This window comes from Scyliorhinus torazame, chromosome 25, assembly GCF_047496885.1.
Source record: "Scyliorhinus torazame isolate Kashiwa2021f chromosome 25, sScyTor2.1, whole genome shotgun sequence".
Taxonomy (NCBI): Eukaryota; Metazoa; Chordata; class Chondrichthyes; order Carcharhiniformes; family Scyliorhinidae; genus Scyliorhinus; species Scyliorhinus torazame.
Window position 1 is genome coordinate 42603832 of NC_092731.1, and position 65586 is coordinate 42669417.

Here is a 65586-nt window from a genome sequence, read left to right on the forward strand (position 1 = left end):
GAGGGGGGATTAAGTCAATGTAGAGTCTAAACCAGCATGTAGAATTTGTCGGGTTAGCTGCTGTTCCCCGGGGGGAGGGGGGAATTAGTCAAGTTAGGGGCTGTTCTCGTGGAGGGCAATTAGTCAGGATACTGGCTGCTCACAGGGAGGGGGAGTGAGTCAGGGGGGGTCTGTTTAAAAGGAGGGGGAATGAGTCAGGGGGGGGTCTGTTTAAAAGGAGGGGGGGTGAGTCAGGGGGGGGGTCTGTTTAAAAGGAGGGGGAGTGAGTCAGGGGGGTCTGTTTAAAAGGAGGGGGAGTGAGTCAGGGGGGGGTCTGTTTAAAAGGAGGGGGAGTGAGTCACTCTGGGTGCTGCTCACATTCAACAGGGATTAGTCAGTGTAAGGGCTGTTCAGACGGAAGTATAATTAATTTAGTTTAGCTGCTATTGACAGGGAGGGGGCACCAGTCATGGAGGAGGCTTTTCAATGGAAGGGATCATTAGTCAGTGTCGGGGCTTTTCACAGAAAGTGGTAAATAGTCAGATGGGAGATGTTCACAGCTAGGGGGGATTTCTTAGTGGGAATTAGTCATGGTCGGGGCTATTCACAAAGGAGGGCATTAAGTCAAGGTGGGACTTGTCACAATTAGTCAGGATAGTGTCTGTTCAGAGGAAGAGGGAGTGAGCCAGGATAGGGGCTGTTCACTGGGAGTGGGAATTATTCAAGGTCTGGGATATTCACATGGAGGGGGAATTAGACACGGTACGGACTGTTCAGAGGGAGGGGAATTAGTCAGGGTAGGGCTTTCACAGGGAGGGAAATTAGTCAGGGTAGGGACTGTTCACAGAGAGGGTATTAGTCAGGATAGGGGCTGTTCACAGAGAGGGTACTTAGCAGGATAGGGGCTGTTCACCGGGAGGGGTATTAGTCAGGATAGGGGCTGTTCACAGAGAGGGTATTAGTGAGGATAGGGGCTGTTCACACGGAGGGGAATTAGTCAGGGTAGGGGCTGTTCACAGAGAGGGAATTAGCCAGGGTAGGGGCTGTTCACAGGGAGGGAATTAGCCAGGATAGGGGCTGTTCACAGGGAGGGGTATTAGTCAGTGTAGGGACTGTTCACAGAGAGGGTATTAGTGAGGATAGGGGCTGTTCACAGAGAGGGGAAATAGTGAGGATAGGGGCTGTAAGCAGGGAGGGGAATTAGTCAGGGTAGGGGCTGTTCACAGAGAGGGTATTAGTCAGGATAGGGACTGTTCACAGGGAGGGGAAATAGTGAGGATAGGGGCTGTAAACAGGGAGGGGAAATAGTGAGGATAGGGGCTGTAAACAGGGAGGGGAAATAGTGAGGATAGGGGCTGTTCACAGAGAGGGAATTAGTCAGTGTACGGGATGTTCACAGATGGGGGAATTTCAAATGTTTCACTGAAGTCTATCAAACAATATCCAATGCTCTCCTCTCATTAATCATCTTTGTCATCTCCTCAGAAAACTCAATAAATGTCCATGTACATAGATCCCTGAAAGTTGCCACCCAGGTTGATAGGGTTGTGAAGAAGGCCTATGGAGTGTTGGCCTTTATTGGTAGAGGGATTGAGTTCCGGAGTCGGGAGGTCATGTTGCAGCTGTACAAAACTCTGGTACGGCCGCATTTGGAGTATTGCGTACAGTTCTGGTCACCGCATTATAGGAAGGACGTGGAAGCTTTGGAACGGGTGCAGAGGAGATTTACCAGGATGTTGCCTGGTATGGAGGGAAAATCTTATGAGGAAAGGCTGATGGACTTGAGGTTGTTTTCGTTGGCGAGAAGAAGGTTAAGAGGAGACTCAATAGAGGCATACAAAATGATCAGGGGGTTAGATAGGGTGGACAGTGAGAGCCTTCTCCCGCGGATGGAAATGGCTGGCACGAGGGGACATAGCTTTAAACTGAGGGGTAATAGATATAGGACAGAGGTCAGAGGTGGATTCTTTACGCAAAGAGTAGTGAGGCCGTGGAATGCCCTACCTGCAACAGTAGTGAACTCGCCAACATTGAGGGCATTTAAAAGTTTATTGGATAAGCATATGGATGATAATGGCATAGTGTAGGTTAGATGGCTTTTGTTTCGGTGCAACATTGTGGGCCGAAGGGCCTGTACTGCGCTGTATTGTTCTATGTTCTATGTTCTAAGTTAGTGTGGCACGCCCTCCCCTACACAAAACCACGCTGTCTATCGCTATTGAGTCCATTTGTTTCCAAGTGGGTATGAATCCTGTCCCAGAGAATTCTCTCCAATAATTTATCCACTACCGCCATAAGGCTCACCGGCCTATAGTTTGCAGGATTACCCCTGCTACCTTTCTTCAACAGCGGTACCACATTAGCTATTCGCCAGTCTTCTGGGATATTACCTCCAACCTCAGCCTCCAGTGCTCCTGGGAAAACAAACTCAACCTCCCCAGTCTCTCCTCATACCTGAAATTTCCATCCGAGATAAAATACTGGTGAATCTCGCGGCACCCTCTCCAGTGCTATGGTGGTCACAATTGCACACAATATTTCATCTGTGGCTAAGCAATGTTCAATAAATTTGAAGCAAGGCCTCTCTGCTCTTTTATTTTAGGCCGCGTCTGATGACGGCAGTCATTCCATATGTCGTCTTCACCACCCTATATATATATATGTAGTCATTAGCACTGTTGCTTCACAGCACCAGAGACCCAGGTTTGCTTCCCGGCTTGGGTCACTGGCTGTCCGGAGTCTGCACCTCATCCCCGTGGCTGCGTGGGTTCCCTCCGGGTGTTCCGGTTTCCTCCCATGAGACCCGAAAGACGTGCTTGTTACGTGATTTGTACATTTTGAATTCTCCCTCTGTGTTCCCAAACAGGCGCCGGAGTGTGGCGACTAGGGGCTTTTCACAGTTACTTCATTGCAGTGTTAATGTCAGCCTACTTGTGGCATTAAGATTATTATTCTCGATCCTTTTCTTTCTCAAGGTACCTAGGGACCTACTGTGTATTTTGTACATCTTGCGCTTAATTGACCTCCCAAAATGTATCACGTTAACTACTATCAATATTAAATTCCATAAGCCATTGCTCCGTCGAATATACCAGTTGATAAATATCAGTCTATGCTACACACCTCAACAACAACACCGGTTTTGTGTCATCGGCTCTCTTAGCAATAATACTTTCTCCATTCACATCCAAGTCCATAATATATATAAAATGGAAATAGTCCCAGCAACGATACCTGTGATGTACCACTGGTCACAGAATTACAATCACAAAACCAACCCTCCACCATCACCGTTTGCCTCCTTTAATAAGCCAACTCAGCATCCAATTTGACAACTTTGTTATGGACCAGGACTTAGAAACTCCAAAGTATTTAATGAAGTCCATCTGACTTACAACCTTTTATGTTGAATTTGGCTAAGATGCGCAAAAGAGCCTCCCCTTCAAGTGTGATTCAAGAGTCCTGGACACTTTAATCAAAATAAGTTTTATTCCAAGAACTTAGTTAACATAAATAGATAAACAAACAGCAATGATTTTTTAAAATCAATTACAAACATAAAGACACCCCACAGCTACAGTAATCTACGTATAATACTTAATGAATTCCCCCTTTGCTGTTCCAATTCAAAAACAAAATTACATCCACTGTTCCGCATATTGAATGATAACATAATTCAACACTGTATTTGTTTGTTCTGATTGGTCGAGTTGTCGTAAGATGAAGCAAATAACGGATAGCCTCCGGTTGTTGCAGGTGTTCCGAACTGTGTCTCAGAAGAATTGTGCCAGAGAAGAAATTACAAATTGGGAAGTACAGTGGCGCAGTGGTTAGCACTGCTGCCTCAAGGCACCGAGGACCGGGTTCGACCCTGGCCCTGGGTCACTCTCCATGTGGGGTTTGCACAATCTCACCATGTCTGCGTGGGTCTCACCCCCACAACCCAAAGATGTGCAGGGCAGGTGAATTGTCCACACTAAATTGCCCCTTAATTGGAATTGGGTGTTCTAAATTTATTTTGAAAACTAAGCAAATGCAACTGTGATGAAGACATCCTTACATTCACAATTTTCGTCACTAATTTCAACTAATTCTTACTTTATTAAATCAATCCGAAATATACATTTTACTTGGCTTCGAATTTGGGGAAACTCGGGTATACGCCCGACCCTGAAACTAGAATCATGTGGACTGAGTATAAATGTCCATCTCCTATTTGTTAAGGGGCCAGTGTTACGTCCCATTGCGAACTCTTGGCACATACTTCTAGGTATAGAATTGTAGAATCAATGTCACACCTTCTTGTCAAAAAAAATTAGACAAATAGAAGAGGTCAACTTGATGTTCTGTAAACCCCAAACATTAAGAGCAACTGTTAGCAAGATTTCCTTATACAACGTCAGAATTTCTTTTGCGAATTTCCCAACTTGGGGGGAATGTAGCGAGGCCAATTCACCCAGCACATCTTTGGATTGTGAGGGTGTGATCCACGCAGACAATGTGCAAGCACAGACAATGAAAGGGCGCTTGGATCAATCCCGGGTCTCAACACAATGATTTTGCTGCGCTAACCTCTGCACCACTGTGCTGTCCCAGAAATTGCTTTTGATTTAAGTGTTCTTTCCTGCAGGTATGCATCATAGATCAAGCTATTAGCAACCCATATCTCATTCAAAGATATGTACATATCTGCGATTACTGAGTCCGTAGTGCTGATTTCAAAGAGTTCAGTGAAGTTAATTATGCGGTGTCAAATTTACATATTGTGCTAAATCAAATGCGAATGTTTCAAAGCAGACCACCTCTGAAGTGAATAATTCCAAAAGGAACTGTTTCTTGCAAACAGCTCGCTCTGTGTTCGCAATCTCGTTTTACTGTTTAGTGTCTCAACAGCAGACATCAAAAATGCACTATTTATAGACCGAGCCATGGTAGAAATCTGAGCCATTATATTTAATCTATGTGGTACTGTACAAAATAGTATTATTATCAACATTTTCCATGTGTATGAGCATATATTTGTGAGCATGAGTGTGTGGATGCAAGAGTGAGTGATGTGTGAACACACGCCATGTAATTAGGGAGGTTATGCTGCAATTGTATAAGGTGTTAGTGAGGCCACACCTGGAGTATTGTGTTCAGTTTTGGTCTCCTTACTTGAGAAAAGACGTACTGGCACTGGAGGGTGTGCAGAGGAGATTCACTAGGTTAATCCCAGACCTGAAGGGGTTGGATTACGAGGAGAGGTTGAGTAGCCTGGGACTGTACTCGTTGTAATTTAGAAGGATGAGGGGGGATCTTATAGAAACAGATAAGATTATGAAGGGAATAGATAGGATAGATGTGGGCAGGTTGTTTCCACTGACTGGTGAAAGCAGAAGTAGGGGGCATAGCCTCAAAATAAGGGGAAGTAGATTTAGGACTGAGTTTAGGAGGAACTTCTTCACACAAAGGGTTGTGAATCTATGGAATTCCTTGCCCAGTGAAGCAGTAAAGGCTCCTTTTGAAGAATAAAGGGATTATGGTGTTCGAGATGGAAAGTGGAGCTGAGTCCACAAAAGATCAGCCATGATCTCATTGAATGGCGGAGCAGGCTCGAGGGGCCAGATGGCCGACTCCTGCTCCTAGTTCTTATGTTCTTATGTTCATGATTAATAATTCTTTTTTCATATAGAAAATCTCACACACACGTTACACATGGATACTTGTCAAAAATTCCACTCCACATCAGCAGAGGCGTCACATTGTATATGACAATTGTTCAAACAGGGCCCTCCACGTTAGGTTAGTCACATAAACAATAGAAGGGCAATTTCCACAGAGTCCGATATATACCGTGGAGTGCCATGGGATCGTCGTTTAAAGAAAGATTTTTTTTGTCTGATCACATGTCATTTTGTGGGTGGAGCTGAGCTGCGGTTGTGCAATTTTTTCAGTTTCAGTTTCACTGTTGTGGACTCAAAAGGGCGAAGAAAGTGTTTGTTTTCTGTTTTTCTATGGCCCTCCACCCAATAACCCAGTAACCATGCTTAACCTTTTTAGACACGAAGGGCAATTCATGACGGCCAAATCACCTAACCCGCACGTCTTTGGAGTATGGGAGGAAACCCGGAGGAAATCCACGCAGACACGAGGAGGACATGCAGACTCCGCACAGACAATGACTCAAGCTGGGAATCTAACCTGAGACTCTGGGGTTCAGAAACAACTGTGCTAACCACTATGCTACCGTGCTGCCTATTCAAGTGAGAATACAGTGTGATTAGGATTTTATGGTTTGTTGAATTTTCTTTTTGAACTGGAACAGCTGAGAAGAAAATCATTACGGGTTGTACCTCGATTAATGTAGCTGTGTGGTGTCTAGATGTTTGTAATTGATACAAATTCTTGTTGTGTTTTTATATATTTTTATATATATATATATATATATATATATATATGTATATATATATATATATAAGTTCTTAGAACAAAGCTTGTTTTGGTTAAGGTGTCTCGAAAGACTGATGAATCACATCTGATGGGAAAACTCATCCAAGCAAAATTCAACATAAAGATTGTCGGTCAGGTGGTCTTCATAATATACTTTGGTGTTTTTAAACCCTGGCCTTAATAGGAACTACATCCTGACCACTAGAGTGGGTGGAAGTCAGCGATGTTCACTGACATGTCCACAAGACACTTAAGGTGGTAGGAGAATAGTATGGTGGTAAAAACAGAATATGCATTTTTTTTCCTTTACTGGAGTAGAAAGTCAATAATATTATGATGGAAAAGTTTGTTCTGAGAGCCTGTATTTGTGGTCACGACATTACAGGAAGGACGGTTTTAATCTGGTGAGAGCTCAATGGCGATTGTTTTTTAATGCTGCCGAAGCTTCGAAACTACAGCGATGAGGAAGGTTTAGAGAGTTCAACGTTATTTACCTTGGGAACGGAGGAGTCGCAAATGTGATTTAATTGAAGTGTACTATATTCTGAGCAACTCAGGGGGAGTAGGCAGAAAAGACGTGCTTCCCTTCGTGAGCAGGCCTTCAAGACACATATATCAGGCGGTTGGTAAAAGGATCAGAGGAGAAATTGGGAAGGTAAACGTCACCCAGAGGACGGTGGTGTTCCAGAATATGCTGCCTGTCTTAGTGGAGGAGTCCAAGACCATGAACTCAGTACAAATGACCCGGGTCAGCACGTAAGACATGACAAATACATGAACAGGATGGGAATATCATAGAATTCACAGTGCAGAAGGAGGCCATTCGGCCCACCGAGTCTGCACCGGCTCTTGGAAAGAGCAGCTTACCCAAGGTCAACATCTCCACCCCATCCCCATAACCCAGTAACCCCACCCAACACTAAGGGCAATTTTGGACACTAAGGGCAATTTATCATGGCCAATCCACCTAACCTGCACATCTTTGGACTGTGGGAGGAAACCGGAGCACCCGGAGGAAACCCATGCACACACGGGGAGGACGTGCAGACTCCGCACAGACAGTGACCCAAGCCGGACTCGAACCTGGGACCCTGGAGCTGTGAAGCAATTGTGCTATCCACAATGCTACCGTGCTGCCCTGAGGGATACCGTGCTGCCCTGAGGGATACGGACCCCGGAAGTGTGGAAGATTTTAATTTAGACGGGCAGCATGGTCGGCTCTGGCTTGGAGGGCCGAAGGGCCTGGTCCTGTGCTGTACTTTTCTTTGTTCTGTTTCTTCGTTTTTTGTGACCCACTGAAACCCGCGTTTCAGGGTGATGGGACTAAAATGTGCTTCAGTTTATTTATTTCTTTTTCTGCCGGCACAAACATAAAAGGCTCAGCGACTCTTGCTGTACATAACCTTTCCAATGGTCCCTGCTTTTAGTTTATTAATTCAGCAAGTGCAGTAAGGGGATATGTCAACATATTTTTGAACTGGACTCTGAATCTAGCCTGGGTCACGGCATAAATGCCAGTGTTTGTGCAACAGCTGAGAAGCTGCAGCATGAATCCCAATTCCACCATGAAAACGGGGATATATATGGACCTATAGCCAAACCAGTACATTCGTAACCATACAATGTATACCATAATCACTGTCCATAAGAGGATGAAATTTCCAGAGATAAGAAACAGTAAAATGACGGATTTCCTTCGACTTTCCATCTCGGAATCTCTTGGACTCTCCCCACTGCTCTTAGCCCGGAGTCTCTGGCGGGCTCTGCTGCTCACTAAAATGTTTCTGATGGTAAATATATTGAGCAACAGAATCAGGATGAATGGGACCCCAGGTGTTAGGACGTAATGAAAGAACTCGATTGTTACCCAGACCCGGGACATCATAACGTCCATTGACACTTTACAAAACCAGGGGTCGTTTACGAGCCAATACTTTGCCGTGAACATGAAATACCAGAAGACGTTCTTCAAACAGCTCAGACCACTCACTGTTGCTAGAACCAGAACCGACATTTTCTTGGTGCAATACTTAGATTTCACCTTCTGGCAAGAAATGGCCACAAATCGATCGATCGTGAAAGTGACAGTAAACCAGACAGAACAGTCAGTAGCTGCATAAAGCAGAGCAGCGTGGACATTACAGAGAGGAAGGTGGAGCAAGAAACGAAAATGTATGCGATAGACAATCGGAATCTGACGGAAGATCAGGTCAAAGACAATTACCAGTAGATCAGCCGCCGCCATTGCCACCAGGTAACGTGTGACACATTTAGAAAGACCGCACTTCCCACGATTAAGGATGACAATCGTCAATATGTTAACTGTAACGAGTGGAAATAAATAAGAAGATTATAGATCAGTCCGTGCGTAAAGTTACAAGATTGATTGACCTGTACTTGCAATTTGGAAATGTGACCTGAGAATATGTCAATTTCTGAGTCCTCCTTTGGTCACTCTGCATTAATTACATCAAAAATCATCAAAATAAGTTCACACCGAGAGGGAAATAAGTACAATCATAAAAGCAATAGTCAGAACAACTTGTTCAACGTGATGCGAAGAATAATCCATTGAAATAGAATGTTCAGAAGTAATGGCTTGATAATACAGAAGACTTACCAGGAACAGCAACAACAGCAAGGAGAGGATAGAAAATCTTTTCCGCATCACGAAGCAAATTATGTATCCGCCACTCGACCGCTGGGTCCCACCGTCTCGAGCTGCTGATCATTGTTAATGCCGCTGACAATCTGTGCTAACACAATAACAGAAGTTGCTTATTAATAGAGGAGGATAATCCTCTAGTCACATCATTGGGGTCCATGGAGACTGAGATTAATTACAGTCACAGAACAAACAGGTTCAATTAAATCTTCAACTTTAATCATAAACTTTCAGTACCACAACATATATTTGACCACATATGGATGTCCAGCAACTAGTATTTCCTTAAATATCCATTCAGGAAACATTTAAAACTACTCCAAAAGATTCCATTGATCACTGACCATCGATTTGAAGTATGTTCACCCTCAAAATATCACTGGAAATGGCCTTCCGTCTCATTTCATGGGACACTGGCATCAGTTTTGGGACAGGGGGGACCTATACCGTTGGGATGGTCTCCACCTGAACCGAGCTGGGACCAGTGTTCTGGCGAAAAGAGTAAATAGGGTGGTCAATAGGACTTTAAACTAGAGATTGGGGGGGGGGGAAGGGAAAGTCAGGGAACCAAGAGGTGAAGTAATCAGTGGGAAGAGTAGCTGCTTAGGAATACAAAAAAGCACGAAAAGACAGAACTCAGGAGTGGTTACGATAGTCCCCATCCCACAAAATATGACAGTGTATGGAAAGGCTCAGTAAACCAAGGCCCACCACAGTAAGAAAACAAAAAGGGACGGTCAATAGAGAATTAAAGTTGCTATATTTAAATGCGCGCAGTGTACGGAACAAAGTAGATGAGCTTGTGGCCCAGATTGTGACTGGCAGGTATGATGTGGTAGGCATCACAGAGACGTGGTTGCAGGGGGTTCAGGACTGGCATTTAAACATCAAGAGATTCACAACCTATTGAAAAGACAGAGGGGTAGGAAGAGGGGGCGGGGTTGCCTTGTTAATTAGGAATGAAATTAAATCAATAGCACTAAACGACATAGGGTCAGATGATGTGGAGTCTGTGTGGGTAGAATTGAGGAATCACAAAGGCAAAAAAACCATAATGGGAGTTATGTACAGACCTCCTAACAGTGGTCAGGACCAGGGGCACAAAATGCACCATGAAATAGAAAGGGCATGTCAGAAAGGCAAGGTCACAGTGATCATGGGGGACTTCAATATGCAGGTGGACTGGGTAAATAATGCTGCCTTTGGACCCAAGGAAAGGGAATTCATTGAATGTTTACAGGAGGGCTTTTTGGAACAGCTTGTGATGGAGCCCACGAGGGGACAGGCCATTCTGGACTTAGTGTTATGTAATGAGCCAGACTTGATTAAAGATCTAAAAGTAAGGGAACACTTAGGAGGCAATGATCATAATATGGTGGAATTCAATCTCCAATTTGAAAGAAAGAAGGTAGAATCAGATGTAAAGGTGTTACAGTTAAATAAAGGTAACTACAGGGGCATGAGGGAGGAACTGACGAAAATCGACTGGGAGCTGAGCCTCGTGGGAAAGACAGTAGAACAGCAATGGCAGGAGTTTCTGGGAGTAATTGAGGACACAGTACAGAGGTTCATCCCAAAGAAAAGAAAGGTTATCAGAGGGGGGAATTGGCCGCCATGGCTGACAAAGGAAGTTAGGGAATGCATCAAAGTAAAAGAGAAAGCCTATATTGTGGCAAAGACTAGTGGAAAGTCAGAAGATTGGGACGGCTACAAAAACAAACCGAGGATAACAAAGAGAGAAAGAAGGAAAGAGAGGATCAAATATGAAGGTAGACTAGCCAGTAACATTAGGAATGATAGTAAAAGTTTCTTTAAATACATTAAAAACAAACGGGAGGCAAAAGTTGACATCGGGCCGCTCCAAAATGACGCTGGTAATCTAGTGATGGGAGACAAGGAAATAGCTGAGGAACTAAATAAGTACTTTGCGTCAGTCTTCACAGTAGAAGACATGAGTAATATCCCAACAATTCAGGAGAGTCAGGGGGCAGAGTTGAATATGGTAGCCATCACAAAGGAGAAAGTGCAAGAGAAACTAAGAGGTCTAAAAATTGATAAATCTCCGGGCCCAGAAGGGCTACATCCTAGAGTTCTAAAGGAGATAGCTGAAGAAATAGTGGCAGCGTTAGTTATGATCTTTCAAAAGTCACTGGAGTCAGGGAAAGTCCCAGAGGATTGGAAAATCGCTCTTGTAACCCCCCTGTTCAAGAAGGGAACAAGGAAAAAGATGGAAAATTATAGGCCAATGAGCTTAACCTCGGTTGTTGGCAAGATTCTAGAATCCATTGTTAAGGATGAGATTTCTAAATTCTTGGAAGTGCAGGGTCAGATTAGGACAAGTCAGCATGGATTTAGTAAGGGGAGGTCGTGCCTGACAAACCTGTTTGAGTTCTTTGAAGGGATAACAAATAGGTTAGACCAAGGAGAGCCAATGGATGTTATCTATCTTGACTTCCAAAAGGCCTTTGATAAGGTGCCTCACGGGAGACTGCTGAGTAAAATAAGGGCCCATGGTATTCGAGGCAAGGTACTAACATGGATTGACGATTGGCTGTCAGGCAGAAGGCAAAGAGTTGGGATAAAGGGTTCTTTTTCGGAATGGCAAACCGGTGACGAGTGGTGTCCCGCAGGGTTCAGTGTTGGGGCCACAGCTGTTCTCTTTATATATTAACGATCTAGATGACTGGACTGGGGGCATTCTGGCTAAGTTTGCCGATGATACAAAGATAGGTGGAGGGGCAGGTAGTATGGAGGAGGTGGGGAGGCTGCAGAAAGATTTAGACAGTTTAGGAGAGTGGTCCAAGAAATGGCTGATGAAATTCAACGTGGGCAAGTGCGAGGTCTTGCACTTTGGAAAAAAGAAGAGAGGCATGGACTATTTTCTAAACGGTGACAAAATTCATAATGCTGAAGTGCAAAGGGACTTGGAAGTCCTAGTCCAGGATTCTCTAAAGGTAAACTTGCAGGTTGAGTCCGTAATTAAGAAAGCAAATGCAATGTTGTCATTTATCTCACGAGGCTTGGAATATAAAAGCAGGGATGTACTTCTGAAGCTTTATAAAGCATTAGTTAGGCCCCATTTAGAATACTGTGAGCAATTTTGGGCCCCACACCTCAGGAAGGACATACTGGCACTGGAGCAGGTCCAGCGGAGATTCACACGGATGATCCCAGGAATGGTAGGCCTAACATACGATGAACATCTGAGGATCCTGGGATTATATTCATTAGAGTTTAGGAGGTTGAGGGGAGATCTAATAGAAACTTACAAGATAATGAATGGCTTAGATAGGGTGGACGTAAGGAAGTTGTTTCCATTAGCAGGGGAGACTAGGACCGGGGGCACAGCCTTAGAATAAAAGGGAGTCACTTTAGAACAGAGATGAGGAGAAATTTATTCAGCCAGAGAGTGGTGGGTCTGTGGAATTCATTGCCACAGAGGGCGGTGGAGGCCGGGACGTTGAGTGTCTTTCAGACAGAAGTTGATAAATTCTTGATTTCTCGAGGAATTAAGGGCTATGGAGAGAGAGCGGGTAAGTGGAGTTGAAATCAGCCATGATTGAATGGTGGAGTGGACTCGATGGGCCGAATGGCCTTACTTCCGCTCCTATGTCTTATGGTCTTATGTAAGGCAGAGAAGCCATAGTCAAAAATCAAAAAGGGCGACAGTACAAGGTACAGTGATTGAGGGGAGCTCAGTGAATAGGCACGGTAATATTGAAAGAAATAAAATGAGAAGTAAAAACATTAATGGTAAGCGACGTGGCAGGTTGTTACATGAAGATATGGGTTCAACGACAAGGAAAATTAGGAGAAAAGTTAAGAGGAAATATAACTTAGGAGAGGTTACGGATCGAGCTGTTAAGATTCAGAACAGAGGTAAAAAAGCCAACATAAGTGTACTTTACCTGAATGCTCGTAGTATTCGCCCAAGATCCACTGCAAGAATTGAGAATATAAATTCAGAAGATTAATTAGCTTAGTTATCTTTTAGTCAGTCGTGGATTAGAAAATGTTTCAATAAAATATTTGATTGGTTTTATGGAAAATGACAACCGTAATTCTCTGTTCCTGAATTATGTTCTTATAATAATTTTGCATTCACTCCTAAGTCACTAGCATCAATTGTCACGTCAATTACAACGTTAAAGTCCACAAAAGATGCCGGTTGTGGCAGTAAGATCAGATAGCAGAAGGTTGGAAAAGCTAAAATGAAAGGTTCGGCGCTGTGTGAAAGAAACCCTGAAGAATATGTGACAAAGAGCCCTGCAGGGGGACGGGTGTTTGGGATAAGAATTATTTAAAAGCGGGGTTGATTTGGAAAAGAGAGCTCATGGACTGAAATTGTTGAACTCCATATTATGTCCAGAGAAGGCTGAGAGATGTGTAATGGGAAACTGGTTTCCTCATCCCTCCAGGTGGCGATTTGCTTGAATGGAACACTGCAGCTTGGAAAGGATGTTGATGTTGGCGAGATTCAACGCTGAAATGGCAAAGGACAGAACAGCTCGGGGCCATGCTTGCAAACTGACTGACACTGTTCCACAAAACATTCACTCAGTCTGCATATAGCCCCCTCCCCACCGTCCCGTCAAAAGGAGACCACATTGGGAGAAGCGAATAAAGGAGACCAAATTTGAGGAGGTGCATGCGAAACGCTGTTCGGAGTGTTTAGCGCATTGGCAGGGAGGACGGAGGGGCTGTTTAGTACAGGGCTAAATCGCTGGCTTTGAAAGCAGTGAAAGCAGACCAAGGCAGGCCAGCAGCACTGATCAATTCCCGTAACAGCCTCCCCGAACAGGCGCCGGAATGTGGCGACTAGGGGCTTTTCACAGTAACTTCATTTAAGTTTACTTGTGACAATAAGCGATTTTCATTTCATTTCATGTAGGAGTCGCAGTCCATGGGGAGGTGCTGGGAGGGTCGCACTGAAGAAGGCGTGTATTCTGTTTCCCTCTGGTCATACGCCAGCAGGCCCGCTGAGCTTTTTCCAACATTTTCGGTATGTTTAGACTTCATAACTTCCCCAAACCAATCGGAGAGAATACTGCCATCTTCCGAAAAGTCTTCGCCACTTGCAAAGTAATTTGGGGAACTTGGTATCTGTCTTCATAGCGCTTAGCAATTATTAGTATTCCGCGTCCAAACGTATTCCACGTTTCAATGTGCAGTAGCAGTGACAGATCTGTGTCCCGAGGGACGGGAGGGCTGATCGGTTTCTCGTGTCACTGCCCCATGTGTTGCCTCATGAGTGAAAATGTTTCATTCACTCAAGGGAATGACCAATTGCTTAATTTTGCTGCTGTTAGTTGTGACAGGTTAACATCGACATTAACCAGCCTCCTCGCAGTAAACACAATTTATTTATTAAGAAATAAAACTTTAAACGGGACAAAAACTTGTTGACATTCATTTGGTAAACGGTAGGTGTAACTACATTCCCTTTTTAATTCCGAAATACAGACATAAACACAACTCGGTGTGTAGAGGGAGGCATTTAAGGGAAGACCAGCGGCTTCCAAATTGTGGAACACAATGAAAAAGGATGACCTTCCATGGGTTTTGACGGTGACGAAATACCTAACCGGCCAGCGCAGCTCTGATGCAGATCTTCCGAAAGGAGCTTCTGTTTTTCGGGTAACGGAGATGAATCAATGTTCGTGGCTCTCTCTGATGTACCAAGCTCGCCATTTGTACATCAATACAGCCGGCCTATACTGTGGTGAGGATGTCTAGCCGGGAACTGATACCCACACAAAGCTCCAGGCGAAGCAGGGAGACAGGGAGTTGCAATCCTAATCGTTTTTTGGGTTATTCCCAAATCTGAGGTCAAAAGCAAGCTCACAAGTCAGGGGGATTCCAGAAAACGGCGAGACCGCACAGCCTGAAAGCAATCGGGTTTTCTTCCTCCAGCAATGAGTTTTCAAGGAAAAATAATCTTTCACCATGCGGAACTGGCTTCCAAAGTACCAGAGGTCATATCATTTCCTGTAAAAAAAAAAGAACGCTCACTGTCCGAAATGAAGTTGTATTCTTTAAAATAAAACAACCCTGGTCAGTGGCCGAAAAATGTCCAAATAACTTAGAATCTTTCCGATCTTTACTAAACGTATAGTTCTTGGATATATGTGTTCATAATACAAGGCTCTGTTCGAGGGAGGACATTCTTAACAAATGTGATTAATTTTGTTTGAGGACGTGGCCAGATGAGGACAGTGCAGTTGATGTAGTTTATATGGATTTGAGCAAAGTCTTTAGCAAGGTCCCACATGGGAGATTGATAACTGAATCAAAAGCCCAGGGAATCTAGGGTAAAGTGGAAATGTTGGTCCCAAATTGGTTTACTGATAGGAGACAGTCTGTGTCGGTGGAAAGGTGCGTGACTCGAGGCCGGTGTCCAGTGACATATCACAGACCACAGGAAGATTGGGCGGGTAGTTGACAGTGAAGAAGGTCCTGGTTATAGCAGGATATTGACGGGTTGGTCAGGTGTGCAGGTCTGTGTCAGATGGAATGTAACCCATTAAAATTGTGAGGTGACGCACTTTGGAAGGTGTAACACGAAAAGGGAGTATTCAATGAATAGCAGGACACTACGAATGTTCAGAGGAACAGAGGCACCCGTTGGGGCCCTTGGCGACGGATCTCTGAAGGCGGCAGGACAAGTCAATACGATTCCTAAAAACGCAGAAGGGACACTTATTCGCCGTGGCATTGATTGTAAGAGCAGGGTGATTATTTTGGAGTTCCGCATGACTATGGATAGGCCACAGCTGGAGTACTGAGTTCATTTCTGGTTACTACACCACAGGAAGGAAATGATTGCAGGAGAGAGGCTCCAGATGACAGTCACCTTGGGGTGGAGAATTCTGGCAATGAAGAGAGGCTGGTTGATCTCCGGTTGTTTTCTATGGAGTAAAGAAGGCTAAGAATTGACCCGATTGAGGTGAATACGATTATGAGGGACATGGACAAGGTGGATATAAAGCACTTTTACCCATAGCTGAAGGGTGAATAAAAAGGAAGAATAATTTTAAGGTGAAAGGCAGGGAGGTTTCGACTGTACCCCAGGAAAACTGTATTCACCCAGAGGATGGTGGGAAACTGGGATAAACTCTCTGGGAGTGCAGCTGAGGCAGGAAATCTCATCCTATTTAAACAGTACTTGGATGAGCATTTAAAATGTCAATACATTCGAGGCTTGGTCCAAGTCCTGGGAAATGGGATTAGTTTAGATTAGAATCGGTTTTGCTTTGTCGATGCAGGCTTGACTGGCCGAAGGTCCTCTTCTGTACTGTATTATTCTAAGTTTACAGAAGTTGCAAGACTTACGAAAGTTCTTTCTGAAGGAAGTAAGAAAAATAAAGGATGATTTTGCTCCCCCTCACTGAACTCCTCTGTGACCAGGATTCAACTTTAACACTCTACCACTGGCTGAAGGCGCACTCCACAGTGCAGCCAAAGGCCGCATTTTAAAATAGCCTATCTTTATACTCAACTAAATCTAGGCTCTGCGAACCTACTTCAGACTGTTATCTAGTTTAGTATTTGCAGCTGGAAGCAGAGCCTGAATCATCCCTCTTTTCCAGCTAAAGTAAAACTCACCTTATTCCAATCCAAAGAGCAGCTTTTATTTAATGGAGAAATTAATCGAAGATTGGTTATTAGGTAGAAATTAACCCTTAAACTTCCTTGTTGAGCAAACTTCATGTTCAGCACTCTACTGCAGTCAACGGCGCATTCTAGAGCAGACAAATGCAACACTTCAAACGAGTTTACCATTCTAACCAATTGAAATTTCCTTCTGGAATCCGATTAAAAAGAGATATTTTTCTGGATTAGTTGTGGATGCAACGAGGCACTGTATCGGCTAGTTTCAAACAGTGACTCAATCTCTTTTGTCCAGCCAAACAGCAGCGTTTATGTGGTTCCTACATTCAAGAGCGACTATACTCCCGGTCGAAATTCAGCGGGAGTATAATTCTTCAATTCTTTCAGTAACCAAGCAACAAGTTTCGCTCTCTACGCCGCTCAATGTTTTCTCTCGCGCAGACCTTTATGCCACCGGCAACAACTTTTTCATCCGATGTAATGACAATTACCACCATTGTTCAGAAATTAATACAGTTCTTAACATCAATAAAGAAATGGAGAATAAGATAGTTGATGCAGCAAACTAACGTCCGCAACCAGATCATACATTTTCTCAAGAACAGACCTCAAATATTAACTGTCACAGAACCGCAATGGTAAACATTGCGTTTTTTCGATGTACGAAGGCAGTTCAGTATCCTGAGCAAAGGACCAAACATAAATTCATCGGCGTTTATTCGCGCCAGAGAAATGCAAAATAAGAGGTCTCTCGCCCTCTTCCACTTGCTCTTCTGTTTGACTTTCAGGCCCTGAGGACCACTTTGATCTCACCGCCTGGCTGTAAATGATTTTCCTCAATTTGACTTTCAGCCAGTTGTATTCATTCGATGTCACTTCATTCAGATTGTTTGGAGAAGGGAATAACTTGGTCTTCCTGCTTCGTCGCGGCACTCAGAATTCTGTCGACAAAATGGAATTGTTCGTCACCCTCCTTCGAAATAAAACAAGCTAGCCTTACGTAATCTTATTTCCTGTTTAAAATTCTCCAGGGGGCAAACGCATTCCTCAAATCCGCCCGGTTATGCCTCTCGTGCGATAATGCTGGACAGGTAATTCCGTGAGTAACACTCAAATTCTGTTCCCGCTTTTGCAGGACAGAGTGTTCATTAATGTAGATAAAGACAACTAATTGACACTCCGTGAAAAGAGGAAGGCTCATGTTATTGATATCGACTACAAATAGTATTTTGTTTGTCACCAAATAATATTTAAATTTGCTAAGGTCCCAGGTTCGAGTCTGGGCTTGGGTCACTGGCTGTACGGAGTCTGCACTTTCTCTCCCTGTCTGCCTGGGTTTCCTCCGGGTGCTCCGGATTCCTCCCACAAGTCTCGAAAGACGTGCTGTTAGGTGAATTGGACATTCTGAATTGTCCTCTGTGTACCCGAACAGGCGCCGGAGTGTGGCGACGACGGGATTTCCACAGTAACTTCATTACAGTGTTAATGTAAGCCGACTTGTGACAATAAAGATTATTATAATATTTTTTTTAATAACAACCTAAAGAGGATAAAAAAACAAATTGTTTTTCTGCCTTTATTTTTATTATACTTTATATTGTTTGTTTTCCTTTACCGACTATGTATGAGGGGGGAAACTATCATACAATGTATTTCATTTTTACAAAACGTTTGACAGTCCAGCGGTTCTTTGCGGTTCTTTACCACTTTCAATTTTGTTTTACGGAGTGGGATGCCATATTGACTATGTTAACATAAATAATGAGACAGCTGATTTCCATTCACACATTCCCATTAATAGGAATAGGATCACAATTGATGGGACTGGTAAATGTTACAGAGGAAGATGGTGTCAAAGGCTGGAACGTGTTCCCAAGATAGTGAGGATTTTAAAATATTGTGTTTAAGATTTCGGGAATGTTATCGGAAATGGAGCAAGTTCCAGAGTGTGGACATATTTCCGGCTCCAGAAATAAAGGAGGTGGAGAGGATTCCCTTGAGTTTGAATGTTCTAGAATGAGGGACAGTTTGCAGACATTGGAGATTTTCCCCCCGCAGTCATATAGAAACATAAGAACAGAGCAAATAGAAGCAGGAGCGGGCCATTCAGCCCCTTGAGCCTGCTCCGCCATTTACTATGATCGTGGCTGCTCATTGTTCAAGACCCGGATCCGGCTTTCCACATATTCGTCGATTACTTGAGCCCCAAGAGCTGTACCTGATTCCTTCTTGAAATTACACAACGGTTTGGCATCAACTACTTCTGTGGTCATGAATTCCACAGATTCACCACTCTCTGAGTGATGGAAATTCCTCTCAGTCCTGAAAGGTTTACACATTATCCTCAAACAATGACCCCTAGTTCTGGTCTTCTCCCACCATTGGCATCATTCTTTCCGAATGTACCCTGCCTAATTTTGTTCGAATTTTGTAAGTTTCTGTGAGATGCCCTCTCAATCGCCAAAACTCCAATCAATAGTCTCCGAATAGAATTCGTCTCACCTCATCTGACAGTCCAGCCAACCCAGGAATTAGCCCGTTAAACCTTCGCCGCACTCCATCCAGAGGAAGAACATGCTTCCTCAGATAAGGACACCAAAACTGCCCACAGCACGCCAGCTATGGCCTCACCATTGTCCTATATAAATGTAGGAGGCATCTCTATTCCTAAACTCAAATCCTCGCATTGCGAAGGCCAACTGGGGCTGGTTTATCGCAGGGCTAAATAACTGGCTTTTAAAGCTGACCATGTCAGGCGAGCAGCGTGGGTTTAATTCCTGTACCAGCCTCCCTGGACCGGCGCCGGAATGTGGCGACAAGGGGCTTTTTACATTAACTTCATTTGAAACCTACTTGTGATAAAACGTGATTTTAATTTCATTTTTCATTTCAACTTACCATTTGCCTTCTTTACTGCCGGCTGTACCTGCGCGCTTACTTTCAGCGACTGATGCACGAGGACACCAAGGTCTCGCTGAGTATCCACCTCTCTCAATTTACACCCTTCCAATATAATCTAGAACATAGAACATAGAACATAGAAAATACAGCACAGAACAGGCCCTTCGGCCCACGATGTTGTGCCGAACCTTTGTCCTAGATTAATCATAGATTATCATTGAATTTACAGTGCAGAAGGAGGCCACTCGGCCCCCCGAGTCCGCACCGGCTCCCGGAAAGAGCACCCCACCCAAACTCAACACCTCCACCCAACACCAAGGGCAATTTTGGACATTAAGGGCAATTTATCATTGGCCAATTCACCTAACCCGCACATCTTTGGACTGTGGGAGGAAACCGGAGCACCCGGAGGAAACCCACGCAGACACGGGGAGGACGTGCAGACTCCGCACAGACAGTGACCCAAGCCGGAATCGAACCTGGGACCCTGGAGCTGTGAAGCATTGTGCTATCCACAATGCTACCATGCTGCCCTTAAGAACAAATAAATCTACACTATATCATTTTACCGTAATCCATGTACCTATCCAATAGCTGCTTGAAGGTCGCCAATGTTTCCGACTCAACTACTTCCACAGGCAGTGCATTCCATGCCCCCACTACTCTCTGGGTAAAGAACCTACCTCTGATATCCCTCCTATATCTTCCACCTTAAATTTATGTCCCCTTGTAATGGTTTGTTCCACCCGGGGAAAAAGTCTCTGACTGTCTACTCTATCTATTCCCCTGATCATCTTTTAAACCCCTATCAAGTCGCCCCTCATCCTTCTCCGTTCTAATGAGAAAAGGCCTAGCACCCTCAACCTTACCTCGTAAGACCTACTCTCCATTCCAGGCAACATCCTGGTAAATCTTCTTTGCACCTTTTCCAAAGCTTCCACATCCTTCCTAAAATGAGGCGACCAGAACTGTACACAGGACTCCAAATGTGACCTTACCAAAGTTTTGTACAGCTGCATCATCACCTCACGGCTCTTAAATTCAATCCCTCTGTTAATGAAAGCGAGCACACCATAGGCCTTCTTCACAGCTCTATCCACTTGAGTGGCAACTTTCAAAGATGTATGAACATAGACCCCAAGATCTCTCTGCTCCTCCACATTGCCAAGAACTCTACCGTTAACCCAGTATTCCGCATTCATATTTGTCCTTCCAAAATGGACAACCTCACACTTTACAGGGTTAAACTCCATCTGCCACTTCTCAGCCCAGCTCTGCATCCTATCTATGTCTCTTTGCAGCCAACAACAGCCCTCCTCACTATCCACAACTCCACCAATCTTCGTATCGTCTGCAAATTTACTGACCCACCCTTCAACTCCCTCAACCAAGTCATTAATGAAAATCACAAACAGCAGAGGACCCAGAACTGATCCCTGCGGTACGCCACTGGTAACTGGGATCCAGGCTGAATATTTACCATCCACCACCACTCTCTGACTTCTATCGGTTAGCCAGTTCGTTATCCAACTGGCCAAATTTCCCACTATCCCATGCCTCCTTACTTTCTGCATAAGCCTATCATGGGGAACCTTATCAAATGCCTTACTAAAATCCATGTACACTACATCCACTGCTTTACCTTCATCCACATGCTTGGTCACCTCCTCAAAGAATTCAATAAGACTTGTAAGGCAAGACCTACCCCTCACAAATCTGTGCTGACTATCCCTAATCAAGCAGTGTCTTTCCAGATGCTCAGAAATCCTATCCTTCAGTACCCTTTCCATTACTTTGCCTACCACCGAAGTAAGACTAACTGGCCTGTAATTCCCAGGGTTATCCCTAGTCCCTTTTTTGAACAGGGGCACAACATTCGCCACTCTCCAATCCCCTGGTACCACCCCTGTTGACAGTGAGGACGAAAAGATCATTGCCAACGGCTCTGCAATTTCATCTCTTGCTTCCCATAGAATCCTTGGATATATCCCGTCAGGCCCGGGGGACTTGTCTATCCTCAGGTTTTTCAAAATGCCCAACACACCTTCCTTCCTAACAAGTATTTCCTCGAGCTTACCAATCTGTTTCACACTGTCCTCTCCAACAATATCGCCCCCCTCATTTATAAATACAGAAGAAAAGTACTCGTTCAAGACCTCTCCTATCTCTTCAGACTCAATACACAATCTCCCGCTACTGTCCTTGATCGGACCTACCCTCGCTCTAGTCATTCTCATATTTCTCACATATGTGTAAAAGGCCTTGGGGTTTTCCTTGATCCTACCCGCCAAAGATTGTTCATGCCCTCTCTTAGCTCTCCTAATCCCTTTCTTCAGTTCCCTCCTGGCTATCTTGTATCCCTCCAATGCCCTGTCTGAACCTTGTTTCCTAAGCCTTACATAAGTCTCCGTTTTCCTCTTAACAAGACATTCAACCTCTCTTGTCAACCATGGTTCCCTCACTCGACCATCTCTTCCCTGCCTGACAGGGACATATATATCAAGGACACGTAGCACCTGTTCCTTGAACAAGTTCCACATTTCACTTGTGTCCTTCCCTGACAGCCTATGTTCCCAACTTATGCACTTCAATTCTTGTCTGACAACATCGTATTTACCCTTCCCCCAATTGTAAACCTTGCCCTGTTGCACGTACCTATCCCTCTCCATTACTAAAGTGAAAGTCACAGAATTGTGGTCACTATCTCCAAAATGCTCCCCCATTAACAAATCTATCACTTGCCCTGGTTCATTACACAGTACTAAATCCAATATTGCCCCTCCTCTGGTCGGACAATCTACATACTGTGTTAGAAAAGCTTCCTGGACACACTGCACAAACACCACCCCATCCAAACTATTTGATCTAAAGAGTTTCCACTCAATATTTGGGAAGTTAAAGTCGCCCATGACTACTACCCTATGACTTCTGCACCTTTCCAAAATCTGTTTCCCAATCTGTTCCTCCATATCTCTGCTACTATTGGGGGGCCTATGGAAAACTCCAAACAAGGTGACTGCTCCTTTCCTATTTCTGACTTCAACCCATACTACCTCAATAGGGTGATACTCCTCGAACTGCCTTTCTGCAGCTGTTATACTATCTCTAAGTAATAATGCCACATCCCCACCTCTTTTACCACCCTCCCTAATCTTATTGAAACATCTATAACCAGGGACCTCCAACAACCATTACTGCCCCTCGTCTATCCAAGTTTCCGTGATGGCCACCACATCATAGTCCCAAGTACCGATCCATGCCTTAAGTTCACCCACCTTATTCCTGATGCTTCTTGCGTTGAAGTATACACACTTCAACCCATCTCCGTGCCTGCAAGTACTCTCCTTTGTCAGTGTTCCCTTCCCCACTGCCTCACTACATGCTTTGGCGTCCTGAATATCGGCTACCTTAGTTGCTGGACTACAAATCTGGTTCCCATTCCCATGCCAAATTAGTTTAAACCCTCCCGAAGAGTACTAGAAAACCTCCCTCCCAGGATATTGGTGCCCCTCTGGTTCAGATGCAACCCGTCCTGCTTGTACAGGTCCCACATTCCCCAGAATGCGCTCCAATTATCCAAATACCTGAAGCCCTCCCTCCTACACCATTCCTGCAGCCACGTGTTCAACTGCACTCTCTCCCTATTCCTAGCCTCGCTATCACGTGGCACTGGCAACAAACCAGAGATGACAACTCTGTCTGTCCTGGCTTTTAACTTCCAGCCTAACTCCCTCAACTTGTTTATTACCTCCACACCCCTTTTCCTACCGATGTCGTTGGTACCAATGTGCACCACGACTTCTGGCTGCTCCCCTCCCCCTTAAGGATCCTGAAGACACGATCCGAGACATCCCTGGCCCTGGCACCCGGGAGGCAACATACCTTCCGGGAGTCTCGCTCGCGACCACAGAATCTCCTATCTATTCCCCTAACCATTGAATCTCCTACAACTATTGCTTTTCTATTCTCCCCCCTTCCCTTCTGAGCCCCAGAGCCAGACTCAGTGCCAGAGACCTGGCCGGTAGGTCATCCCCCCAACATCCAAAACGGTATACTTGTTTTGAAGGGGAACGGCCACGAGGGATCCCTTCACTGTCTGCCTGTTTGGTTTTTTCCCCCTGACTGTAACCCAGCTATTCTTGTCCTGTACCTTGGGTGTGGTTACCTCCTTGTAACTCTTCTCAATCACCCCCTCTGCCTCCCGGATGATCCAAAGTTCATCCATCTTCAGCTCCAGTTCCCTAACACGGTCTTTGAGGAGCAGAAGTTGGGTGCACTTCCCGCAGGTATAGTCAGCGGGGACACCGGTGGTATCCCTCACCACCCACATCCTACAGGAGGAGCATGCAACTGGCCTAGCCTCCATCCCTTCTTACCTGACAGAATATAGCTGCCCTGTGGACTAACTAGATCTCCGCCCTCCGACTCTGCTCCCAGTCAGCTACACTTTGTGTAAACTCCTGGCTCTCTTCGCACTCTTTGCGGAAATGTCGGAAACAAAATGAAAGCAGCACCTTACCCCCTCCTCACCTACCTCCCTCGGTCACCAAACTCTCACTATCGCACTCAAAAAGCACCAAATTCAGCACTCCCTCAGTCACCAAACTCTCACTATCGCACTCAAAAAGCACCAAATTCAGCACTCAGTGCAAACAAAGTCTGCACTGTAGGTGATCACTTTTATACTGTGAATCTAGCCTCTGAAAACTGGCCTTATCCAATTAACTAATTAACAAGCTCCAGCTGCAAGTGCCTACAAGTAGAAGCCTGATTAAAGCTTATTGAAAATTCACCTTCTTCTAAACCAAACAGCAACTTTTAAGTTAATTAACTAAATAAAAGAAAGACTAAACTTTAGATAAAAATGAAGCCTTATACTCCCTCGGTCACCAAACTCTTACTATAGCACTCAAATGCACCAAATTCAGCACTCAGTGCAAACCCTTCCTCTTTTTGCTAACGAAGCTCATGAAGACACGATCCGAGACATCCCTGGCCCTGGCACCCGGGAGGCAACATACGAACCTCATATGTATCCACATTACACTGCATCTGCCATGCCTATACCCACTCACACCTTGATAGTTTGCGTGGTAGTTACCGAAAGGAGCATCATCTGGAATTAAACAAGATGCAGTTAATCTGGGAGGTCGTAAACAGAAAGATTTAAAGGCCTTTCAGCGACCTGGAATGCTGTCGGGGGCTCAATGTTGCAAACATTGGCGGATGTCACTTTACTGGATGCTGGAACGATGACAGAGTGAATTCCAGGGCCTCAGTCAATTTACAGGAGCAGACAAGGGCCGTCGCGGGAATTGGCACTTGTCGTAACTGGGAGTATGAAGGATATCGGAAATTGCAGCAATTAGGACCTTGGAAGGCTACCAATCTCGCTGCATGGGACAGGATATTTACGGGAGCTGGAGAAAGTCACGGATATGGGGAAGGACTGGGCATTATAGGGACTTACAGATCGTTGTCGATGTATAAAATTGATGCACATATAGGGAGGGTTCAATATGCAGCCAGGTGATCTGGTTATATTGTATTGTCCCAAGGAGTTTACAGGGAGGCTGGAATGGCTGCAGGGAGTTAAAGAAATAGGGAGGACTGCAGTGAGTGTAAACATATAATCAAGGCTGGGAAAAGTTTTGGCATAGTTTTGTAGAGGATAATGAAGAATAAGGGACATTAAAGCAGGTGGTGGGGTACAGGGATAACGACAGTTTCAGTGACTGTTTCAGTTTATACAGTGAATGATTGCTGTGGGCGTTACAGGATCGAACAGAGTAAATAAGTTAGATTTTCTGAACGGTTTTTGCAGAGATAGACGGTGGTGCAGGGCCTGGAATAATCTGTCAGAATCATAGAATCCCCACAGTGCAGAAGGAGACCATTCGGCCCATCCAGTATACTCAGACCCTCTGAATGAGCTCCCTGCTTTGGCCTACTCCCCCGCCCTGTTCCATTAACCCCATTAAGCCACCAAATCTTTTGGCAGCACGGTAGCACAGTGGTTAGCACTGCCGCTTCAGAGCACCAGGGTCCCAGGTTTGATTCCCGTCTTGAGTCACTGTCTGTGCGGACTCCACACGTTCTCCCCGTGTCTGCGTGGGTTTCCTCCCGGTGCTCCGGTTTCCTCCCACTAGTCCCGAAAGACGTGCTGTTAGGTAACTTGGACATTCTGAATCCTCCCTCTGTGTACCCGAACAGGCGCCGGAATGTGGTGACTAGGGGCTTTTCACAGTAACATCTTTGCAGTGTTAATGTCAGCCTACTTGTGACAATAAAGATTCTGATGAATAATCCAGCATGACCAGTTCACCGGCCGTGTACATCTTTGCGCGGTGGGAGGAATCTAGAGCTTGCGGAGGAAAGGCACGAAGGCAAGTGTATAATGTGCAAATTCGACAAAGACTGTCACCCAAGGTTGAAGTTGAATCTGGGTCCCTGGCGCTTACAGCCGAAAGTGCAAAACATCATGTTACCGTGCTGCGGATTTATGGAGATAGCTATTGTTTTCGGGGTTGCAGATGTTTCTGTGTGAATATCGTGGCATACACTCATAACCATAGATGTTTACAGCAGGGAAACAGGTCCTTCAGCCCAGCTTGTCCATGCCACTACCTCTATCAATCCATTCCAGATGCTCACCACCCTCTGTGTGAAGACACTGCCACTCTGGTCTCTATTGGATCTCTCCCCTCTCAGCTTAAACCTATGCTTTCTAGTTCTAGACACCTATACCTTTGTGAAAATATGTTGACTATCTACCTTATCTATACCCCTCAATATTTTAGGACCTCTATAAGATTACCCCTAAGCCTCCGACGTCCCAGGAAAAAAGTCCAAGCCTATCCTGCCTCGCCTTGTAGCTCAGACCATCAAGTCCTGGAAGCATCCTCGTCAATAACTTCTGCACTCTTTCTCGTTTCACAATATCCTTTCTGTAATAGGGTGACCAGAGCTGAACACGGCCCATGCGTGATCTTACCAATGTCTTGTACAACTTCAACAAGTCGTCCCAACTCCTGCATTCAATATTCTGACCAATAAAACCTAGCACACTGAATGCCTCCTTCGCCACTCTGCCCACCTGCGACTCCACCTTCAAGGAACTTTGAACTTGTACCCCGCGATCTCTTTGTTTTGTAACTACCTCTCCCCAGCTCCCTGCCGTTAATTGAGTAGGTTCTACCAAAATGCATCACCTCACATTTATCCAAATTAAACTCCATCTGCCATTCATCGGCTAACTGGCCCAATTAGTCAAGATCCTGTTGCAATCTTTTATAAACTTCTTCACTATCCACCATGCCACCAATCTTGGTGCCATCAGCAAACTTACTAACCATGACTTCTACATTCTCATCCAAATCACTATTATTTACAGCAAATAACAGTAGGCCCAGCACTGATTCCTGAGGCACACCGCTGGTCACAGGCCTCCAGTTTGAATAAAAACCTTCCACAACCAACATTTGGCTCCGGAGCCAATGTTGTATCCAATTGCTACCTCACCCTGGATTCCGTGAGATTTAAACTTTTGCAACAACCTACCATGCGGTACTGTGTCAAAGGCCTTGCTAAAGTCCATGTAGACAACGCCAACCGCACTGCCCTCATCTACGTTCTTGGATGCCCCTTCAAAAACCTCAAAATTGGTGAGCCATAATTTCCCCTTACAAAGCCATGCTAACTTTCCATAATGAGCCCTTGCCTGCCTAAATGCCTGTCCCGCATAATACCGTCTTACAATTTACCCACGACAGAAGTAAGGCAAACCTGTCTGTATTTCCCAGGTTTATCCCGACAGCCCTTCTGAAACAAGAGCGCAACGTTTGCTACCCTCCAATCTTCATACACCTCTCCTGCTGCTGTCGATAGTTCAAATATCTCAGCTAGGGGGCTGGCAATTTCATCCCTAGCCTCCCATAATGTCCTGGGATACATTTCATTAGGTGACTGGGATTTATCATCATAGAATTTAAAGTGCAGAAGGAGGCCATTCGGCCCATCGAGTCTGCACTGGCTCTTGGAAAGAGCACCCGACCCAAGGTCCACACCTCCACACTATCCCCATAACCCAGTAACCCCACCCAACACTAAGGACAATTTTGGACACTAAGGGGCAATTTATCATGGCCAATCCACCTAACCTTCACATCTTTGGACTGTGGGAGGAAACCGGAGCACCCGGAGGAAACCCACGCACACACAGGGAGGATGTGCAGACTCCGCACAGACAGTGAGCCAAGCTGGAATCGAACCTGGGACCCTGGAGCTGTGAAGCAATTGTGCTATGCACAATGTTACCGTGCTGCCCTATCTATCCTAATGCGCTTTAATACCTCCAGCATCTCCTTTCTGCAATATGTACACTCCTCAAGACATCACTTTTTATTTCCCCAATTTCCCTCATATTCGTGTCTTTCTCAACTGTAATTACTGACGAGAAATATTCATTTAGGACCTCTCCCATCCCTTGTGGATCGGCACACAGATGATCTTGTTTATCTTTAAGAGGCCGTCCCCTCTCAAAGTCACCGTTTTAGCGTTTATGTGTCTGAAAAGGGTCTTTGAATTTTCCTTTGCCTTATCTGCCAAGATAATCTCATATCATCTTTTTGCCCTCCTGATTTCTCTCGTAACTCTCCACCGACAAGCCGTGTCCTCTTGGATTGGATTGGATTTGTTTATTGTCATGTGTACTGAGGTACAGTGAAAAGTATTTTTCTGCGAGCAGCTCAAAAAATCATTAAATACATGGGAATAAAAGAAAATACATAATAAGGCAACACAACATGTACAATGTAACTACATAAGCACTGGCATCGGGTGAAGCATACAGGGTGTAGTGTTAATGAGGTCAGTCCATAAGAGGGTCATTTAGGAGTCTGGTGTCAGTGGGGAAGAAGCTGTTTTTGAGTCTGTTCGTGCGTGTTCTCAGACTTCTGTATCTCCTGCCTGATGGAAGAAGTTGGAAGAGTGAATAAGCCGGGTGGGAGGGATCTTTGATTATGCTGCCCGCTTTCCCCAGGCAGCGGGAGGTGTAGATGGAGTCAATGGATGGGAGGCAGGTTCGTGTGATGGACTGGGCGGTGTTCACGACTCTCTGAAGTTTCTTACGGTTCTGGGCCGAGCAGTTGCTATATCAGGCTGTGATGCAGCCCGATAGGATGCTTTCTATGGTGCATCTGTAAAAGTTGGTGAGAGTCAATGTGGACGTGCCGAATTTCCTGAGTTTCCTGAGGAAGTATAGGCGCTGTTGTGGTTTGTTGGTGGTAGCGTCGACGTGGGTGGACCTGGGATCCATTTGATCCCAGCTGCCTATGCAGTTCATTTGCCTCCTTCTTCCTTCTGACCAGGGCCTCAATATCCCGAGTCATCCTGGGTTCCCTTCTTGTCCGAGCTTTATCCTTAACTCTCAGAGGAATGTGCTCATCTTGAACCCTAGTTGATATATTTTTGAAAGATTCCCACTTACCAGCTGTCCCCTTGCCTACAAATAGGCACCCCCAATTACCTTTTGAAAGTTCCCACCTAATACCCTCTCAATTGGCCTTGCCCCAATTTAGAATTGCAACTTTTGCACTGGAACTATTATTCTCCATAGCTATCTTAAAACGCTTGGAATTATGGTCACTTGTACCAAAGTGATCCCTCACTAACATTCCGTCGCCTGTCCTTCCTTATTCACCAAGAGGAGGTCAGGTTTCGCTCCTTCTCCAGTCGGGCCATCCACATGTTAAATGTGGAATTGTTTCTGATTACACTCGACAAATTGCTCTCCGTACAAACGCTTAGTGCTGTGGCTGTCCCAGGTAATGTTGAGAGAGTTAATGTCCCCAAATATTACCACCCTGTTTTTCTGGCAGGTATCTGTTATCTCTTTACCTATTTGCTCCTCAATATCCCACTGACTATTTGGGAACTATAGTATAATCCTACCAAAGTGTCCTCACCCTTATATTTCAGTTCAACACTTATAGGCTCAGTGGGCGAAACCTCGGATATATTCTCTCTCTGTACTGCTGTGATACTGTCCCTAATCAAAAACACAACTCCCCCTCCTCGCTTACCTCCTGTTCTCTCTTTCCTGTTGCATCTGTACCTCAGAACATTGAGCTGCGAGTCCTGCCTCTCCTTTAGCCAAGTTTCAGTAACAGCATTAATATCTCAGTCCCATGTACCTATCCATGCCCTGAGTTCACCTGCCATGCCCGTTAGGCCTCTTGCACTGAAATAAATGCAGTTCAATCTGTTTCTCTACCTTCCACTTTTCTCCTTACAGACTTTTGTTTCTATCCTCTCTTCATCGCCCACCGACTTCCTATATTGGTTCCACCCCCCGACCCCGTTATTTTAAGCCCTCTACAACAACACGAGCAAACAACCCCCCTCGGACATTGGTTGCAGTCTTGCAGAGGTGTAGACTGTCCGATTTGTAATTGTCCCACCTCCCCCACAACTGGTTCCAATGTCCCAAAAATCGGAAACCCTCCCTCCTGCGCCAATTAGGAGTTAAACAAAAATGTAGGACCTCAAAGGTGGTAATCTCAGGATTGTTACCAGTGCCACAAACCAGTCAGAATAGGAATGTCAGGGTAAATAGGATGAACGCGTGGCTCGAGAGAAGGTGCAAGATGGAGGGATTCAAATTCCTGAGGGATGGTACCTGTTCTGGGGGAAGAGGGATCAGTACAAACCGGACGGTCTACACCTGGGCAGGTCTGGAACTGATTTTGTGTGGGGTGGGGGGTGGGGGGATTGCTAGTGCTGTTGGGGAGGGTTTACACTATTGTGGCAGGGGGTTGGGATCCAATGCAGTAATGTTGCCACCCAGGTTGATAGGGTTGTTAAGAAGGCGTATGGTGTGGTGGCTTTCAGGAAGAGGGGGATTAAGTTTGAGAGCCGTGAGGTTTTGCTGCAGCTTTATAAAACCCTGGTTAGACCACACTTAGAATATTGTGTCCAGTTCTGGTCACCTCATTATAGGAAGGATGTGGATGCTTTGGAGAAGGTACAGTGGAGATTTACCAGGATGCTGCCTGGACTGGAGGGCATATCTTATGAAGAAAGGTTGAGGGAGCTAGGGCTTTTCTCATTGGAGCGAAGAAGGCAGAGAGGTGACTTGATAGAGGTGTACAAGGTGATGAGAGGCATGGATAGAGTGGATAGCCAGAGACTTTTCCCCAGGGTGGAAATGGCTGTCACGAGGGGACATAATTTTAAGGTGATTGGAGGAAGGTACAGGGGGGATGTCAGAGGTCAGTTCTTTCCACAGAGAGTGGTGGGTGTGTGGAATGCACTGCCAGCAGAGGTGGTGGAGTCAGAGTCATTAGGGACATTTAAGCGACTCTTAGACAGGCACATGGGCAGCAGTAAATTGAAGGGGTGTAGGTTAGGTTGATCTTAGATTCGGGTAAACGGTCGGCACAACGTCGTGGGCTGATGGGCCTGTACTGTGCTGTACTGTCCTATCTTCCTATGTTCCTCGCAGAGAGAACATTCTGAGCCCGCTCTAAAAGGAGACGCATCCTAATATCACTGACTCTCCCAAGTCAGATGCAGAACTTTCCTGCGCAATTTTCTGATTAAAACATCACTTTTGATGAATGTAGGGATTTCAGATGCTTTGTAGTCTAGTTATTTGGTGCAGTATAGTTATTTGGTGTAGTCTAGTTATTTGGTGCAGTATAGTTATTTGGTGCAGTATAGTTATTTGGTGTAGTCTAGTTATTTGGTGCAGTATAGTTATTTGGTGCAGTATAGTTATTTGGTGCAGTATAGTTATTTGGTGCAGTCAGGGCAGAAAACCTGGGTTGCAGTGTGTTTGACTGCTGTGGTCATGCTTTGAAATACATCCTCGTTTGAAAGATTTGGAGCCAGAGGTGCAGTTAACTAATCGTAAAGAGTTTTGACAAATTCAACGTTGTTTCGAATAAGGGGATTCACTGGGAGTTGATTAGTTGTCAGCTTGGTAAGATGTTCTCATTGGACTTCCGGTGGTGCCCTCGAGGAAGCAGGTCGCAGGTCGGATCGCTCCCGCCCGAGATGGGCAAACGGACCTTTTCCAACGGACTTTTTCGGGACCTGGCGACCTGAATCTGTGGAGGGGATGATAGGGAAGAGGCTTTCCCCTCAGGGTATGGACAGCTGGACCAGAAGTGGTCAAGCGGAGCGGCAAGGATCGAAGAGGGAGCAGCGGGGACCCCAGACCGGGCGGTGAAGCATGGCGGGTGGCAGGGACCAGGGAGCGGAGGCTCACTGGCCAAGGGAGCAGCAGATGGAGTTCTTCAGGAATTGCTTCGCCGAACTGAAGAGGGACATGTTGGACTCGATGAGGGCGGTAATGGACCGAATGGTCGACACACAGGCGGCCCAAGAGAAGGCGATGGGCCAAGGCGGAGAGGAGCAGCAGATGGGAGAACTGCGAGGTGCGCATCTACCAGGACTTGGGAACGGAGCTGGCCAAGAGGCGTGCAGGATTCATCAAGGTAAAGGCAGCCCTCTACAAAAAGGAGGTGAGGTTTGGAATGCTGTATCCTGCGAAGCTTTGGGTCACGTTTGAGGAACTCCATCACTACTTTGAGACACCAGAACAGGTTTGGGCTTTCATTAAAGATAAGAAGCTGGACGGGAACCAATGGGCACTTAGTGTTTTCAGTGCTGTACAGTGGCGGCGGTCTGTTAACCTAACTTGCTCTGACTAGGAGTGGACTTTTATTAAGAGTAGAAGCTGGACTTGAACTAAAGGACTCGGGGCTCTCAGAGCTGTTGTGTGGCGGCGGTTTGTTCAATTATCCTGTTCTGTAATGTTTTATCCAGGATTGTTTTCAGCCGGGACAGAGAGCGGGGGCTGGAGGGCGCACTGCTTAGGGTGTTTTGGGGAGATTGAAACGAGGGGGGGTGATAGGGGGCCCTGCACTTGGTATCTTTTGGCGGGAGATCGGGGCCTCTGATAGGGGGATGGGCTAGGGGCTGGTTAAGCGACTTGAAACGGCACGGGGAGATACAATCAGGTTAATGGGTCCTGTGTGTGTGGGGGGGAGGGCCCGAGCACTCGGGCGGGAGACAGTCAGGCACCAAGGGCAGGGGTCAGCGTAGCTAGCGTAGGTCAGGGGGCACCAAGGAGAGTAGGAGGAGGGGCGGACGAGGGCCAAGCGCAGGGCTGGCCTGGCAGGTCAGTCCTCGGGGGGGGGGAGGGGGGGGTGAGGGGAGGTGGACGGGGGGTGCAGCTAAGAAGTAGAGCAGAGGAGAATTAAGTGGGCAAGGGGGGGGTGACCAGTGATCCCCCCCGGAGGAGAAAGTCACTTGCAGTCTCTCAGGGAACAACGCAGGAAACCGGCAGCGGCAACACCCGAGAAGGGGGGTGGGGGAGGGTGGAGGGGAGGGGGTGTGGGGGGGAGGGGGGGGTGTGGGGGAGGGGGTGCGTGGGCGTGGGGGGTGTGGGGGGGTGAGGGGCTGTGGGGGTGGGGGGGTGGTGTGGGGGCGGGGGGGGAGGATTAGAGCCACAATAGTTTAGTTCAACACGTGGGGCATGGGAAAACAGAGCTGATAGGGGAAGTGCCTTATGAACATTTTTATTCTTTCCCACTGTTCGTTTTCACTATGTTCAGGCTCTTTGCACAGGGCCTTTTTTTCTCTCTGTAAATGTTACAAATTTGTTTTAAATAAAAAATTTCCAACAAAAAAAAAGATGTTCTCAATGATGGGCGGAGCTAATACATCAGGCATCTTGCAGTAGGCAGGTCACTTGTGCTCTGAATAAAGCTGTGCCCAGAAGTGAAACTTTTGTTGCTCTCTGCAGTTTCGTGAAAATAAATTAACCACCTTCAAAGCAGTGGAGGCTTGTCTGATAGCAAGGGGGAGCTGAAACTCGCATGTAAATATCTTCTCAGTACATCCAGTGTCATGGGACTGTCCTTTTAAGAAAGGGTTTTGTCTTATCACAGGGCTTCAGTGATGTCATTTTGTGGGTGGAGCTGAGTGGTGGCTGTGTGAGGTTTTTGCTTTCGCTTGAAAATTTGACTGCGGTGGACTCAGAGTGAGAAAATAATTATTTTGGCCTGTCTCTCTCTATTTGCTTTTCAAATATCTGTTCCAGTAAAAACGAAACATTGATTACAGCTGCCTGCTTCGGCAACGTAAAAACATATAGTTTGCTTTCCGGAAGGAGTTAAATCTGTTGAGGAGACGGGATTAGAATCTCCGGGAAAGCCACTCTTATTCAAGTGAGAATGCAGAGTGCTGGGCCACACCCTTGAAAAGGGGTTTTGGTTTGTGGGATTATGTTTTTGAATTGGAACAGTTCAGCAATAGTTAATTAAGTGTTATACACAGATCACTGTAGCTGTGGGGTGCTTTCTGTTTGTAATTGACAAAATGACTTGCTGTTTGCTTCTATATATATATATATATGTCAACTAAGTTCTTAGAATAGAGCTTGTTTTGATTAAAGTATCAAGGAAGACAGACGAATCATACCTGAAGGGAAGCCTCTTGTGCTTATCCTACCCAAATTCAATATCATGTTTGTAGGTCAGGTGGACTTCATAATATAATTTGGAATTTCTGAGACCTTGCCCGAAACAAAATTGTGTGCTCATGGGATAAAAGTCTATCATTCGCGATTGGGTTTGGCTTAGTGAACTTAAGACAGGTGAGGGGTCAACTTATTTGTGTTTGCTTTTCAGGTGTTGCATTCAAGTTTCAATAGGGAGTGTGTTGTAGACAACGGCTCCTTCAGAGGGTTAGACGTTTTTGGGGGTGGAGAAGGTCATGCACCAGTACCTTACAAATGGAGAAAAAAGAAAGGCTTATCGAAATGGCAACAAGAGGTGATTTGTGAGAGGTTGATTGATTGAGTGATTGATATTTATTGTCAAATATTCAGAAGTACAGCGAAAAGTGGGGCTGGTTTAGCACACTGGGCTAAATCGCTGGCTTTTAAAGCAGATCAAAGCAGGCCAGCAGCACGGTTCGATTCCCGTAACAGCCTCCCCGACCAGGCGCCGGAATGTGGCGACTAGGGGCTTTTCACAGTAACTTCATTGAAGCCTACCAGTGACAATAAGCGATTTTCATTATTCATTTTTTTCATTTCTAGTATTTTTCTGCGGCCAAGGGAACGTACACAGTACGTACATAGTAGGCAAAAGAATAATCAACAGAGAACATTGGCAAATGGTACATCGACAAACAGTGATTGGTGACAGTGCGGAACAAGGGCCAAACAAGAGCAGCATAGGGCATTGTGAATAGTGTTTTTAAAGGGAATAGATCAGTCCGAGGGAGAGTCGTTGAGGAGTCTGGATGCTGTGGGGAATAAGTGGTTCCTATGTCTGGATGTGTGGGTCTTCAGACTTCTGTATCTTCTGCCTGATGGAAGGGTCTGGAAGAGGAAAAAGCCTGGGTATGAGAGGTCTCTGACAATGCTGTTTACCTTCTGAGGCAGCGAGAGGTGTAGACAGAATCAATGTGGGGGTGGCAAGCTTCTGTGATGCGTTGGGCTGAGTTCGCCACACTCTGCAGTTTCTTGCGATCTTGGGCCGAGCAGTTGCCATACCGAGCTGGAATGTAGCCGAAAAGGGTGCTCACTATGGACATATGTAGAGGTTTGTGAGAGCAGATGCAGACATGCCGAATTTCGTTAGCTTCCGCAGGAAGTAGCGACGTTGTTGGGGTTTCTTGACTGTTGCATCAACGTGAGTGAACTAGAACAGACTGTTGATGATAGTGACCCCCAGTAACTTAAAGCTGTCAAACATCTCCACTTCGGTGCCATGGATATCGGCGGGGATGTGCGTTGTGCTGCGCTTCCTGAAGTCGATGATCAGCTCATTGGTCTTTCCAACATTTAGAGAGAGTTTGTTTTCTGTACACCATGCAACCAAGTGATCAATCTCCCTTCTGTAATCTGATTCATTGTTGTTTGAGACACGACCCACCACAGTCGTATCAACTACAAACCTATAGATTGAATTGGCGTTGAATCTTGCCACAGAGTCGTGTGTGTATCCGGAGTAAAGTTGAGGACTGAGCACACATCCTTGCGGGGCCCCGGTGTTGAAAACACAGAAGAGAGTTATTAGTAATGAGTAAATTGGTTATAAGTAATCATATTAACGCTTTGTACCATGAAAGGGAATCAGAAAACCAGATATCATAGGTGCCCAAGGGGGATATTGTAAGAAGCAAGGAACCTATCAGATGAGGAGGAACCAGGCTGCAACCTCCCACCACCAATGGGACACAGGCGCCGACCGACTTGGACACAACAACGAGCCCAAGGACAACCCCCAGACCCGAATGTGATGAGCAAATGACTGGCCACACAACTGGACACGGGTCAGTCCTGACCCCCACTGATGGATTAGGGACAATGGAACCTGGATATGAACATGTAAATGTCATGATCAATCTCACCAGCCGACATATCCCGGCCTCTTGCTGTGACATGAGCTATTGGTGCCCATGGAGAGGGAAATTTTGGAAGGGACAGCTCTGAAAATGCGTAAGCGACAGACAAGAAGCCTGGTGGTGTTGGCGGTTGGAGGATATGGGGCAGGAGTGTCAACGATAAACTCCCTTGGCATTGCAGAGGTAAGTGATGAGATAGAGGGTATGAAAGGACAAGTGAGAACTGAGGTCAGAGGGCGTATACCAAGACACCGATACAGCAGCAGATCTCAACGAACAAGCCAATAGGTGAGTATGGGAAAGCTCAAACAGTTCCAACCATTTCAAGGGACCATTAATGAATTAATCAATAGACAAGCTGATATTTCAAAAGAAATACACAGGTTGCAAATGTGCAGCATCTCTGTAATACAACTGCTTCAGAATCCCCAGATTAACCTCTCCCACATTGATCAGCACCAGGGCTCATTGGGTGAGAAACAATCAATTGAAGGCTTGGGTAAAAATGGCCCACCAAGATCCGGATAATAACCCCACCCTCCTAGTGGGGATGATGATGGATATTCCCGAGCGGAGGAGACTAGCACTCATGAGCTCCTCCGGGTAAACAATGTGGGACACTATGGGAGTGGGGTGTTAGGCTGAATGAGGCCTCTGAAAATGAAATCAACCTCAGCCAATGCAAATGATGTGGAGGCTTTGTAGAGGGTGCGGAAGCGGTCTAGGAGGATGTTGCTTGCTATGGAGGGCATTAGCTATGAGGAGAGGTTAGATAAACTCAGTTTTTCTCAGTGGATTGACGGAGGTTGAGAGGCGACCTGATAGAGGTCTACAAGATTATGAGTGGCATGGACAGAGTGGATAGTCAGATGCTCTTTCCTAGGGTAGGAGACTCAAATACAAGGGGACATAGGTTTGAAGTGCGTGGGGAAAAGTTTAGACCAGATGTGCGAGGCAAGTTTTTAGCACAGAGGGTGATAAATATTGGAACGCGCTGCCTGGGGAGGGGGTGGGAACCGGTACAATAGGAACATTTAAGGGGCAACTAGACAAATCTCTGAATAGGGTGGGAATGGAAGGATACGGACTCCGTAAGTGCATTGGGTTTTAGTTTAGGCAGGTACCATGGTCAGCACATGCTTGGAGGGCCGAAGGACCTGATCCTGTGCTGTATTGTGCGTTGTTCTTTGTTCTAACTGGTTGTGTCCAGAGAAGGACATTAATGCAGAAGACTACTGCGGGTACACTACATGCGAGGAATGCACATGAGCAGTAGATGTGACCAACCAGACTGTCCTAAATAGCGCAAAATACATAACTTACTGTATTGTAATCTCACAGAGCGAAGATGCCTCGTCCTAATATTATTCTGGCCAATTTAGCTGAAACAATTAACATTGGCGATCTCCAGTTTATCCCGGTTGACGATGAATGTGGACTGAAAATGATGACATTGAGCGGAATGATAATGACCAACATAATCCACGGCTGTGCCCAGAAGGAACTACCACACATACCGCAACAAGAGCAGACTGGACTGAGCTCAAAAACAGAGGCTCTGGAATAAAGAGCAGGAGCAGATTAAGACGCACGAGCATGGCTAAGGAAATGTTTAAATCCCAGAGTTTCTTCAGCAAGATCTGGAATTGGGGACTGAATACCAATATCCACCCATGGATATGAATTCTATCACATGTGGTTGTAATCTTGTAGTCACGTGTCCTGATTGTGTTCATTGTTGCAATATGTTGCCTCAAGCGACGAATCAGGAAATGGTAAAGGGAAATGTGTCCCTGAAATATCGAAGAACTGCTGTGACTATTGCCCATTAGTACTTCCAGCCCTGAGCCCAAGCTCCACAATATCAGTCTGTCTATTCAATAGCCTATTCTTAGGTGAACCAAGAGCCAGATGAGGGGACTGAAGGGGTGTTCTGGGCAAAAGACCATTCGATCAAAGTTGTTGGGACATGTGGCACATACATAGGCAAGTTTGTTACACAAAGTCTAGGAAATCAACAGTAGAAAATGTATTCCCTTAGCAGAGGCAATTGTAGCAATTATTAACTATTCAATATATAATCTGAAAGAATTGTAGTAATGAAACATATACATTTTTGTAAACAGTAAAAGGCTCACATGGCAGAACGGGATTAAGCCAACTGAAGTTAGCCACATCCTTCAGGGACGAGGAGTCACATATAATACAGTCTGGTCAGCTGAAAGCATTTTTTATCAGCAGCCCCAGACAGCACTGATGGATAGAGACAATAGCTCCAGTCAGGGACCAGGCTGAGACAGGACGGGCTGTATATACAAAAAAACGAAGAACTGCAGATGAAGGGTCTGAAAAACATCAAGAGAGTATGGGTAAAACGCTAAATGCCAACGACCTAATCACACAGATCCAAGCTACCGAGAGGCAGAGGTCCATTGGTCAATGTATGCATCTATAACAATAATGATTGGAGCATGTCCAGCCAAGGTGGGCTACCAGTCTTTTGAAAATGGCATTTTGAAAATTGGATGCAGTTGAACCGTGATGTCACAGCCTGCAGGTAAGTGATTGGCTGGTGACTGGTAAGTAGTTTTTCTTTTCCCTGAGGTGTTATCGTGCGGGGCGCAGTGGCTGCTGAGTGAATGCTTGCTGAGAAGGGGAGTAATTTTTTAAAAAACTTACTGTTGGAAGTTTCCAGCTGAATCCAGTCGGAGTGAGGACAGAGTGACTGCTGGGTAAGTAATAAAGATTTAAATTGTTTGCACATGCCCATAACCGCTGATTGCTGTTCTTGTGTGGGATGCAGTAGTTGCTGGTTAAGTGTTTTATTTTTACCTGTATTTAAGTTGGGCAGTTCCTAAACCCTAGACACTACACTTGTACTGTCCCCCAGACTTCCACCTGTTTTAACATAGGGGGTAGAGTGAATAACAGGTAAGCTCTTTCTTTCTTTTTCTTTTTTTTTATCTAGAGGGGATGGCAGGGAAGGCAGTGCAATGTTCCTCCTGCAGAATGTTTGAGGTGAGGGACGCAGTCAGTGTCCCTGCTGATTTCACCTGTGGGAAGTGCACCCATCTCCAGCTCCTCAGAAACCGCGTTAGGGAACTGGAGCTGGAGCTGGATGAACTTCGGATCATTCGGGAGGCAGAGGTGGTCATAGATTGTAGCTTCAGGGATGTAGTTACTCCGAAGAATCAAGATAGATGGGTGACGGTGAGAGGGGCAGGGAGGAAGCAGTCAGTGCAGAGATCCCCTGTCGCCGTTCCCCTCAGTAACAAGTATACCATTTTGGATACTGTTGAGGGGGACGACCTACCAGGGGTAAGCCACGGTGAACGGATCTCCAGCACTGAATCCGTCCCTGTGGCTCAGAAAGGAAGGAGGGGGAGCAGGAGAGCAATGGTTATTGCGGACTCGATAGTTAGAGGGACAGATAGACGGTTCTGTGGCAGCGAAAGAGACTCACGGATGGTATGTTGCCTCCCGGGTGCCAGGGTCCATGAAGTCTCGGACCGTGTTTCAGAATCCTTAAGGGGGAGGGGGAACAGTCACAAGTCGTGGTACACATCGGTACCAACGAAATAGGTAAGAGAAGGGACAGGGATTTAAAACAGGAATTTAGGGAGCAAGGGTGGAAGCAGAGAGGCAGGACCAACCATGTTGTCATCTCTGGTTTGTTGCCGGTGCCATGTGCTAGTGAGGTGAGGAACAGGGAGAGAGTGCAGATAAACACGTGGCTGCAGGGATGGGGTAGGAGGGAGGGTTTCAGTCACGTGGATAATTGGAGCACATTCCAGGGGAGGTGGGACCTGTACAGACAGGACGGTTTCCACCTGAACCAGAGGGGCACCAATATCCTTGGAGCAGCACGGTAGCACAGTGGTTAACACAATTGCTTCACAGCTCCAGGGTCCCAGGTTCGATTCCGGCTTGGGTCACTGTCTGTGCGGAGTCTGCACATCCTCCCCGTGTGTGCGTGGGTTTCCTCCGGGTGCTCCGGTTTCCTCCCACAGTCCAAAGATGTGCAGGTTAGGTGGATTGGCCATGATAAATTGCCCTTAGTGTCCAAAATTGCCCGTCGTGATGGGTGGGGTTACTGGGTTATGGGGATAGGGTGGGGTGTTGACCTTGGGCGGGGTGCTCTTTCCAAGAGCTGGTGCAGACTCGATGGGCAGAATGGCCTCCTTCTGCACTGTAAATTCTATGACACCCTGGGAGGGAAATTTGCTGCAGCTCTTCGGGGGGTTTAAACTAATTTGTCAGGGGGCTGGGAAAACGAGCTGTAGTCCAGAAGCCAGTGTTGAGAGTAGTGAGGTTCTGAGGAGGGTATCAAGGTCGCAGGAGTGTACCAGCAGACAGAAAGGTGTGTCGACTTCAATGCAAGGAGCATCCGGAATAAGGTAGGTGAACATGTTTTAACATTTTATCATTTAAATAATAATCCTACCAAAATGGATAACCTCACATTTGTTAACATTGTATTCCACCTGCCAGACACTAGCCCATTCACTTAGCCTATCCAAATCCCTCTGCAGACTTCCAGTATCCTCTGCACGTTTTGCTTTACCACTTATCTTAGTGTTGTCTGCAAACTTGGACACATTGCCCTTGGTCCCCAACTCCAAATCATCTATGTAAATTGTGAACAGTTGTGGGCCCAACACTAATCCCTGAGGGACACCACTAGCTACTGATTGCCAACCAGAGAAACACCCATTAATCCCCACTCTTTGCTTTCTATTAATTAACCAATCCTCTATCCATGCTACTACTTTCCCCTTAATGCCATGCATCTTTATCTTGTGCAGCAACCTTTTGTGTGGCACCATCTGTACATTGCTCCAACAGAAACACCTTTCACACCTTGTGGTCAAGAATTTATAGATTTATTGAGCACACACTTCATGCAATAACATTGAAACACCCGCTAAACCGATCAGCCCACATGTGATGGTGAGGGATTCGAACATCTTACACTTCTCAGCTTAATATTCAGTGAAACAAACTCCCCACAATCCCAATCCTCAGGACAGTCGACTGCTTCATTCGAGACCTTTCTGACCACAGGTTTGTGGCTGTGAAAGTCCATTAATGGGAAGCTCACAGACCTGATTGTGTAATAGAAACAAGAGACAAACCAGTGAGCTGTAAATGCTGAGGCGGTCAGGCAGTAACTGTGGAGAGAATCCCAGTTACTGTTTCAGGGTCAGGAGCCAAAGCATTGCGCTCAAACAGGAATCTGGGGTTTTCTCCACAGCCGCTGCCTGACTGGCTGAGAGTTCAGTGTCTGCAGGAGTTTTCCCGGATATTAGTCCTAATCACGGCTCGCTCACACGAGCAGGTTCCCAGCTTCACGCTGCACAGTTGTGACCAACAGGACATTTCCACCGGGTCTATTGGTTGACATGAGTGAAGGTGGGAACACATTGCTCTCTGCTCCATCAGGAATATCGCTCCTCCAGATAAGGAGGATCTGATTGGACCCACCACATATCGGAAAAGCTGATTCCCTCCCTTGTTTAATAGGCTCCTGGGATCAGTTATCAAATATTTCACTTTGATTAACAGAATGTGTTCCTGTGAAGGAAACAAGAATCCTGGATTTAATTCTGTCCCAACAACACCATTGTCGAGGAACCCTGAGGGAAAGGATGATCTCTACCCAGAGGTTGTGCTGGGATTCACTGTTGTCTGGACACCCATTCTCGCTGCTGACAAATCTCTGAATTCAGCAACTGGACACAGATCTTTATAAAATCCTCTCATTCAGCAGACGGTTAAAAAGGGTCATTTGGGGTCAGTCTCTGTCCCACAGCCCAGTGGTCAGGAGTTCCAAATGGAGGTTATACTTCCCTATTCCACAAAGCAAAAACTAAAAGCTCCCACATTCCCCAATATGAAGAAGAATCAATCACGATGTAACATTAACACAGCGAGCGATTAACCCTTTGCTCGCTGCTGAACATTGGAAAGCTATTACTGAGCGAAGCTGTGAACACACAGGTCACTAGGTGCTCACTGGTACAATTCATCACCCTCAATCTTCTGGAGCAGCCACAGCCCAGAGCTAATCGTCTCCGACACTCAAATGAAGGTCCAGATCCGGGAATCGATTCCTGAGCGCCAGCTTCAGCTACATCACAGACAGGAGAAATGGTTAATATTGCAGTGAGGGTGGGGGGATTGTGGGGTAGTGTTTGGGGACAAAAAGCCACCTTCACTGCCAATCACTGGCTGGAACGGCACAGGCTGTAAGGAACGGGGCAAATTGCTGCCAATATTTGAAACGGAAAGATCCGAGGGAGAAATGGATTCAGGGACAGACAGTGTGGGAGAGGCTGTGAGAGTAACAGAGAAAGTGGGAGACAGGATGAGGCAGAGAGATAGACTGGAGTGGAAAGAAGGAAGGGATCAGGGGTGAGCTAGCAAGGTGGATACAGAACTGGCTAGGCCATAGAAGGCAGAGAGTAGCAATGGAGGGATGCTTTTCTAATTGGAGGGCTGTGACCAGTGGTGTTCCACAGGGATCAGTGCTGGGACCTTTGCTCTTTGTAGTATATATAAATGATTTGGAGGAAAATGTAACTGGTCTGATTAGTAAGTTTGCAGACGACACAAAGGTTGGTGGAATTGCGGATAGCGATGAGGACTGTCGGAGGATACAGCAGGATTTAGATTGTCTGGAGACTTGGGCGGAGAGATGGCAGATGGAGTTTAATCCGGACAAATGTGAGGTAATGCATTTTGGAAGGTCTAATGCAGGTAGGGAATATACAGTGAATGGTAGAACCCTCAAGACTATTGAAAGTCAAAGAGATCTAGGAGTACAGGTCCACAGGTCATTGAAAGGGGCTACACAGGTGGAGAAGGTAGTCAAGAAGGCATACGGCATGCTTGCCTTCATTGGCCGGGGCATTGAGTATAAGAATTGGCAAGTCATGTTGCAGCTGTATAGAACCTTCGTTCGGCCACACTTGGAGTATAGTGTTCAATTCTGGTCGCCACACTACCAGAAGGATGTGGAGGCTTTAGAGAGGGTGCAGAAGAGATTTACCAGAATGTTGCCTGGTATGGAGGGCATTAGCTGTGAGGAGCGGTTGAATAAACTCGGTTTGTTCTCACTGGAACGAAGGAGGTTGAGGGGAGACCTGATAGAGGTATATAAAATTATGAGGGGCATAGACAGAGTGGATAGTCAGAGGCTTTTCCCCAGGGTAGAGGGGTCAATTACTAGGGGGCATAGGTTTAAGGTGAGAGGGGCAAGGTTTAGAGTAGATGTACGAGGCAAGTTTTTTACGCAGAGGGTAGTGGGTGCCTGGAACTCGCTACTGGAGGAGGTAGTGGAAGCAGGGACGATAGGGACATTTAAGGGGCATCTTGACAAATATATGAATAGGATGGGAATAGAAGGATACGGACCCAGGAAGTGTAGAAGATTGTAGTTTAGTCGGGCAGCATGGTCGGCACGGGCTTGGAGGGCCGAAGGGCCTGTTCCTGTGCTGTACGTTTCTTTGTTCTTTGAGAGAGAGAGCGGGCCAGACAGGAGCAGAGAGAGAGAGAGAAGGTGTTATATTCTTTGTTGTAGCCCCAAAGCGAGAGAATCCGAGGTGACACACGGTGCAAGGGGTTTATTTACAAAATGCTGCCCAGACAGGGCACACTGGTGAACTTCACAAAAGCCCGCAGAGCGCTCCGATTATGTCATTGCGTAACACGTGACATTAACACGTGGGTGGCACGGCGGCACAGTGGTTAGCACTGCCGCATCACAGCACCAGGGACCCGGGTTCAATTCCAGCCTCTGGTGACTGTGTGGAGTTTGCACGTTCTCCCCGTGTCTGCTTGGGATTCCTCCGGGTACTGCGGTGTCCTCCCACAGTCCAAAGATGTGCAGGTTAGATGGGGTTACAGGGCTACGGGGAGAGGGCAGGGGAGTGGGCCGAGATAGGGAGCCCATCCCGAGGCTCGGTGCAGACGTGATGGGCTGAATGGCCTCACTCGGCACTGTCGCGATTCGAGGGATTCCGTTGTTATATTACACCAGCCAATGCTGTTACTCTGATACATAACAGAAAGTAAAAGATGGGCAGATGGAGACAAAGCAAGAGATTGAGAGAGAGAGAGAGAGAAGGTGAGAGAGGGAGAGTGAGAGAGAGAGAGAGAGAGACAGAGGACAGACAGAGAATGATGCAGCAGCAGAGATAGACAGAGAGGAGAGAGAGAGTGAGGGAAAGATGCAGAGACAGAGAATGACAGAGGGAGAGGGGGTGACCCCGGGGTCAGCAGTGCAATGTGGGACTGCTTCACATCTCATTCTGCCCCTTGTTGTGTGATGAGATCAGCCCAATGGGACTGACTGTGACAAAGCCCCTGCTTTAGTTACACTGTCGAGGCTCTGACACCAACACAACAACAGGAGGAGACCACTCAGCCCATCAAACCTGTTCCAGGGGATAGGAGGGCTGCCTGGGTAATATGAGGGTGAGCAGAGGGGGAGTGGAGCTGCTGTATGTGACGTGGAGACTCCTGATCTCTGAATTCAGACAGTGAGAGGCAGGTGTTGGTGTCAATATTTAATCGCAAAACAGTTTCTCACCTCCAGAATGATTTTCTGAATCGATGCAAGATCAAAGTCTCCCATTAATTTGATCACCAGTTTAAACTCTTTGCCGTTAACTCCTAAAGACAACAATCACAGCATGAGAATGTTAAACACACTAATCACAGCTCAGAATGTGTGTGCACAGCAAGAAGTCTGACATCATCAGGTTAAAGTCCAACAGGTCTGTTTGGAGAATGTGTGTGTGAGAGAGAGACAGCAAGATAGAGAGAATGTGTGAGAGAGACAGCAAGATAGAGAGAATGTGTGTGAGAGAGAGAGACAGCAAGATAGAGAGAATGTGTGTGTGTGAGAGAGACAGCAGATAGAGAGAATGTGTGTGGGTGAGAGAGACAGCAGATAGAGAGAATGTGTGTGTGAGAGACAGCAGATAGAGAGAATGTGTGTGTGAGAGAGAGACAGCAAGATAGAGAGAATGTGTGTGAGAGAGAGAGACAGCAAGATAGAGAGAATGTGTGTGTGTGAGAGAGACAGCAGATAGAGAGAATGTGTGTGTGAGAGACAGCAGACAGAGAGAATGTGTGTGTGAGAGAGAGACAGCGAGATAGAGAGAATGTGTGTGAGAGAGAGAGAGACAGCAAGATAGAGAGAATGTGTGTGAGAGAGAGACAGCGAGATAGAGAGAATGTGTGTGAGAGAGACAGCGAGATAGAGAGAATGTGTGTGAGAGAGAGACAGCGAGATAGAGAGAATGTGTGAGAGAGAGAGAGAGACAGCAAGATAGAGAGAATGTGTGTGAGAGAGAGACAGCGAGATAGAGAGAATGTGTGTGAGAGAGAGAGACAGCAAGATAGAGATAATGTGTGTGTGAGAGAGAGACAGCAAGATAGAGAGAATGTGTGTGAGAGAGAGAGACAGCAAGATAGAGAGAATGTGTGTGTGAGAGAGAGAGAGACAGCAAGATAGAGAGAATGTGTGTATGAGAGAGAGACAGCAAGATAGAGAGAATGTGTGTGTGTGAGAGAGAGAGACAGCGAGATAGAGAGAATGTGTGTGAGAGAGAGACAGCAAGAGAGAGAGAATGTGTGTGTGAGAGAGAGACAGCAAGATAGAGATAATGTGTGTGAGAGAGAGAGACAGCAAGATAGAGAGAATGTGAGAGAGAGAGACAGCCAGTTAGAGAGAATGTGTGTGTGAGAGAAGACAGCAAGATAGAGAGAATGTGTGTGTGTGAGAGAGGGACATCAAGATAGAGAGAATGTGTGTGAGAGAGAGACAGCAAGATAGAGAGAATGTGTGTGAGAGAGAGGCAGCAAGATAGAGAGAATGTGTGTGTGATTGAGAGAGTGAGATAGAGAGAATGTGTGTTGAGAGAAAGACACAGCAAGATAGAGAGAGTGTGATTGTGTGAGAGAGAGGGACAGAAGGGGTGAGAGAGAACGTCCTGTGCAAATAACACCAAAATACCCCAAGGAAGCCAACAAACAATTCGGTACAAGGCAAAGCCGCCAGCACTGGGGTCAGTGCACGCACCCCACCCCCAGCCCCCAACTCTACCCCCCCCCCCGACTCCAGCAACAGCCCCACATTGGTGGAGAGGCGCCCGCACGCAGCACAGTCCACCAGGAAAGGACAGGCAGCTCACAGTGAGGAGAGAGACAGAGCGAGAGAACACCCCTCCCCCTCACTCGCCCCGGGAAGGACACCTCAACCCCAGTGCACAGAAGCAGGAGGGCCGCAACTGGCGAGCACCCAGGCGCTAAGCCCAAAGTAAAAAACAGAATAAAAATATAATAACCATGTAATCCCACAACAATAAATTAAAACCAAAACATGCTATGGACAAGCAGTGCACATAGTCTATTGGACCCAAAATGAAAATGGTGGAAAATCTCAGCATGTCTGGCAGCATCTGGAGGGAGAAAAAGAGCCAACGTTTCGAGTCCAATTCCAGCATCCGGTCTCCGGACACCATCCAGTCCAAAACTGCAAAAGTGAGTCCGTTCTCCTCCACTTTCAGCCTGACAGCGGGCCAATCAAAACCGCCCCGTGCTCCACTCCCAGACAGTAAGCCAAAAGGCAGCCAGTGACAAGTACTGGTCCCAGGCGTGGCAACTGCAGGCAGACAAACTCTATCCTCTCTCTCCCCTGCAACCGGGGCATGGAGTGGACTGAAGTTTTATTGTGACTAGTGAGGAACAAAGTGAGCTGTACCCGGTCAGTCTGGCATCTCGTGGAGTCCTTGTCTCCGTCTCCCACTCCCCTAATTCATGCCATCTCACTCCCCTCACTCACTCCATCCCACTCCCCTCACTCACTCCATCCCACTCCCCTCACTCACTCCATCCCACTCCCCTCACTCACTGCAGCCCACTCCCCTCACTCACTCCATCCCACTCCCCTCACTCACTCCATCCCACTCCCCTCCCTCACTCCATCCCACTCCCCTCACTCACTCCATCCCACTCCCCTCACTCACTCCATCCCACTCCCCTCACTCACTCCATCCCACTCCCCTCACTCACTCCATCCCACTCCCCTCACTCACTCCATCCCACTCTCCTCACTCACTTACTCCATCCCACTCCCCTCACTCACTCCATCCCACTCCCCTCACTCACTCCATCCCACTCCCCTCACTCACTCCATCCCACTCTCCTCACTCACTTACTCCATCCCACTCCCCTCACTCACTCACTCCATCCCACTCCCCTCACTCACTCCATCCCACTCCCCTCACTCACTCCATCCCACTCTCCTCACTCACTCCATCCCACTCTCCTCACTCACTCCATCCCACTCCCCTCACTCACTCCATCCCACTCCCCTCACTCACTCCATCCCACTCTCCTCACTCACTCACTCCATCCCACTCCCCTCACTTACTCCATCCCACTCTCCTCACTCACTCCATCCCACTCCCCTCACTCACTCCATCCCACTCCCCTCACTCACTCCATCCCACTCTCCTCACTCACTCTATCCCACTCCCCTCACTCACTCCATCCCACTCCCCTCACTCACTCCATCCCACTCTCCTCACTCACTCACTCCATCCCACTCCCCTCACTTACTCACTCCATCCCACTCCCCTCACTTACTCCATCCCACTCCCCTCACTCACTCCATCCCACTCCCCTCACTCACTCCATCCCACTCCCCTCACTCACTCCATCCCACTCTCCTCACTCACTTACTCCATCCCACTCCCCTCACTCACTCACTCCATCCCACTCCCCTCACTCACTCCATCCCACTCCCCTCACTCACTCCATCCCACTCTCCTCACTCACTCCATCCCACTCTCCTCACTCACTCCATCCCACTCCCCTCACTCACTCCATCCCACTCCCCTCACTCACTCCATCCCACTCTCCTCACTCACTCACTCCATCCCACTCCCCTCACTCACTCCATCCCACTCCCCTCACTCACTCCATCCCACTCTCCTCACTCACTCACTCCATCCCACTCTCCTCACTCACTCACTCCATCCCACTCCCCTCACTTACTCCATCCCACTCCCCTCACTCACTCCATCCCACTCCCCTCACTCACTCCATCCCACTCCCCTCACTCACTCCATCCCACTCCCCTCACTCACACCATCCCACTCTCCTCACTCACTCCATCCCACTCCCCTCACTCACTCCATCCCACTCCCCTCACTCACTCCATCCCACTCCCCTCACTCACTCCATCCCACTCTCCTCACTCACTTACTCCATCCCACTCCCCTCACTCACTCCATCCCACTCCCCTCACTCACTCCATCCCACTCTCCTCACTCACTCCATCCCACTCTCCTCACTCACTCCATCCCACTCCCCTCACTCACTCCATCCCACTCCCCTCACTCACTCCATCCCACTCTCCTCACTCACTCACTCCATCCCACTCCCCTCACTCACTCCATCCCACTCCCCTCACTCACTCCATCCCACACCCCTCACTCACTCCATCCCACTCCCCTCACTCACTGCAGCCCACTCCCCTCACTCACTCCATCCCACTCTCCTCACTCACTCTATCCCACTCCCCTCACTCACTCCATCCCACTCCCCTCACTCACTCCATCCCACTCCCCTCACTCACTCCATCCCACTCTCCTCACTCACTCACTCCATCCCACTCCCCTCACTCACTCCATCCCACTCCCCTCACTCACTGCAGCCCACTCCCCTCACTCACTCCATCCCACTCTCCTCACTCACTCTATCCCACTCCCCTCACTCACTCCATCCCACTCCCCTCACTCACTCCATCCCACTCCCCTCACTCACTCCATCCCACTCCCCTCACTCACTCCATCCCACTCCCCTCACTCACTCCATCCCACTCCCCTCACTCACTCCATCCCACTCCCCTCACTCACTCCATCCCACACCCCTCACTCACTCCATCCCACTCCCCTCACTCACTCCATCCCACACCCCTCACTCACTCCATCCCACTCCCCTCACTCACTCCATCCCACTCCCCTCACTCACTCCATCCCACTCCCCTCACTCACTCCATCCCACTCCCCTCACTCACTCCATCCCACTCTCCTCACTCACTCCATCCCACTCCCCTCACTCACTCTATCCCACTCCCCTCACTCTCTCCATCCCACTCCCCTCACTCACTCCATCCCACTCGCCTCACTCACTCCATCCCACTCCCCTCACTCACTCCATCCCACTCCCCTCACTCACTCCATCCCACTCGCCTCACTCACTCCATCCCACTCCCCTCACTCACTCCATCCCACTCCCCTCACTCACTCCATCCCACTCGCCTCACTCACTCCATCCCACTCCCCTCACTCACTCCATCCCACTCCCCTCACTCACTCCATCCCACTCCCCTCACTCACTCCATCCCACACCCCTCACTCACTCCATCCCACTCCCCTCACTCACTCCATCCCACTCCCCTCACTCACTCCATCCCACTCCCCTCACTCACTCCATCCCACTCCCCTCACTCACTCCATCCCACTCGCCTCACTCACTCCATCCCACTCCCCTCACTCACTCCATCCCACTCCCCTCACTCACTCCATCCCACTCGCCTCACTCACTCCATCCCACTCCCCTCACTCACTCCATCCCACTCCCCTCACTCACTCCATCCCACTCGCCTCACTCACTCCATCCCACTCCCCTCACTCACTCCATCCCACTCCCCTCACTCACTCCATCCCACTCGCCTCACTCACACCATCCCACTCCCCTCACTCACTCCATCCCACTCCCCTCACTCACTCCATCCCACTCCCCTCACTCACTCCATCCCACTCCCCTCACTCACTCCATCCCACTCGCCTCACTCACTCCATCCCACTCCCCTCACTCACACCATCCCACTCCCGTCACTCACTCCATCCCACTCCCCTCACTCACTCCATCCCACTCCCCTCACTCACTCCATCCCACTCCCCTCACTCACTGCAGCCCACTCCCCTCACTCACTCCATCCCACTCCCCTCACTCACTCCATCCCACTCCCCTCACTCACACCATCCCACTCCCCTCACTCACTCCATCCCACTCCCCTCACTCACTCCATCCCACTCCCCTCACTCACTCCATCCCACTCCCCTCACTCACTGCAGCCCACTCCCCTCACTCACTCCTTCACACTCCCCTCACTCACACCATCCCACTCCCCTCACTCACTCCATCCCACTCCCCTCACTCACTCCATCCCACTCCCCTCACTCACTCCATCCCACTCCCCTCACTCACTCCATCCCACTCCCCTCACTCACTCCATCCCACTCCCCTCACTCACTCCATCCCACTCCCCTCACTCACTGCAGCCCACTCCCCTCACTCACTCCTTCACACTCCCCTCACTCACACCATCCCACTCCCCTCACTCACACCATCCCACTCCCCTCACTCACTGCAGCCCACTCCCCTCACTCACTCCTTCACACTCCCCTCACTCACACCATCCCACTCCCCTCACTCACTGCAGCCCACTCCCCTCACTCACTCCTTCACACTCCCCTCACTCACACCATCCCACTCCCCTCACTCACTGCAGCCCACTCCCCTCACTCACACCGTGCAGAGTAATAATTGCCACTCTCTCAGTAGTGGGTTTGACGATTGCTCCGGGAGTTTTCCAGGTGAACTTTGAGTTTAAAATCCCTCCGGATGTTTGTACCTGATGATGATGATGTAGCATTTGGGACAGTCATTGAAGATGCAATGTGTGCCCGAGTGGTCTGCGGTGTGGGTGGGAGAGTTGGAACAACAGCTTCAGCTGGAAATAAGGGACACAAAGAGAGGGAGACTGAGTGAGGACAAAATCACAACATCAAAACAAAATACCAAAGTGCCGGGAATCTGAAGTCATTACAGAAGCTTCTGGAAAGAGCACATCTGACAGCATCTGTGGAGCGAGGACCAGAGAGCCTTGCAGATTGATAAACTGTTTTTGGCCGAGGGACAGCAGCCTACAAGGTTAAGTCTGTTCCACAGACAGTGCCAGACAAGCTGAGTATTGCAGATTCTTCTGTGGGGCTGGTTTAGCACAATTGGACTAAATAGCTGGCTTGCAATGCAGAACAAGGCCAGCAGCACGGGTTCAATTCCGGTGCCGGCCTCCCCGAACAGGCGCCAGAATGTAGCAACGAGGGGCTTTTCAAAGTAACTTAATTGAAGCCTCCTTGTGACAATAAGTGATTATTATCATTATTACCACAATCACCAAACTCCGTTTCAAACCCTTCCAATAATTCAGCAAATGAGAGAGAGGAGGCGGAACAGCCTCCACAATCATACAAATGTGACTCCTACCCAGACTGGTCCCCACACGGACAGTCCACATACTCCTGACCCCATAACAAACCCCTCCCATAACAAACCCCTCCCATAACAAACCCCTCCCATCCCCTCCCATAACAAACCCCTCCCATAACAAACCCCTCCACCCATCAGTAAGCCCCCCACCCTGCACACCAAACCTCGACCCGAACAAGCTCACCTCTGGGGTAGAGGATCCCAAACAGTCACAACTCTGTCAGTTTATCATTTTTTAAAGTTTCCCTCCCTCTCGGCCCGAACTGGCTTCCCCGTATTTTGAATTTGTGCCTCATGGTTCCAGACTCCCAAACCCGGGAAAACAGTTCAGCCACACCCACCCTGAGCCACGCCCACCCTGAGCCACACCCACCCTGAGCCACACCCACCCTGAGCCACACCCACCCTGAGCCACACCCACCCTGAGCCACACCCACCCTGAGCCACGCCCACCCTGAGCCACATCGAGCCTGTCTCTGCATTAAGTATGTTTTAGGTTTCAGTGAGTGTTCATCGGGTCAGAGAGTTTCACAACACAGAAAGAGGCCCTTCAGCCCATCGGGTCAATGCTCACCTTCAAATACCCGTCAATTCCAATCCCATTTCCCAGCACTTGGTCTGTTGTCTTGTTTGCTTTGGCATTTCAAGTGCTAAACGCTACTTAAATGTTGTGAGGGTCCCTCCTCCACCCCCCTTTCAGGCAGCGAGTTCCAGATTCCCACCTCCCTCTGGGTGAAAAAGCTTTTCCGCAAATCCCCTCCATGTCTCCTGCCGCTGGTCTGAAATCTGTGCCCCCTGATTATTGGCCCCTCAACTGAGGAGAGAGGTTTCTTCCTGTCCACCCTTTACATGTCCCTCAAATTGTGTACACCTCACTCCGGTCCCCCTCGGCCTTCTCTGCTCCATGGAAAACCGCAGCCTAACCAGGGGAGCGTGGTAGCACAGTGGTTAGCACTGTTGTTTCACAGCTCCAGGGCCCCAGGTTCGATTCCCGGCTGGGTCACTGTCTGTGCAGAGTCTGCACATTCTCCCCATGGCTGTGTGGGTTTCCTCCGGGTGCTCCGGGTTCCTCCCACAAGTCCCGTAAGATATGCTGTTCGATAATTTGGACATTCTGAATTCTCCCTCTGTGTACCCGAACAGGCGCCGGAATGTGGCGACTGGGGGATTTTCACAATAATTTAATTGCCCTGTTAATCTCAGCCTACTTGTGACAATAAACATTATTGTTATTAGAGCTGGAACGCTCCAACCCAGGAACATCCTGGTGAATCTCCTCTGCACCCTCTCCAATGTAATCACATCCTTCCTATAATGTGGTGACCAGAACCGTACACAGTTTCCCAGCCAGGGTCTAAGCAGTGTTTTATACAGCTCCATCATTACCTCTCTGCTTTTATATTCTATGCCATGGCACGTATCCCATATGCTTCTTAACCACCTTATCTACCTGTCCCGCTGCCTTCAGGGATCTGTGGACATGAACCCGAAGATCCCGCGGGCCCTCTGTGCTTCCTCCTTTCCTGCCGTTCACTGTACATTCCCTTGTCTTGTTCCTCCTCCCAAAATGCATCACCTCACACGTTTCAGGGTAAATTCCACTTGCCGCTGTTCTGGTCCTCTAACCAGCCCGTCTATATCATCCTGAGAGAATACATGTCTGGGTTCTTCAAACTCTCTTTGTAAGACAGACCAGACACCCCACGAAAAAGTCTGGTGAACCTTCGGTAAACTCCAGCAATGGGAATAATATCCTTCCTCGGGTAAGAAGGGGATTTGAGGAAAACAGTTTTACCCAGAGGGTGGTGGTGACGGATCTGGAACACACTGGCTGGGAGGGTGGTGACGGTCTGGAACACACTGGCTGGGAGGGTGGTGACGGTCTGGAACACACTGGCTGGGAGGGTGGTGACGGTCTGGAACACACTGGCTGGGAGGGTGGTGACGGTCTGGAACACACTGGCTGGGAGGGTGGTGACGGTCTGGAACACACTGGCTGGGAGGGTGGTGACGGTCTGGAGCACACTGGCTGGGAGGGTGGTGGAGGCGGTTGCCTCACATCCTGTAAAAAGTACCTGGCTGAGTTCTTGGCACATTGTAACATTCGAGGCTGTGGGACAAGTGCTGGCCAAAGGGATGAGGTGGGCAGGTCAGCTGCTTTTCATGCATCGGTGCAGACTCGATGGGCCGAAGGGCCTCTTCTGCACTGTGTGATTCTGTGATTCTATAAGGAACCACATCGACACAAACCACTCGGGGTTTGGTCTAATCAGAGTTCTATAAATTTGCAGCAAGATTTTGCTGCTCCTGGACTCCAATTCTCTGCTGACAAAGCCTAACATACCATTCACTTCCTAACTGCTCGTTGTAAATGCATGCTGGGTCTCAGTGACTTATTGATGAGGACTCCCAGCTCCCTTTGTACGTTTACACTTTCTAATCTCTCACCATTTGAGAAATAATCTGCACATCTGTCCCTCCCACCAAAGTGATGACCTCACATTTTCGATGTTCTCTTCCATCTCCCATGTTCTTGTCCATTCACTAAATCTGTCCAAATCCCCGTGAAGACTCTTTGTATCTTCCTCACAGCTCACATTCCCACTCACGTTGCTCCTGTCACAATCTTGGAAAGATTACAATTGGTTCCCACGTCCAAATCATTGATCAATAACAGCTGGGGCGGTCCAGAGAGCTGAGCCTTGTGGACCCCACTCGTCAGAGGCTGTCAATGTGAGAGTCACCCCTTTATTCCCACTCTCTGTTTTCTGCTTGTGAACTAATCCTTAATCTTTGCCAACATCTTGTTTAGTTTGTTGACCAAACTCCTGTTGGTAACTTTATCCAAAACTTTCTGAAAATACATAAACTCTTCATGCCCTTTCTCAATTCTGTCAGTAACGTCCCAAAAAACGTCCAATATGTTCATCAAACATCTTCCCCCACATTAACCCATGTCGACTGTGTCCAGTCAGATCCTCATTCTCCAAGTGTCCATTTCTCACATCCTTTGGAATTGATTCGAGCGTTTCCCCTCCGACTGCAGCAAGGTGACTGAGTTGGGAAAGGGTTACAAAGGAGCTGTAACAGTGTCTGATTCAGTTCCCGTCGCTGGAAATTACACTTTGGGTTTCAGTCCCTTACAGCAGGAAGGTCTGATGTAACTTTGTCATTGCTGCTGCTGACCTGGGACATCCCAGAATTACCCATTTACACCATTTAAAACCCCCAATGTACCTGTGCAGTAAGCGAGGTTACAATTTGTTGTCTTCTGCAAGTAATAAACAAAGTAATCGCTGCAGCGTTTGATCTTTATTTCCTGAGTCCAGAGACAGGGATTTCCACTCCAGTGAAAACAAACTCTCCTCGTCACCTCCCCGTCACCCGGAGTGGGATGGGAACCTGAAATGAACAGAGTGAAACAGAGGGAACAGAGTGAAAAGTGTATCCAGTGTGAATACTGTTGGACAGTCAATGTAAATCTGAGATAATAGAGTCTGAAATTACCGTTTAACCAGCCCGGGGCGTTTGTGGAGCAGTGATTGATTGCGACAACAGTCTCAGGAATGATCGATCCACCAGGACTGAAAGAACAATCACACAGTCAGTCGCTGTACTGGGGAAATCAAAATAAAATGAAGCTGGAATTACTCAGCTGGTCAGGCAGCCTGTGTGGAGAGAAACAGAATTAACATTTCTGTTTGTGATGACCCTTCGTCAGGACAGGGGAGTTATCACAACACCAAACATTAACTCTGATTCTCTCCACAGAAGCTGACTGAGCTGCTGAGTATTTCCAGCCTGTTCTGTTTCCATTTCACATTGTATTCAGGAGGACGTGTGTGAAATGTGCAATGAGATAAACTCAGTCAGGGAGGAACTATTACCATGTTTAGCACCCTGGAAAGTGGACATATCCCCTGAAAGAGACAAAATGTATCCCAGGCTGCTGAGGAGAACAAGGGAAGATGTAACAAAGACTCAAAGCAGCTTCACCCATCGACCGTGGCTATAGGGGTGGATCCGGAGATCTGGAGGACTAATCACATTGATAAAACCAGGATGAAGAGACAGGAGCACTAAGGACAGACCACTCCGCCTGATGTCTGTTGTGGGTAAATTACGGAAAATAATTGTGTGAGATGATATCTACCATGGTGAAGAAAGACATAAATTCATCAGAGTCAGGATAGATTTCCTCGGGAATCAAGTTTGACTAATGTGATTGCATTGAGGAAGTTACGTGGAGAGTTGATGAGGGTAATGTGCATGATGTAATTCACATGGGTTTTAGCAGGAGTTTGGACAACATCCAACAAGACAGACAGATCAGGGAATTAGAAGCTGATGAGATGCAGACAAAGTGGTGAACTGGACCCCAACTGGCTCCCTGTCACAACAGGCTTCTGGGTGGTGTTACTGAGATTCACCACGGAGTGAGTGTCCCTCACCACGGAGTGTGTGTCCCTCACCACGGAGTGAGTGTCCCTCACCACGGAGTGTGTGTCCCTCACCACGGAGTGAGTGTCCTTCACCACGGAGTGTGTGTCCCTCACCACGGAGTGTGTGTCCCTCACCACGGAGTGAGTGTCCCTCACCACGGAGTGTGTGTCCCTCACCACGGAGTGAGTGTCCCTCACCACCGAGTGTGTGTCCCTCACCACGGAGTGAGTGTCCCTCACCACGGAGTGAGTGTCCCTCACCACGGAGTGTGTGTCCCTCACCACGGAGTGAGTGTCCCTCACCACGGAGTGTGTGTCCTTCACCACGGAGTGTGTGTCCCTCACCACGGAGTGAGGGTCCCTCACCACGGAGTGTGCGTCCCTCACCACGGAGTGAGTGTCCCTCACCACGGAGTGAGTGTCCCTCACCACGGAGTGAGTGTCCCTCACCACGGAGTGAGTGTCCTTCACCACGGAGTGAGTGTCCCTCACCACGGAGTGAGAGTCCCTCACCACGGAGTGTGCGTCCCTCACCACGGAGTGAGTGTCCCTCACCACGGAGTGAGTGTCCCTCACCACGGAGTGAGTGTCCCTCACCACGGAGTGAGTGTCCTTCACCACGGAGTGAGTGTCCCTCACCACGGAGTGAGCGTCCCTCACCACGGAGTGTGCGTCCCTCACCACGGAGTGTGCGTCCCTCACCACGGAGTGAGTGTCCCTCACCACGGAGTGTGAGTCCCTCACCACGGAGTGTGCGTCCCTCACCACGGAGTGAGTGTCCCTCACCACGGAGTGAGTGTCCCTCACCACGGAGTGAGCGTCCCTCACCACGGAGTGAGCGTCCCTCACCACGGAGTGTGCGTCCCTCACCACGGAGTGTGCGTCCCTCACCACGGAGTGAGCGTCCCTCACCACGGAGTGTGCGTCCCTCACCACGGAGTGAGTGTCCCTCACCACGGAGTGAGTGTCCCTCACCACGGAGTGAGTGTCCCTCACCACGGAGTGTGTGTCCCTCACCACGGAGTGACTGTCCCTCACCACGGAGTGTGTGTCCCTCACCACGGAGTGTGTGTCCCTCACCACGGAGTGTGTGTCCCTCACCACGGAGTGAGTGTCCCTCACCACGGAGTGACTGTCCCTCACCACGGAGTGTGTGTCCCTCACCACGGAGTGTGTGTCCCTCACCACGGAGTGTGTGTCCCTCACCACGGAGTGTGTGTCCCTCACCACGGAGTGAGTGTCCTTCACCACGGAGTGTGTGTCCCTCACCACGGAGTGTGTGTCCTTCACCAAGGAGTGTGTGTCCTTCGCCACGGAGTGAGTGTCCCTCACCACGGAGTGAGTGTCCCTCACCATGGAGAATATGTACTTCACCACGGAGTGAGTGTCCCTCACCACGGAGTGAGTGTCCCTCACCACGGAGTGAGTGTCCCTCACCATGGTGAATATGTACTTCACCATGGTGAATATGTACTTCACCATGGGGTATGCGTCCCTCACCATTCAGTGTGTGTTCTTCACCACGGAGAGTGTCCTGCACCGGTGCCAGAACCAAGATCTTCACGGCAGTCACCATCTCGCTGTGTTGACCTGGTTGTGTCGCGGGGTCGGTCTGATCTCCTCAGACAGAAGCATTCGGACTCTTCAGTCCCGGCTTTCAAACTGAGGAGTGAAGCTGACGTTCCTTCCTGATGTTCCAGATGTTTCCGTTGCAGTCCAGTGACTTGAGGTCTGACCAAGTCCAGAGGCTCCACATCTGACTGGGACTCATCATATTCCTGGCCTCCAGCAATGCTCTGAGAGGAGGCAGCCTGGGCCATCTCTGCCTCTGCCTGGTCAGAGAGACTGAGCTGCTCACCAGGTTGTGACCACACGGCATCTTTAGAACAAGATCCCCCTGAGCTAGGTATCTCTGCGCTGCTGCAGGAGGTGGATGAAAACTATTGCGGCTCTTCAATGACAACATCGGAGACCTCGCTGGTGTCAGAGCTTTCTTAGGTCTGGCTGGGAGCTCCCAGGACTACTCCCCGGTACCGGAGCCATGACTCATGTCAGGTTGGTGATATGGATGATGGTGTTCTGGCTCGTCCCTCGGTTTATTGGTCACCTCACCCTCAGCACAGGGTTGATCGACTTCCTCCCCAATTAGCTCGAGGGTTCCCTCCTTGAAGTTCGCGAGGTCTTTCAGCTTGGACACCCATCCGCTCGTCTGGAATCTCTGTTTTATTGTGAGCCAGCTTGTCCTGCATGGAGACAGGTGGAGAGAGTGTGTGCTGGACGTGTGCCAGGGCGGAAGGTAACAATGCCAGGCAGCTGTGGGTGGTGAGTGGAGGTGGAGGGGTGATGAGGTGATGACAAAGATTGGAAGAGTTGTAAATAGTGAAGAGGATTGTCAGACACGGATTGTGTCTTGGGCAAAGAAAGGGCAGATGGAATTTAATCCGGACAAGTGGCATTTTGGAAGGTCCAATGCATGTAGGAATTACACAGTAAATGGTAGAACTCTTGCGAGTACGGACACGCAGTGGGCGTACATGTCCACCAATCACTGAAAGTGGCAATGCTTGTGGATAAGGTGGTGGTTAAGACGGCAGGTTGGCCTTCATCGGTCGGGGATTGAATATAAAAATTGCCAAGTCATGTTGCAGCTGTACAGGACTTTAGTTGGGCCTCATTTGGAATATTGTGTACAATTCTGGTCGCCACATTACCAGAAGGATATGGATGCTTTAGAGAGGACAGAAGCGGTTTACGAGGGTGTTGCATTGTATTAGTTCCTCGTTAGTATAGTGGTTAGTATCCCTGCCTGTCACGCGGGAGACTGGGGTTCAATTCCCCGACGGGGAGAGTTTGTACCTTACCAAAAAAAAATTGGGAATTATTTTTTATGGGCAGCACGGTAGCCATGTGGATAGCAGAATTGCTTCACAGCTCCAGGGTCCCAGGTTCGATTCCAGCTTGGGTCTCTGTCTGTGCGGAGTCTGCACATCCTCCCCGTGTGTGCGTGGGTTTCCTCCGGGTGCTCCGGTTTCCTCCCACAGTCCAAAGATGTGCAGGTTAGGTGGATTGGCCATGATAAATTACCCTTAGTGTCCAAAATTGCCCTTAGTGTTGGGTGGGGTTACTGGGTTATGGGGATAGGGTGGCGGTGTTGACCTTGGGTAGGGTGCTCTTGCCAAGAGCCGGTGCAGACTCGATGGGCCGAATGGCCTCCTTCTGCACTGTAAATTCTATGATAATCTATGATTGTATGGAGGGCATTAGCTACGAGTCGAGGTGAGACAAACACGGTCTGTTCTCACTGGAACGATGGAAGTTGAGAGGCGACCTGATAGAGGTCTATAAGATTATGAGTGCCATGGACAGAGTGGATAGTCAGATGCTCTTTCTGAGGGTCGGAGAGTCAAGTACTCGGGGACAGAGGTTTAAAGTGCATGGGGAAAAGTTTAGAACTGATGTGCGAGGGAGATGTTTTAAACAAAGGGTGGTAAATATATGGAACTTAATGCCTGGGGGGCGCGGGGGGGCGGGGGGGGGGGGCGGGGGGCGGGGGGGGGGGGGGGGGCGGGGGGGGGGGGGTGGGGGGGGGAGCAGGTACGTTGGTGGCAATCAAGCGGAAACTAGACAAATATATGAATAGGGTGGGAATGGAAGGATACGGACTCCGTAAGTGCAGATGGTTTTAGTTTAGGCAGGTACCAAGGTCAGCGCAGGCTTGGAGGGCCGAAGGGTCTGTTCCTGTGCTGTATTGTCCTTTGTTCTTCGAGATGCAGGGGAGGTGCAGATGTGTGTGGGAGAGGGAGTGGTGCTGGCAGTGAGTGAGCTCATTGTGAGTGTGCGAGTGATGGGAGGAGTGACGTACCCTGGCAGAACGCAAATGGTCACTCACCCTTTTCCGACACTAGGTGCCTGTCCTCCTCAGCAGGCTGTTAGCACTGAGCAGAGCTGTCACCGCTTCCCCTGGTGGGTCAGTGCCACAGCTCGGTGGTCTGCTCCCTGGGAGCGGGTACAGGCCCTCACGCTGCACCTCCACTGTATCTGGGAAAGATCCGCCCTTTATCTCTGTTCTATTTCCCTGGGAATCTCCCATTATTCCCCATGTTTCACTCTGCAGAAACCACATCTTCCCTTTCCCAGTATTCCCTCCCTGCCCCATTGCTCTGAATAACGATCCCACTTTCTCTGCAGTTCCTCTGATGAGTTTAATCGCGTTTTCCCCTGGGTCTTACCTGTTGAATCTGGACCATCCAGCGACAAGACCGTTATCACATTGCAAATCAGCGGAACAGTTTTGATTCAGACACTTTACGCTCCTCCATGGCTGCTCCAGAACTTTGTGATTCACACACGGGTCGACAGATATGGAGACGGCAGCTGAATGACAGCAAGCTGTTTATTGTTAAAATAACGATTAGGAAATATTACACACTGGCTCGGCTGCACTGCAACAAACTCATTTTCAACCAGTGTCTGCTATCAATCCCTGAATTGGAAGCTGGAATCTCTGCTCCTTCTCCAAACCAGTTTACTCCTCATCTCCAGCCCTCCGTCTCTGGGGATCTGTGACCCTGGGGATGGAGCATGTAGAACCCAACACTGTATCTGCAGCTCAACACAAACTGTGGACATCGCAGGTGTTAAGATACCAGACAAGACACGTGGCAGGGGGTGAGGGGTGACATGATCATGGACGGAAAGGGGCCATCTGGAATGGGCTCAGTACAGGGTGGATTTAATGGAGGGAGTTAAATGGGGAGATGATGGATGGTCGAGGGGATTGGAGGCACAGGCCTCCGCTAAGGCTGGTAATATGGAACGTCCGGGGACTGAATAGAACATAGAACGATACAGCGCAGTACAGGCCCTTCGGCCCACGATGTTGCACCGACATGGGAAGTCAAAAAACAAAAGCCATCTAACCTACACTATGCCATTATCATCCATATGCTTATCCAATAAACTTTTAAATGCCCTCAATGTTGGCGAGTTCACTACTGTAGCAGGTAGGGCATTCCAAGGCCTCACTACTCTTTGCGTAAAGAACCTACCTCTGACCTCTGTCCTATATCTATTACCCCTCAGTTTAAGGCTATGTCCCCTCATGCCAGCCATTTCCATCCGCGGGAGAAGGCTCTCACTGTCCACCCTATCTAAACCCCCGATCATTTTGTATGCCTCTATTAAGTCTCCTCTTAACCTTCTTCTCTCCAACGAAAACAACCTCAAGTCCATCAGCCTTTCCTCATAATGGGCCGGTTAAAAGGCCGGGGCTGTTCGCGTACCACAGGAGTTTTTAAGCGGGGTTGGTCTTTCTGCAGGAGATGCACCTCTGTGTGGAGGACTAGGTTAGGTTAAGGAAGGGGTGGGTCTGGCTGGATTTTTGCTCGGGGTTTGATTTGAAATTGAGGGTAATGGCAATTTTAATGAGCAAAAAAATGGGATACGTGTGTGCGAAGGAGGTAAGGAATCTGGGTGGGAGATATGTGAGTGTGAGTGGGGTATTGGAAGGGGCACCAGTGGTGTTGGTAGATGTGTATGCCCCAAATTGGGATGATGTGGGTTTTATGAAGGGGTTGCTGGCAGCAATCCCGGATTTGGACAAGAACCAGTTGTTCATAGGAGGAGATTTCAATTGTATCTTAGAACCAGGGTTGGATAGGCCGAGCCTCAGGTCGGTGGGTGGGGTGTGAATGGCAAGGGCTCGGGGGGTTTATGGAGAGGATGGGTATGGTGGATCCATGGCGTTATCAGAACCCAGGGGGAAGGGAGTATTCCTTCTTCTCACACGTCCACTAGTTTTATTTGAGGATTGATTACTTTGTACTGGGTCGGGAGATTTTGGTCAGAGAGGTCAGAGAATGTGGGGATAGTTATCTCGGAGCATGCGCCCCACTGGCTGGAGAATCGGTTCAGATCAGGACGAGAGCAGAGGCTGGGATGGAGGTTTGACTCGGGGTTGTTGGCGGATGGAGGTTTCTGTGATAAGCTGCCGGCGGTGATTAAGGAGCATGTGGAGTTGAATCAGAATGGGGACGTGTCGACGGCTATTTGTTTAGGAAGCACTGAAGGCAGTGGTCCGGGGGTGAAATTATTTCTTTTAAGGCTCGTGTGGATAGGGAAAGGAGGAAGGAACATGACCGTCTCGTGACCAAGATAGTGGAGGTGGACAGAGAATATTCGAGGGTGCCCACTGTGGAGGGATTGGCGACGAGAAAAAAGTTGCCGGGGCACTTTGACAGGCTGACAACAGGGAGTGCGGTAGGGCAACTGCGGAGGGCAAGAGGGGTTGCAATATGAGTATGGGGAGAAGGTGAGCCGCATGCTGGCGCACCAGCTGCGGAGGCAGACTGCATCCAGGGAAATATTGAAGATGTGGACTTGGGCTGGGGATGTGGTGTCAGAGACAGGTAAGATAAATGAGGCAATTAGGGAGTACAAGCAGGGTCTTTAAGAGGCAGGCCCGGGGAGAGAGAGGGGGAACTGGGCGGTGTCAGGACAAGCTGGAATTTCCCTAACTGGAGGAAGCAAAGAGGCAGGCGTTGGAGGAGCCCTGGGCTGAGGGACGTGCAGGATAGGTATCAGGGGTATGAAGGTCGGGGAAGACCCCAGGGCCGGATGGGTACCCGGCAGAATTTTATCAGGAATTTGCGACAGACCTGGCACCACATCTGTTGGGGCATTTGATGAAGCACTGGAGAAGGGGGAGTTGCCGGAGGACGGATGACGCAGGCAGTAATCAAACTAACCCAATAAAAGGAAGGACCCGGTGGGGATGTGCGTCGTATCGGCCCATATCACTATTGAACACGGATGTGAAAGTATTGGGTAAGTTGTTGGCGGGGAGGGTGGAGGAGTGTGTCCCGGGGTGGTGTTAGAAGATGAAACAGGCTTTGTGAGGGGGCAGGCAGCTCGCGAGTAATATAAGACGGCTGTTGAATGTGGTGATGAATCCGTCACGGGCTCTGGTACCAGAGGTGGTGGTGTCCATGGACGCGAAGAAGGCATTTGATCAGGTGGAGTGGCAGTACTTGTGAGGTTTTGGGAAGGTTTGGGTTTGGGCCGGAAATTTGTGGCCTGTGTACCGTTGCTGTATGTGGCACCAAGGGCGAGGATGAATGATATGAGCTCACGAAGCTTTGACTTACACAGGGTACGAGGCAGGGGTGCCCGCTGTCGCCGCTGCTTTGCACTGGCCATTGAGCATTGGCGATGCTCTCAGGGGTCGGCAGAGTGGCGGGGGATTATGAGGGACCAGAGGGGAGCAACGGTGTCGCTCTATGCCGGTGACCTCTTGGTGTATGTTTCGGATCCGTTGGAGAGTATGGGAAGGGTTATGGGCCTGCTGAGGAGGTCTGGACGGTTCTCGGGTACAAGTTGAATGTAAGGAAATGCAGGGTTTTCCCGGTGAATGAGCTGGCACAGTGGGATAATTTAGGGGGGGTGCCATTTACGGTAGTGAGGGATAGGTTTAGGTACTTGGGGATTCAGGTAGCGAGAGAATGGAGGGGGCTCCATAAGTGGAACTTAACAAAGCTGGTGGAGGTGGCGAGCGAGGATCATCAGAGGTGGGATACGCTGAATTTAACGCTGGCGGGGAGCGTCCAAGTGGTGAAAATGAATATTCTGCTGAGATTCTTGATTATCTTTCATGCCCCTCCGATCTTTGTACCAAACGCCTTTTTTCGGAAAGTGAATTTGTATGGACGGGGAAGGTGCCGGGGTGGGGGGGGGGACCCTGCTACAGAGGCAGAGGCCGCAGGTGGGGTTGGCGTTGCCGAACTTTCTTCATTATTATGGATGGGGGATGTGGACAAGGTGCGGCGGTGGTGGGAAGGAGATGGGTAGACTGGGTTAGGATGGGAGGAGGAATCTTGTAAGGGGTCTAGTTTGAGGGCTATGGTGACGGCAGCATTGCAATGGCTCCGAGTAGGTATCAGGGAGCCCAGTGGTGCAGTCCACGGTGAAGATATGGAATCAGTTGAGGAGGCATTTTAGGGTGGAAGGGATGTCGGTGCTAACACCGCTGTGCGAGAATCATGGGTTGGCGCCGGGGGGAGGGGATGGATAGTGCATACAGGAGGTGGGGGGAAGTGAGGCTGGTCAAGGTGAGGGGTCTCTATTTGGAGGAGGGTTCGCCAGTCTGAGGAGATAAGGGAGAGGGTAGAGCTGCCGAGGAGGAGTGAGTTCAGGTATCTGCAGGTTAGAGACTTTGCACGAAATGTCTGGAGGGGGTTCCCCTTAGTTGCCGGGGATACACTCTGCTGGAGCGACTGCTGCTTCCAGATGTGGAGGTGAGGGAAGAATTGGGGACATAGACAAGTGGCTGGGGGAGCAGCGAGTTCAAGCGGGTGGTGACGATGCTCTTTCCAAGGGTAGGAGAGTGAAATACTAGGGGACATAGGTTCAAAGCCCGTGGGGAAAAGTTTAGAACAGATGCACGAGGCAAGTCTTTTACACAGAGGGTGGTAATTATATGGGAAGCGCTGCCTGGGAGGTACAATAGTGGCATTTAATGGGAATCTAGACAAATGTGTAAATAGGGTGGGAACGGAAAGTTACGGAATCCGTAAGTGTGGGCGGTTTTAGTTTAGTCGGGCAGCATGGTCAGCACGGGCTTGGAGGGCCGAAGGGCCTGTTCCTGTGCTGTATCATTCTTTGTTCTTCACCCTCACTCCCCAAACCCTCTCTCCCCAAACCCACCCCACCTTCCCTCCTCCCCAAACCCCCCCTCCCCAAACCCACCCTGCACTTCCCAAACCCACCACCGTCCCTCCCCCAAACCCTCCCTCCCCCAAACCCCCCCTCCCCAAATCCCTCCTCCCCCACCCCCTCCCCAAACCCACCATCCCCCTCCCCAAATCCTCCCTCCCCAAACCCACCCACCTTCCCTCCCTCCCCAAACCCTCCCTCCCAAATACCCCCTCCCCCACCCCCCTCCCCAAACCCACCCTACCCCCTCCCCAAAAACCCCCCCTCCCCAAACCCCCCCTCCCCAAACCCACCCTGCACTTCCCAAACCACCCACCGGTCCCTCCCCAAACCCTCCCTCCCAAACCCCCCTCCCCAAATCCCTCCTCCCCACCCCCTCCCCAAACCCACCCTCCCCCTCCCCAAACCCTCCCTCCCCAAACCCAACCCACCTTCCTCCCTCCCCAAACCCTCCCTCCCCAAATACCCCCTTCCCCCCACCCCCTCCCCCCTCCCCAAACCACCCTACCCCCTCCCCCCTCCCCAAACCCACCCTGCACTTCCCAAACCCACCCACCGTCCCTCCCCAAACCTCCCTCCCCACACCCCCCTCCCCCTCCCCAAACCCCCCTCCCCCTCCCCAAACCCCCCCTCCCCCTCCCAAACCCCCCCTCCCCCTTCCCAAACCCACCCTCCCCCTCCCCAAACACACCGTCCCCCTCCCCAAACCCCCCTCCCCAAACCCACCCTCCCCCTCCCCAAACACAACCTGCCCCCCTCCCCAAACCCCCCCTCCCCTCCCTCCCCAAACCCTCCCTCCCCAAATCCCCCCTCCCCTCCCAAACCCCACCTCCCCAATCCCCCCCTCCCCTCCCCAAACGCACCCTCCCCAAACCCCCCCTCCCCCCTCCCCAAACCCACCCTGCACTTCCCCAAACCCACCCACCGTCCCTCCCCAAACCCAGCCTTGCCCCCCAAACACTCACTTGCCCCCCCAAAACCTACCCTTTCCCCCAGACCTCTCTTGCCCCCAAACAATCATTGCCCCCACAAACCCTCCCTCGCCCCCCAAACACTCCTCACCATCCC

At 48.6% G+C, this 65586-nt stretch overlaps 1 protein-coding gene across 1 annotated transcript; it reads right to left on the reverse strand.

The window, feature by feature from the left end:
* Window positions 1-40874: 40874 nt before the first annotated feature.
* LOC140402254 (uromodulin-like) lies at window positions 40875-60438 on the reverse strand. The gene is made up of 7 exons (XM_072489884.1): window positions 60339-60438; window positions 60039-60198; window positions 54875-54951; window positions 54605-54769; window positions 50730-50828; window positions 44607-44689; window positions 40875-42143 (listed from the first exon to the last, which is right to left on the reverse strand). The coding sequence occupies exons 1-7, from the start codon at window positions 60436-60438 to the stop codon at window positions 42078-42080; spliced, it is 750 nt and encodes a 249-aa protein (XP_072345985.1). The 3' UTR covers window positions 40875-42077.
* Between the last annotated feature and the right edge of the window lie 5148 nt (window positions 60439-65586).

What these genes read in the sequence shown, in the direction of transcription:
- LOC140402254 (XM_072489884.1), bottom strand. Translation starts at nt 60,438, where the DNA reads ATGTCCACAGTTTGTGTTGAGCTGCAGATACAGTGTTGGGTTCTACAT. An exon ending in GGATGGTCCAGATTCAACAG is followed by an intron (nt 54,952 to 60,038) that starts GTAAGACCCAGG and finishes TTGTTCTTTCAG; the next exon opens with TCCTGGTGGATCGATCATTC. An exon ending in TGCTACATCATCATCATCAG is followed by an intron (nt 44,690 to 50,729) that starts GTACAAACATCC and finishes TGTTGTCTTTAG; the next exon opens with GAGTTAACGGCAAAGAGTTT.